Source organism: Strigops habroptila, unplaced genomic scaffold, assembly GCF_004027225.2.
Source record: "Strigops habroptila isolate Jane unplaced genomic scaffold, bStrHab1.2.pri NW_022045604.1_ctg1, whole genome shotgun sequence".
NCBI classification, from domain to species: domain Eukaryota; kingdom Metazoa; phylum Chordata; class Aves; order Psittaciformes; family Psittacidae; genus Strigops; species Strigops habroptila.
Genome location: NW_022651085.1, coordinates 4,230 through 70,586, shown reverse-complemented (window position 1 = coordinate 70,586; position 66,357 = coordinate 4,230). Strand labels below are relative to the sequence as shown.

The 66,357-nt window shown below is 57.6% G+C and overlaps 4 protein-coding genes and 1 non-coding gene across 5 annotated transcripts in view; 3 read left to right on the top strand and 2 right to left on the bottom strand.

Annotated features, from left to right (window-relative positions):
• Nucleotides 1-5,694: 5,694 nt before the first annotated feature.
• Nucleotides 5,695-35,164, top strand: LOC115603049 (mucin-19-like). The gene is made up of 3 exons (XM_030474580.1): nt 5,695-24,199; nt 24,281-35,097; nt 35,159-35,164. Exons 1-3 carry the CDS (start codon nt 5,695-5,697, stop codon nt 35,162-35,164), a joined length of 29,328 nt encoding a protein of 9,775 aa, XP_030330440.1.
• An 8,453-nt stretch (nt 35,165-43,617) lies between these two features.
• On the top strand, nt 43,618-51,164 carry LOC115603048 (mucin-3B-like). Its single transcript, XM_030474579.1, has 9 exons — nt 43,618-43,681; nt 44,380-46,722; nt 47,624-47,968; nt 48,934-49,041; nt 49,126-49,241; nt 49,342-49,400; nt 49,923-50,047; nt 50,121-50,183; nt 50,998-51,164. Exons 1-9 carry the CDS (start codon nt 43,618-43,620, stop codon nt 51,162-51,164), a joined length of 3,390 nt encoding a protein of 1,129 aa, XP_030330439.1.
• A 2,478-nt stretch (nt 51,165-53,642) lies between these two features.
• Nucleotides 53,643-53,716, bottom strand: TRNAT-AGU. Its single transcript has one exon. It is a non-coding gene; the product is annotated as a tRNA-Thr (tRNA).
• Nucleotides 53,717-58,146: 4,430 nt separating this feature from the next.
• VGF (VGF nerve growth factor inducible) lies at nt 58,147-61,357 on the top strand. Its single transcript, XM_030474582.1, has 2 exons — nt 58,147-58,407; nt 59,868-61,357. Exon 2 carries the CDS (start codon nt 59,873-59,875, stop codon nt 61,262-61,264), a length of 1,392 nt encoding a protein of 463 aa, XP_030330442.1. The 5' UTR covers nt 58,147-58,407; nt 59,868-59,872; the 3' UTR covers nt 61,265-61,357.
• A 118-nt stretch (nt 61,358-61,475) lies between these two features.
• Nucleotides 61,476-66,357, bottom strand: part of LOC115603047 (AP-1 complex subunit sigma-1A-like) — a gene marked incomplete at its 5' end in the record, with an annotated part of 6,299 nt that continues 1,417 nt past the window's right edge. The window contains 2 exons of the mRNA XM_030474578.1: nt 61,476-61,927; nt 65,252-65,389. Of these exons, the coding sequence (XP_030330438.1) occupies nt 61,880-61,927; nt 65,252-65,389 (186 nt within the window). The remainder of the gene's footprint in view (nt 61,928-65,251; nt 65,390-66,357) is intronic.

The window sequence follows — 66,357 nt, the reverse complement described above, 5'->3', positions numbered from 1 at the left end:
ATCGATGTTACCTCCACGACAGCCCCAACCAGCTCAGAAGGTGCCTCCACCTTCTCCACCACCAAAGAAACCTCTTCCAGTGCTGTCACCTCAAGTGACGTGACCTCGGTGACAGCCACAACCACCTCTCTTGATGCCTCCACATCATTCTCAACCGTTGGAGCCACCTCCTCTGCTGCCACCTCCAACGAGGTGACCTCCACCAGTGCTTCAATGACCTCTATTGGTGCCTCGACGACGTTCTTGACCACCGGAGCCACCTCCACTGGTGTCACCTCAACTGAAGTGACCTCAACAGCAGCTCCAACCACCTCTATTGATGCCTCCACATCACTCTCCAGTACTGGAACCTCCTCCTCTGCTCCCAGCTCTACTAAGATGACCTCCACCAACGCTCCAACCACCTCAGAAGGTGCCTCCATGACATTCACCATCTACGAAGCCGTCTCCAGTCCTGTCGCCATCTCTGAGGTGACCTCCATGAAAGCTACAACCATATCAGAAGATGCCTCCACCTTCTCCACCTCCAAAGAAACCTCTTCCAGTGCTGTCACCTCGACTGATGGGACCTCGGTGACAGCCACAACCACCTCTCTTGATGCCTCCACATCATTCTCCACTGTTGGAGCCACCTCATCTGTTCTCACCTCCAATGAGGTGACCTCCCCCAGTGCTTCAACCACCCCTATTGATGCTTCCACGACCTTCTTCACCTCTGGAGCCACCTCCACTGTTTCCACCCCAAGTGATGCGACCTCCATGAGTGCCACAACCACTCCAGTAGATGACTCCACAGGCTTCTCAACCGTTGGAGCCACCTCCTCTGCTGCCACCTCCAATGAGGGGACCTCAACCAGCCCTATAAGCACCTTTATTGAGGCGTTGACAACATTCTTCACCTCTGGAGCCACTGATTCCATGTCGACTGATGTCACCTCCATGACAGCTCCAACCACCTCAGAAGACACCTCCACGAGCTTCCCCACCTTTGGAGCCACCTCCTCTGCTGCTACCACCAATGAGGTGACCTCCTCCAATGCTCCAACCAGCTCAGCAGAGCCTCCAACCTCCTTCTCCACCTCTGGAACCTCCTCCACTGATTCCAGCTCAACTGACTCCACCTCCAGAAGTTCCACAACCACCCCAGTAGATGTCTCCACAGGCTTCTCCACCATTGGAGCCACCTCCACCGCTGTCACCTCAACTGATGTGACCTCCACAGCAGCTCCAACCACCTCTATTGATGCCTCCACATCATTCTCCACCATTGGAACCTCCTCCTCTGCTCCCACCTTCACTGAGGTGACCTCCATGTCTTCCACAGCCACCTCACATGGTTCCTCCACGCTCTCCTCTGTCACTGGGGCCACTTCCACTGATGTAACCTCAACTGAGGTGACCTCCATGACAGCTACAACCGTATCAGAAGGTGCCTCCACGACACTCTCCACCTTTGGAGCCACCTCCAGTCCTTTCTCCTCCAATGAGGTGACCTCAACCAACGCTCCAACCACCTCAGCAGGTTCCTTCACAACCTTCTCCACTGATGTTTCCACCTCCTCTGCTCCCACCACCACAGAGGAGACCTCCATGTCTTCCACAGCCACCTCAGATGGTTTCTCCACGCTCTCCTCCACCACTGGTTCCACCTCCATTGGTGTCACCTCCACACCAGGGACCTCCACGACTGCTGCAACCACCTCAGTAGATGCTTCTATGACCTTGTCCACCACTGAAACCTCCTCCACTGGTGTCACCTCAGCTGAGGTGACCTCCAGGACATCCACATCCACATCAGAAGGTGCCTCCATGACCTCCACCAGCACTGGAGCCACCTCCAGTGCTGTCACCACCAATGAAGTGACCTCAGTGACAGCCACAACCACCTCTCTTGGTGTCTCCACGAGCTTCTCCACTACTGGAGCCACCTCCTCTGCTGCCACATCCAATGAGGTGACCTCCATGACAGCTACAACCGTATCAGAAGGTGCCTCCACAACATTCTCCACTATTGGAGCCACCTCCAGTGCTGCAGCCTCCATAGAGGGGACCTCCACGAGTGCCACAAGCACCCCAGTAGATGCCTCCACAGGCTTCTCAACCATTGGAGCCACCTCCTCTGCTGCCACCTCCAACGAGGTGACCTCCACCAGTGCTTCAACCACTTCTATTGTTGCATCCGCGTCCTTCTCCACCACCGGAGCCACCTCCAGTGGTGTCACCTCAACTGAAGTGACCTCCACAGCAGCTGCAAGCACCTCTATTGATGCTTCAACTTCATTCTCCACCATTGGAGCCACTTTCTCTTCTCCCTCCTTCACTGAGGTGACCTCCATGTCTTCCACCGCCACCTCAGAAGGTCCCTCCACGTTCTCGTCCGTCACTGGGGCCGCCTCCCCTGGTGTCACCTCAACTGAGGTGACTTCCATGACAGCTACAACTATATCTGAAGGTGCCTCCATGACGCTCTCCACCTCTGGAGCCACCTCCAGTCCTGCCACCTCCAATGAGGTGACCTCAACCAACGCTCCAAGCACCTCAGCAGGTTCCTTCACAACCTTCTCCACTGATGTTTCCACCTCCTCTGCTCCCACCACTACAGAGGTGACCTCCATGAGTGCACCAACCACCTCAGAAGGTTACTCCATAACCTTCTCCACCACTGGAGCCACCTCCTCTGCTCCCAGCTCTACTGAGATGACCTCCAGCAACGCTCCAACCACCTCAGAAGACGTCTCCACAAGCTTCTTCACCACCGGAGCCACCTCCAGTGCTGCAACCTCCATAGAGGGGACCTCCATGAGTGGCACAACCATACCAGAAGCTTCCTCCAGGACCTTCTCCACCACTGTAGCCACCTCCAGTGGTGTCACATCAACTGAAGTGACCTCCACAGCAGCTGTAAGAACCTCTACTGATTCCTCCATTACATTCTCCACCACTGGAGCCACCTCCTCAGCTGTCACCTCCAATGAGGTGACCTCCATGACAGCCCCAACCAGCTCAGAAGACACCTCCACAACACTCTCCATCAGTGGAGCCACCTCAAATGCAGCTACCACCGATGAGGTGACCTCAACGAACGCTCCAACCACCTCAGCAGGTTCCTTCACAACCTTCTCCACTGATGTTTCCACCTCCTCTGCTCCCACCACCACAGAGGTGACCTCCATGAGTGCACCAACAGCCTCGATTGATGCCTCCACGACCTTCTCCACCACTGGAGCCACCTCCAGTGCTGCGACCTCCATAGAGGGGACCTCCACGACAGCCCCTACAACCTCTATTGATGCCTCCACTCTCTCCTCGACCACTGCAGCCACCTCCTCTGCTGCCACCTCTACTGAGGTGACCTCCATGAGTGTCCCAACCACCTCTATTGAAGCTTTGTCCAGCTTGTCCACCACTGATGTCACCTCCTCTGCTCCCACCACTGTTGAGATGACCTCTACTAGTGCTTCAACCACCTCCACTGGTGCCTCCAGCACATTCTCCACCATTGGAACCTCCTCCTCTGCTGTCACCTCTAATGAGATGACCTCCATGTCTTCCACAGCCACCTCAGATGGTTCCTCCACGCTCTTCTCCACCTCTGGAACATCCTCTACTCTTTCCACCTCCACTGATGTGATCTCCACGACGGCCCCAACCAGCTCAGAAGGTGTCTCCACGTTCTCCACCACCAAAGAAACCCCTTCCAGTTCTGTCACCTCAACTGACGTGACCTCGGTGACAGCCACAACCACCTCTCTTGATGCCTCCACAGGCTTCTCAACCACTGGAGCCACCTCCTCTGCTGTCACCTCCAATGAGGTGACCTCCACCAGTGCTTCAGTCAGCTCTAGTGATGCCTCCACGACATTGTCCACTGCTGAATCGTCCTCCAGTGCTGCAACCTCCATAGAGGGGACCTCCAGGAGTGCCACAACCACCTCAGAAGGTTCCTCCACGACCTTCTCCACCACTGCAGCCACCTCCAATGGTGTCCCCTCAACTGGAGTGACATCCACAGCAGCTCCAACCACCTCAGAAGTCGTCTCCACGATCTTCGCCACCACTGGAGCCACCTCAAATGCTGCTGCCACCAATGAGGTGACCTCCTCCAATGCTCCAACCTCAACAGCAGAGCCTCCAACCTCCTTCTCCACCTCTGGAGCCTCCTCCACTGTTTCCACCTCAACAGGGGTGACCTCCATGAGTGTCACAACCACCCCAGTAGATGTGTCCACAGGCTTCTCAACCATTGGAGTCACCTCCTCTGCTGCCACCTCCAATGAGATGACCTCCAGCAATGCTCCAACCAGCTCTATTGATGCCTCCATCACCTTCTCCACCACCAGAGCCACCTCCACTGGTGTCACCTCAGCTGACGAGACCTCCATGACATACTCATCCACATCAGAAGGTGCCTCCATGACCTCCACCAGCACTGGAGCCATCTCCAATGCTGTCACCAGCAATGAGGTGACCTCAGTGACAGCCACAACCACCTCTCTTGATGCCTCCATATCATTCTCCACCGCTGGAGCCACCTCCTCTGCTGCCACATCCAATGAAGTGAATTCCATGACAGCTACAACCATATCAGAAGGTGGCTCCACGACACTCTCCACCTCTGGAGCCACCTCCAGTCCTGTCACCTCCAATGAGGTGACCTCAACAGCAGAGCCTCCAACCTCCTTCTCCACTTCCGGAACCTCCTCAACTCTTTCCACCTCAACACACGTGACCTCCACAGGTGCTCCAACCACCTCAATAGATGTCTCCAGCACCTTCTCCACCACTGGAGCCACTTCCACTGGTGTCACCTCAAGTGAAGTGACCTCCACAGCAGCTCCAACCACTTCTAGTGATGCCTCCACATCATTCTCCACCGTTGGAGCCACCTCCTCTGCTGTCATCTCTAATGAGGTGACCACCAGTGCTTCAACCACCTTAGAAGGTTCCTCCACGACCTTCTCCACCACTGCAGCCACCTCCTCTGCTGTAACATCAACTGAAGTGACCTCCATGACAGCCCCAACCACCTCAGAAGACATCTCCATGAGCTTCCCCACCACTGGAGCCACCTCAAATGCTGCTGCCACCAATGAGATGACCTCAACCAAAGCTCCAACCTCAACAGCAGAGCCTCCAATCTCCTTCTCCACCTCTGGAACCTCCTCCACTGTTTCCACCTCAAGAGGAGTGACCTCCCTGAGTGCCACAACCATCCCAGTAGGTGCCTCCACAGGCTTCTCAACCATTGGAGCCACCTCCTCTGCTGTGACCTCCAATGAGGTGACCTCCACCAGTGCTTCAACAACCTCTAGTGATGCGTCCACAACATTCTCCACCACTGGAGCCACCTCCTCTGCTGCCACATCTGATGAGTTGACCTCCACCAGTGCTCCAGCCACCTCAGTGGATGCCTCCAGCACCTTCTCAACCACCGGATCCACCTCCACTGCTGTCACCTCAACTGAAGTGACCTCCACAGCAGCTCCAACGTCCTCTATTGATGCCTCCACATCATTCTCCACCTTTGGAACCTCCTCCTCTCCTCTCACCTCTAATGAGGTGACCTCCATGTCTTCCACAGCCACCTCAGATGGTTTCTCCACGCTCTCCTCCACCACTGGTTCCACCTCCATTGGTGTCACCTCCACACTGGGGACCTCCACGACTGCTGCAACCACCTCAGTAGATGCCTCTATGACCTTGTCCACCACTGAAACCTCCTCCACTGGTGTCACCTCAGCTGAGGTGACCTCCATGACATCCACATCCACGTCAGAAGGTGCCTCCATGACCTCCACCAGCACTGGAGCCACCTCCAGTGCTGTCACCACCAATGAGGTGACCTCGGTGACAGCCACAACCACTTCTCTTGATGGCTTCACGTCATTCTCCACTACTGGAGCCACCTCCTCTGCTGTAACACCAACTGATGTGACCTCCATGACAGCCCCAACCAGCTCAGAAGACGTCTCCACGAGCTTCCCCACCTCTGGAGCCACCTCAAATGCTGCTGCCACCAATGAGGTGACCTCCATGACAGCTACAACCAGCTCAGAAGGTGTCTCCACAACCTCTATTGATGCTTCCATAACCTTGTCGTCCAGTGGGACCACCTCCAGTGCTGCAACCTCCATAGAGGGGACCTCCATGAGTGCCACAACCACCACAGAAGGTTCCTCCATGACCTTCTCCAACAGTGCAGCCACCTCCTCTGCTGTAATGTCAACTGAAGTGACCTCCATGACAGCCCCAACCACCTCAGAAGACACGTCCTCAAGCTTCCCCACCTCTGGAGCCACCTCAAATGCTGCTGCCACCAACGAGGTGACGTCAAGCAACGCTGCGACATCAACAGCAGAGCCTCCAACCTCCTTCTCCACCTCTGGAACCTCCTCCAGTGTTTCCACCTCAACTTACAGGACCTCCCTGAGTGCAACAACAACCCCAGTAGATGTCTCCACAGGCTTCTCCACCACTGGAACCTCCTCCTCTGCTGTCACCTCCATCTATATGACCTCCACGAGTGCCCCAACCACCTCTACTGATGCCTCCACAATGTTCTCGACCTCAGAAACCACCTCCTCTGGTGTTACCTTAAATGAGGTGACCTCCTCCAACGCTCCAATCAGCTCAGCAGAGCCTCCAACCTCCTTCTCCACCTCTGGAACCTCCTCCACTGATTCCAGCTCAACTGACACCACCTCCAGAAGTTCCACAACCACCCCAGCAGATGTCTCCACAGGCTTCTCCACCATTGGAGCCACCTCCTCTGCTGTCACCTCCAGTGAAGTGACCTCCACAGCAGCCCCAACCACCTCTATTGATGCCTCCACATCATTCTCCACCACTGGAACCTCCTCCTCTGCTGTCACCCCTAGCGAGATGACCTCCATGTCTTCCACAGCCACGTCAGATGGTTCCTCCACTCTCTTGTCCACCACTGGAGCCACCTCCTCTGCTGTCACCTCTAATGAGGTGACCTCCACGACAGCCCCAACCAGCTCAGAAGGTGCCTCCACCTTCTCCACCACCAAAGAAACCTCTTCCAGTGCTGCCACCTCAAGTGGTGGGACCTCGGTGACAGCCACAACCACCTCTCTTGATGCCTCCACAGGCTTCTCAACCATTGGAGCCACCTCCTCTGCTGTCACCTCCAATGAGGGGACCTCAACCAGCGCTATAACCACCTTTATTGACACGTTGACGTCATTCTTCACCTCTGGAGTCTCCTCCACTGATTCCATCTCAGCTGATGTGACCTCCCTGACAGCCACAACCACCTCAGAAGACACCTCCTCGAGCTTCCCCACCACTGGAGCCACCTCAAATGCTGCCACCACCAATGAGGTGACCTCAACCAATGCTCCAACCACCTCAGCAGAGCCTGCAACCTCCTTCTCCACCAGTGGAGCCACCTCCACTGTTTCCACCACAACTGACAGGACCACCCTGAGTGCCACAACCACCCCAGTAGGTGCCTCCACGATCTTCTCCACCTCTGGAGCCACCTCCAGTCCTGTCGCCTCCAATGAGGTGACCTCAACCAACTCTCCAAGCACCTCAGCAGGTTCGTTCACAACCTTCTCCACTGATGTTTCCACCTCCTCTGCTCCCACCACCACAGAGGTGACCTCCATGAGTGCCACAACCACCTCTACTGATGCCTCCACGAGCTTCCCCACCACTGGAGCCACCTCAAATGCTGCTTCCACCAATGATGTGACCTCCATGGCAGCTACAACTGTATCAGAAGGTGCCTCCACTTCCTTCTCTTTCATTGGTTCCACCTCCTCTGCTCCCACCTTCACTGAGGGGACCCCAATGTCTTCCACAGCCACCTCAATGGACACCTCCACACTCTCCTCCACCTCTGGAGCCACCTCCACTGTTCTCACCTCAATAGGGGTGACATCCATGAGTGCCACAACCACCCCAGTAGATGCCTCCACAGGCTTCTCAACCATTGGAGCCACCTCCTCTGCTGTCACCTCCAATGAGGTGACCTCCATGACAGCTACAACTGTATCAGAAGGTGCCTCCACAACCTCGATTGATACTTCCATGATGTTGTCGTCCAGTGGGACCACCTCCAGTGCTGCAACCTCCATAGAGGGGACCTCCATGAGTGCCGCAACCACCTCAGAAAGTTCCTCCATGACCTTCTCCACCACTGGAGCCACCTCCTCTGCTGTAACATCAACTGAAGTGACCTCCATGACAGCCCCAACCACCTCAGAAGACACCTCCTCGAGCTTCTCCACCACTGGAGCCACCTCCTCTGCTGTCATCTCTAATGAGATGACCTCCACTACAGACACAACCACCTCAGAAGACGTCTCCACAAGCTTCCCCACCACTGGAGCCACCTCAAATGCTGCTTCCACCAATGAGGTGACCTCAACCAACGCTCCAACCACCTCAGCAGGTTCCTTCACAACCTTCTCCACTGATGTTTCCACCTCCTCTGCTCCCACCACCACAGAGGTGACCTCCATGAGTGCACCAGCAACCTCTAGTGATGCCTCCACGACCTTCTCCACCACTGGAGCCACCCCCAGTCCTGCAGCCTCCAGAGAGGGGACCTCCATGAGTGCCATAGCCACCTCAGAAGGTTCCTCCACGACCTTCTCCACCACTGCAGCCACCTCCTCTGCTCTCACGTCAAGTGAAGTGAGTTCCATGACAGCCCCAACCGCCTCAGAAGACACCTCCTCGAGCTTCCCCACCTCTGGAGCCACCTCAAATGCTGCTGCCACCAATGAGGTGACCTCCACCAATGGTCCATCCTCAACAGCAGAGCCTCCAACCTACTTATCCACCTCTGGAGCCACCTCCTCTGCTGCCACCTCCAATGAGGGGACCTCAACCAGCGCTATAAGCACCTTTATTGACACGTTGACGTCATTCTTCACCTCTGGAGCCACCTCCACTGATTCCACCTCAACTGATGTTACCAGCCTGACAGCCCCAACCACCTCTGCTGATGCCTCCATGAGCTTCCCCACCACTGGAGCCACCTCAAATGCTGCTGCCACCAATGAGGTGACCACCACTAATGCTCCAACGTCAACAGCAGAGCCTGCAACCTCCTTCTCCACCTCTGGAACCTCCTCCACTGTTTCCAGCTCAACTGACATGACCTCCATGAGTGCCACAACCACCCCAGCAGATGCCTCCACAGGCTTCTCAAACATTGGAGCCACCTCCTCTGCTGCCACCTCCAATGAGGTGACCTCCACGAGTGCTTCAACCACCTCTATTGATGCCTCCCCATCATTCTCCACCATTGGAACCTCCTCCTCTGCTCCCACCTTCACTGAGGTGACCTCCATGTCAACCACAGCCACCTCACATGGTTCCTTCACGCTCTCCTCCACCACTTGGGCCACTTCCAGTGGTGCCACATCAACTGAGGTGACCTCCATAACAGCTACGACCATATCAGAAGATGCCTCCACGACACTCTCCACCTCTGGAGCCACCTCCTCTGCTGTCATCTCCAATGAGCTTATCTCCAACAGTGCTTCAACCACCTCTACTGGTGCCTCCACGACTTTCTCCACCACTGAAGCCACCTCCTCTGCTGCCACCTCCACTGAGGGGACACCAATGTCTTCCACAGCCACCTCAAAGGAAACCTCCACTCTCTTCTCCACCAGTGGAGCCACCTCCTCTGCTGTCACCTCCAATGAGGTGACCTCCATGACAGCTACAACCGTATCAGAAGGTGCCTCCACAGTCTTCACCTCTGGAGCCACCTCCAGTCCTGTCACCCCAGCCCCAACCACCTCCTCTGGAGCCTCCTCAACTGAAGTGACCTCCATGAGTGTCCCAAGCTCCTCAACAGACTCTTCGACTTCCTTCTCCACCATTGGAGTCACCTCCTCTGGTGCCACCTCCAATGAGATGACCTCAACCAATGCTCCAACCACCTCAGCAGGTTCCTTCACAACCTTCTCCAATGATGTTTCCACCTCCTCTGCTCCCACCACCACAGAGGTGACCTCCATGAGTGCCCCAACAACCTCTAGTGATGCTTCCACAACCTTGTTGTCCAGTGGGACCACCTCCAGTGCTGCAACCTCCATCGAGGGGACCTCCATGAGTGCCACAGCCACCTCAGAAGCTTTCTCCATGACCTTCTTCATCACTGGAGCCTCCTCCACTGGTGTCACCTCAACTGAAGTGATCTCCACAGCAGCTGCAACAAGCCCTGTTGATACCTCCAGCACCTTCTCCACCACCGGAGGCACCTCCAGTGGTTTGACTTCTACTGATGTGATCTCCACGACAGCCCCAACCAGCTCAGAAGGTGCCTCCAGCTTCTCCACCACCAAAGAAACCTCTTCCAGTGCTGTCACCTCAAGTGACGTGACCTCAGTGACAGCCACAATCACCTCTCTTGGTGCCTCCACAATGTTCTTGACCAGTGGAGCCACCTCCTCTGCTGTCATCTCCAATGAGGTGACCTCCACCAGTGCTCCAACCACCTCTACTCATGCCTCCACGACATTCTTCACCTCTGGAGCCACCTCCACTGGAATCACCTCATCTGAGATAACCTCCACGTCTTCCACAGCCACCTCAGAGGGTTCCTCCACTCTCTCTTCCACCACTGGAGCCACCTCAACTGCTGCCACCTCCATAGGGGTGACCTCCACGAGTGCCCAAACCACCTCTTCTGCTGTTACCTCCAATGAGGTGACCTCAACCAATGCTCCAACCACCTCAGCAGGTTCCTTCACAACCTTCTCCACTGAAGTTTCCACCTCCTCTGCTCCCACCTCCAATGAGGTGACCTCCATGAGTGCACCAACAACCTCTATAGATGCCTCCACATCATTCTCCACCACTGGAGCCACCTCCTCTGCTCCCAGCTCTACTGAGATTACCTCTACCAGCGCTCCAAGCGCCTCAGAAGGTGCCTCCATGACGTTCACCACCTCAGAAGCCATCTCCAGTCCTGTCGCCTTCACTGAGATGACCTCCACAACTTCCACGACCACCTCAGATGGTTCCTCCATGCTCTCCTCCACCTCTGGAGCCACCTCCTCTGCTGTCACCTCTAATGAGATGACCTCCATGTCTTCCGCAGCCGCCTCAGGTGGTTCCTCCACGCTCTCCTCTGTCACTGGGGCCACCTCCAGTGGTTTCACCTCAACTGAGGTGACCTCCATAAGAGCTACAACCATATCAGAAGGTGCCTCCACGACACTCTCCACCTCTGGAGCCACCTCCAGTTCTGTCACCTCCAATGAGGTGACCTCAACCAACGCTCCAACCACCTCAACAGGTTCCTTCACAACCTTCTCCACTGATGTTTCCACCTCCTCTGCTCCCACCACCACAGAGGTGACCTCCATGCATGCACCAACAACCCCGATTGATGCCTCCACGACCTTCTCCACCACTGGATCCACCTCCACTGGTGTCACCTTCATAGCGGGTACCTCCACAACAGCCCCTACAACCTCTAGTGATGCCTCCACTCTCTCCTGGGCCACTGGAGACACCTCCTCTGCTGTCACCTCCAATGAGGTGACCTCCGCCAGTGCTTCAACCAACTCAGTAGATGCCTCCATTACTGTCATGGAAGTGACCACTTCCACTGCTGTCACCTCAACTGAAGTGACCTCCACAGCAGCTCCAACCACCTCTATGGATACCTCCACATCATTCTCCACCACTGGAACCTCCTCCTCTGCTGTCACCTCTAATGAGATGACCTTCATGTCTTCCACAGCCACTTCAGATGCTTCCTCCACGCTCTCCTTCACCACTGGAGCCGCTTCAACTGCTGCCACCTCCATAGGGGTGACCTCCATGAGTGCCCCAACCAGCTCTACTGATGCCTCCACAATGTTCTCGACTTCAGGAACCACCTCCTCTAGTGTAACCCCCAATGAGGTGACCTCCTCCAACTCTCCAACCAGCTCAGCAGAGCCTCCAACCTCCTTCTCCACCTCTGGAACCTCCTCCCCTGTTTCCAGCTCAACTGACAGGAGCTCCATGAGTGCCACAACCACCTCCACCGATGCCTCGATGACCTTCTCCACCACCAGAGCCACCTCCACTGGTATCACCTCAACTGAGGTGACCTCCATGTCTTCCACAACCACCTCAGATGGTTCCTCCACGCTCTCCTCCACCACTGAGGCCACTTCCACTGGTGTCACCTCTACTGAGGTGACCTCCATGATGGCTACAACCTTATCAGAAGGTGCCTCCACGACAGTCTCCACCTCTGGATCCATCTCCAGTCCTGTCTCCTCCATGGATGTGACCTCCACGGGTGCCCCAACCACCTCTACTGATGCCTCCATGAGCTTCCCCACCACTGCAGCCACCTCCAGTGGTGTCCCCGCTACTGAAGTGACCTCCACAACAGCCCCAACCACCTCAGAAGACACCTCCATGAGCTTCCCCACCACTGGGGCCACCTCAAATGCTGCCACCAATGAGGTGACCTCCTCCAATGCTCCAATCTCAACAGCAGAGCCTCCAACCTCCTTCTCCATCTCTGGAACGTCCTCCACTGTTTCCACCTCAACTGTCTGGACCTCCATGAGTGCCCCAACCACCTCAGTAGATGCCTCCACAGGCTTCTCAACCATTGGAGCCACCTCCTCTGCTGTCACCTCCAATGAGGTGACCTCCGCCAGTGCTTCAACCAGCTCTAGTGATGCCTCCACAACATTCTCCAGCGCTGAATCCACCTCCAGTGCTCCACCCTCCATAGAGGGGACCTTCATGAGTGCCACAACCACCTCAGAAGTTTTCTTCACAACCTTCTCCACCACTGCAGCCACCTCCAGTGGTGTCCCTTCAACTGAAGTGACATTCACAGCAGCTCCAACCAGCTCAGAAGATGCCTCCTTGAGCTTCCCCACCTCTGGAGCCACCTCAAATGCTGCTGCCACCAATGAGGTGACCTCAACCAATGCTCCAACCTCAACAGCAGAGCCTGCAACCTCCTTCTCCACCTCTGGAACCTCCTCCACTGTTTCCACCTCAAGTGACAGGACCTCCATGAGTGCCACAACCACCTCCACTGATGCCTCCACAGGCTTCTCAACCATTGGAGCCACCTCCTCTGCTGTCACCTCCAATGAGTTGACATCTACCAGTTCTTCAACAACCTCTAGTGATACTTCCACGATCTCATTCACCTCTGGAGCCACCTCCACTGGTGTCTCCTCAACTGAAGTGACGTCCACAGCAGCTCCAACCACCTCTAATGATGCCTCCACATCATTCTCCACCATTGGAACCTCCTCCTCTGCTCCCACCTTCTCTGAGGTGACCTCCATGTCTTCCACAGCTATCCCAGAAGGTTCCTCCACGCTCTCCTCCATCACTTGGGCCACTTCCACTGATGCCACCTTGACTGAAGTGACCTCCATGAGTGTCTCCAGCACCTCAACAGACTCTTTGACTTCCTTCTCCACCTTTGGAGCCACCTCCTCTGCTGCCACCTCCAATGAGGTGACCTCAACCAACGCTCCAACCACCTCAGCAGGTTCCTTCACAACCTTCTCCACTGATGTTTCCACCTCCTCTGCTCCCACCACCACAGAGGTGACCTCCATGAGTGCCCCAACAACCTCTAGTGTTGCTTCCACAACCTTGTTGTCCAGTGGGACCACCTCCAGTGCTGCAACCTCCATCGAGGGGACCTCCATGAGTGCCACAGCCACCTCAGAAGCTTTCTCCATGACCTTCTTCATCACTGGAGCCTCCTCCACTGGTGTCACCTCAACTGAAGTGATCTCCACAGCAGCTGCAACAAGCCCTGTTGATACCTCCAGCACCTTCTCCACCACCGGAGGCACCTCCAGTGGTTTGACTTCTACTGATGTGATCTCCACGACAGCCCCAACCAGCTCAGAAGGTGCCTCCAGCTTCTCCACCACCAAAGAAACCTCTTCCAGTGCTGCCACCTCAAGTGACGTGACCTCGGTGACAGCCACAAGCACCTATCTTGATGCCTCCACTTCCTTCTCCACCACTGCAGCCTCCTCCTCTGCTGCCACCTCAACTAAGGAGACCTCGATGTCTTCCACAGGCACCTCAGACGGTTCCTCCATGCTCTCCTTCACCACTGGAGCTGCCTCAACTGCTGCCACTTCCATAGGGGTGACCTCCATGAGTGCCCCAAGCACCTCTGCTGATGCCTCCACATTATTCTCCACCTCTGGAGCCACCTCCTCTGCTGTCACCTCTAATGAGATGACTTCCATGTCTTCCGCAGCCGCCTCAGGTGGTTCCTCCACGCTCTCCTCTGTCACTGGGGCCACCTCCAGTGGTTTCACCTCAACTGAGGTGACCTCCATAAGAGCTACAACCATATCAGAAGGTGCCTCCACGACACTCTCCACCTCTGGAGCCACCTCCAGTTCTGTCACCTCCAATGAGGTGACCTCAACCAACGCTCCAACCACCTCAACAGGTTCCTTCACAACCTTCTCCACTGATGTTTCCACCTCCTCTGCTCCCACCACCACAGAGGTGACCTCCATGCATGCACCAACAACCCCGATTGATGCCTCCACAACCTTCTCCACCACAGGAGCCACCTCCAGTGCTGGAGCCTCCATAGCGGGGACCTCCACCACAGCCCCTACAACCTCTGTTGATGCCTCCACTCTCTCCTTGACCACTGGAGCCACCTCCTCTGCTGTCACCTCTAATGAGGTGACCTCCGTGACACCTACAACCGTATCAGAAGGTTCCTCCACAACATTCTCCAGCATCGGAGCCATCTCCAGTGCTGCAATGTCCGTAGAGGGGGCGTCCATGAGTGCCACAACCACCTCAGATCGTTCCTCCACGACCTTCTCCACCACGGGAGCCACCTCCTCTGCTCCCAGCTCTACAGAGATGACCTCCAGCAACACTCCAACCACCTCAGAAGGTGCCTCCATGAGCTTCACCACCTCAGAAGCCATCTCCAGTCCTGTCACCTTCACTGAGGAGACCTCCGTGACTTCCACGACCTCCTCAGATGGTTCCTCCACGCTGTTTTCAAGCTCTGGAACCTCCTCCACTGTTTCCACCTCAAGAGGAGTGACCTCCATGAGTGCCACAACCACCCCAGTCGATGCCTCCACAGGCTTCTCCACCATTGGAGCCACCTCCTCTGCTGTCACCTCCAATGAGGTGACCTCCACCAGTGCGCCAACCACCTCCACTGATGCCTCCACATCATTCTCCACCATTGAAACCTCCTCCTCTGCTCCCACCTTCACTGAGGTGACCTCCATGTCTTCCACAGCCAGCTCGGATGGTTCCTCCACGCTCTCCTCCATCACTGGGGCCACTTCCACTGGAGCCACCTCAACTGAGGTGACGTCTGTGACAGCTACAACCATAACAGAGGGTGCCTCCACACTGTCCTCCACCACTGGAGCCACCTCAAATGCTGCTACCACCAATGAGGTGACCTCCAGCAATGCTCCAACCTCAACAGCAGAGCCTCCAACCTCCTTCTCCACCTCTGGAACCTCCTCCACTGTTACCACCTCAACAGGGGGGACCTCCACGAGTGCCACAACCACCTCTATTGATGCTTCCTCGAGCTTCTCCACCATTGGAGCCACCTCCAGTGCTGCAACCTCCTTAGACGGGGCCTCCACAACAGCCCCTACAAGCTCTAGTGATGCCTCCACTCTCTTCTCGACCACCGGAGCCACCTCCTCTGCAGCCACCTCCAATGGGGTGACCTCCATGACAGCTACAACAGTATCAGAAGGTGCCTCCACAATATTTCCCACCTCTGGAGCCAGCTCCTCTGCTGTCACCTCCGTCGATGTGACCTCCATGACAGTCACAACTAGCTCAGAAGACACCTCCATGAGCTTCCTCACTTCTGGAGCCACCTCAAATGCTGTCACCACCAATGAGGTGACCTCAACCAATGCTCCAACCACCTCAGCAGAGCCTCCAACCTCCTTCTCCTCCATTGGAGCCACCTCCACTGGTGTCATCTTCACTGAGGAGACCCCAATGTCTTCCACAGCCACCTCAATGGACACCTCCACACTCTCCTCCACCTCTGGAGCCACCTCCACTGTTCTCACCTCAATAGGGGTGACCTCCATGAGTGCCACAACCACCCCAGCAGATGCCTCCACAGGCTTCTCAAGCATTGGAGCCACCTCCTCTGCTGCCACCTCCAATGAGGTGACCTCCACGAGTGCTTCAACCACCTCTATTGATGCCTCCCCATCATTCTCCACCATTGGAACCACCTCCTCTGCTCCCTCCTTCACGGAGGTGACCTCCATGTCAACCACAGCCACCTCACATGGTTCCTCCACGCTCTCCTCCACCCCTTGGGCCACTTCCAGTGGTGCCACCTCAACTGAGGTGACCTCCATGACAGCTACGACCATATCAGAAGATGCCTCCACGACACTCTCCACCTCTGGAGCCACCTCCTCTGCTGTCATCTCCAATGAGCTTATCTCCAACAGTGCTTCAACCACCTCCACTGGTGCCTCCACGACTTCCTCCACCACTGAAGCCACCTCCTCTGCTGCCACCTTCACTGAGGGGACACCAATGTCTTCCACAGCCACCTCAAAGGAAACCTCCACTCTCTTCTCCACCAGTGGAGCCACCTCCTCTGCTGTCACCTCCAATGAGGTGACCTCCATGACAGCTACAACCGTATCAGAAGGTGCCTCCACAGTCTTCTCCACCTCTGGAGCCACCTCCAGTCCTGTCACCCCAGCCCCAACCACCTCCTCTGGAGCCTCCTCAACTGAAGTGACCTCCATGAGTGTCCCGAGCTCCTCAACAGACTCTTCGACTTCCTTCTCCACCATTGGAGTCACCTCCTCTGCTTCCACCTCCAATGAGATGACCTCAACCAATGCTCCAACCACCTCAGCAGGTTCCTTCACAACCTTCTCCAATGATGTTTCCACCTCCTCTGCTCCCACCACCACAGAGGTGACCTCCATGAGTGCCCCAACAACCTCTAGTGATGCTTCCACAACCTTGTTGTCCAGTGGGACCACCTCCAGTGCTGCAACCTCCATCGAGGGGACCTCCATGAGTGCCACAGCCACCTCAGAAGCTTTCTCCATGACCTTCTTCATCACTGGAGCCTCCTCCACTGGTGTCACCTCAACTGAAGTGATCTCCACAGCAGCTGCAACAAGCCCTGTTGATACCTCCAGCACCTTCTCCACCACCGGAGGCACCTCCAGTGGTTTGACTTCTACTGATGTGATCTCCACGACAGCCCCAACCAGCTCAGAAGGTGCCTCCAGCTTCTCCACCACCAAAGAAACCTCTTCCAGTGCTGTCACCTCAAGTGACGTGACCTCAGTGACAGCCACAATCACCTCTCTTGGTGCCTCCACAATGTTCTTGACCAGTGGAGCCACCTCCTCTGCTGTCATCTCCAATGAGGTGACCTCCACCAGTGCTCCAACCACCTCTACTCATGCCTCCACGACATTCTTCACCTCTGGAGCCACCTCCACTGGAATCACCTCATCTGAGATAACCTCCACGTCTTCCACAGCCACCTCAGAGGGTTCCTCCACTCTCTCCTCCACCTCTGGAGCCACCTCCTCTGCTGTCACCTCTAATGAGATGACCTCCATGTCTTCCGCAGCCGCCTCAGGTGGTTCCTCCACGCTCTCCTCTGTCACTGGGGCCACCTCCAGTGGTTTCACCTCAACTGAGGTGACCTCCATAAGAGCTACAACCATATCAGAAGGTGCCTCCACGACACTCTCCACCTCTGGAGCCACCTCCAGTTCTGTCACCTCCAATGAGGTGACCTCAACCAACGCTCCAACCACCTCAACAGGTTCCTTCACAACCTTCTCCACTGATGTTTCCACCTCCTCTGCTCCCACCACCACAGAGGTGACCTCCATGCATGCACCAACAACCCCGATTGATGCCTCCACGACCTTCTCCACCACTGGATCCACCTCCACTGGTGTCACCTTCATAGCAGGTACCTCCACAACAGCCCCTACAACCTCTAGTGATGCCTCCACTCTCTCCTGGGCCACTGGAGACACCTCCTCTGCTGTCACCTCCAATGAGGTGACCTCCGCCAGTGCTTCAACCAACTCAGTAGATGCCTCCATTACTGTCATGGAAGTGACCACTTCCACTGCTGTCACCTCAACTGAAGTGACCTCCACAGCAGCTCCAACCACCTCTATGGATACCTCCACATCATTCTCCACCACTGGAACCTCCTCCTCTGCTGTCACCTCTAATGAGATGACCTTCATGTCTTCCACAGCCACTTCAGATGCTTCCTCCACGCTCTCCTTCACCACTGGAGCCGCTTCAACTGCTGCCACCTCCATAGGGGTGACCTCCATGAGTGCCCCAACCAGCTCTACTGATGCCTCCACAATGTTCTCGACTTCAGGAACCACCTCCTCTAGTGTAACCCCCAATGAGGTGACCTCCTCCAACTCTCCAACCAGCTCAGCAGAGCCTCCAACCTCCTTCTCCACCTCTGGAACCTCCTCCCCTGTTTCCAGCTCAACTGACAGGAGCTCCATGAGTGCCACCACCACCTCCACTGATGCCTCCAGCACCTTCTCCACCACCGGAGCCACCTCCACTGGTGTCAGCTCAACTGAAGTGACCTCCACAGCATCTCCAACCACCTCTATTGATGCCTCAACATCATTCTCTACCATTGGAGACACCTCCTCTGGTATCACCTCAACTGAGGTGACCTCCATGTCTTCCACAACCACCTCAGATGGTTCCTCCACGCTCTCCTCCACCACTGAGGCCACTTCCACTGGTGTCACCTCTACTGAGGTGACCTCCATGATGGCTACAACCTTATCAGAAGGTGCCTCCACGACAGTCTCCACCTCTGGATCCATCTCCAGTCCTGTCTCCTCCATGGATGTGACCTCCACGGGTGCCCCAACCACCTCTACTGATGCCTCCATGAGCTTCCCCACCACTGCAGCCACCTCCAGTGGTGTCCCCGCTACTGAAGTGACCTCCACAACAGCCCCAACCACCTCAGAAGACACCTCCATGAGCTTCCCCACCACTGGGGCCACCTCAAATGCTGCCACCAATGAGGTGACCTCCTCCAATGCTCCAATCTCAACAGCAGAGCCTCCAACCTCCTTCTCCATCTCTGGAACGTCCTCCACTGTTTCCACCTCAACTGTCTGGACCTCCATGAGTGCCCCAACCACCTCAGTAGATGCCTCCACAGGCTTCTCAACCATTGGAGCCACCTCCTCTGCTGTCACCTCCAATGAGGTGACCTCCGCCAGTGCTTCAACCAGCTCTAGTGATGCCTCCACAACATTCTCCAGCGCTGAATCCACCTCCAGTGCTCCACCCTCCATAGAGGGGACCTTCATGAGTGCCACAACCACCTCAGAAGTTTTCTTCACAACCTTCTCCACCACTGCAGCCACCTCCAGTGGTGTCCCTTCAACTGAAGTGACATTCACAGCAGCTCCAACCAGCTCAGAAGATGCCTCCTCGAGCTTCCCCACCTCTGGAGCCACCTCAAATGCTGCTGCCACCAATGAGGTGACCTCAACCAATGCTCCAACCTCAACAGCAGAGCCTGCAACCTCCTTCTCCACCTCTGGAACCTCCTCCACTGTTTCCACCTCAAGTGACAGGACCTCCATGAGTGCCACAACCACCTCCACTGATGCCTCCACAGGCTTCTCAACCATTGGAGCCACCTCCTCTGCTGTCACCTCCAATGAGTTGACATCTACCAGTTCTTCAACAACCTCTAGTGATACTTCCACGATCTCATTCACCTCTGGAGCCACCTCCACTGGTGTCTCCTCAACTGAAGTGACGTCCACAGCAGCTCCAACCACCTCTAATGATGCCTCCACATCATTCTCCACCATTGGAACCTCCTCCTCTGCTCCCACCTTCTCTGAGGTGACCTCCATGTCTTCCACAGCTATCCCAGAAGGTTCCTCCACGCTCTCCTCCATCACTTGGGCCACTTCCACTGATGCCACCTTGACTGAAGTGACCTCCATGAGTGTCTCCAGCACCTCAACAGACTCTTTGACTTCCTTCTCCACCTTTGGAGCCACCTCCTCTGCTGCCACCTCCAATGAGGTGACCTCAACCAACGCTCCAACCACCTCAGCAGGTTCCTTCACAACCTTCTCCACTGATGTTTCAACCTCCTCTGCTCCCACCACCACAGAGGTGACCTCCATGAGTGCACCAACAACCTCGATTGATGCCTCCACGACCTTCTCCACCACTGGAGCCACCTCCAGTGCTGCAGCCTCCATAGCGGGGACCTCCACAACAGCCCCTACAACCTCTGTTGACGCCTCCACTCTCTTCTCCACCACTGGAGCCACCTCCTCTGCTGTCACCTCTAATGAGGTGACCTCCATGACACCTACAACCTTATCAGAAGGTTCCTCCACAACATCCTCCACCATTGGAGCTATCTCCAGTGCTTCAACGTCCGTAGAGGGGACGTCCATGAGTGCCACAACCACCTCAGATCGTTCCTCCACGACCTTCTCCACCACGGGAGCCACCTCCTCTGCTCCCAGCTCTACAGAGATGACCTCCACCAATGCTCCAACCACCTCAGAAGGTGCCTCCATGACATTCTTCACGTCTGGAGCCAGCTCCTCTGCTGTCTCCTCCACTTTGGGAACCTCCACGACAGCCCCAACCACCTCAGTCGATGCCTCTATGACCTTGTCCACCACTGGAACCTCCTCCACTGGTGTCACCTCGGGTGAGGTGACCTCCATGACACCTGCAAGCACGTCAGAAGGTACCTCCATGACCTCCACCAGCACTGGAGCCACCTCCAGTGCTGTCACCACCAATGAGGTGACCTCAGTGACAGCCCCAACCACCTCTCTTGATGCCTCCACATCATTCTCCACCATTGGAGCCACTTCCTCTGCTGTCATCTCCAATGAGGTGACCTCCATGACAGCTACAACCGTATCAGAAGGTGCCTCCACAACCTCTATTGATACTTCCATGACTTTTTCGTCCAGTGGGACCACCTCCAGTGCACCAACAGCCTCTATTGATACCTCCATGACCTTCTCCACCACTGACGCCCCCCCCAGTGCTGCAGCCTCCATAGAGGGGACCTCCACGACAGCCCCTGCAACCTCTGTTGATGCCTCCACTCTCTCCTCGACCACTGAAGCCACCTCAACTGCTGCCACCTCCGTCGATGTGACCTCCATGACAGCTACAACCAGCTCAGAAGGTTTCTCCACCTTCTCCACCACCAAAAAAACCTCTTCCAGTGCTGTCACTTCAGTTGATGTGACCTCGGTGACAGCCTCAGTGACAGCCACTGGAGCCACCTCCAGGGCTGCAACCTCCATAGAGGAGACCTCCATGAGTGCCACAGCCACCTCAGAAGGTTCCTCCATGACCTTCTCCACCACTGCAGCCACCTCCTCTGCTGTCACATCAACTGAAGTGACCTCCATGACAGCCCCAACCACCTCAGAAGACACCTCCTCGAGCTTCCCCACCACTGGAGCCACCTCAAATGCTGCTGCCACCAATGAGGTGACCTCAATCGAGGCTCCAACCTCAACAGCAGAGCCTCCAACCTCCTTCTCCACCTCTGGAACCTCCTCCACTGTTTCCACCTCAACTGAGGTGACCACCATGAGTGCCACAACCACCCTACTAGATGCCTCCACGAGCTTTTCCTCCGCTGTAGCCACCTCCTCTTCTCCCACCTTCACTGAGGTGACCTCCATGTCTTCCACAGCTATTCCAGAAGGTTCCTCCACACTCTCCTCCATCACTGGGGCCGCTTCCAGTGGTGCCACCTCAACTGAGGTGACCTCCATGACAGCTACAACCGTATCAGAAGGTGCCTCCATGACACTCTCCACCTCTGGAGCCACCTCCAGTCCTGTCACCTCCAATGAGGTGACCTCAACCAACGTTCCAACCACCTCAGAAGGTTCCTTCGCCACCTTCTCCACCACTGCAGCCACCTCCAGTGGTGTCACCTCAACTGATGTGACCTCCACAGCAGCTCCAACATCCTCTATTGATGCCTCCACATCATTCTCCATCAGCGAAGCAACATCTTCCAGTGCTGCCACCTCAACTGATGTGACCTCGGTGACAGCCACAACCACCCCAGTAGGTGCCTCCACAGGCTTCTCAACCATTGGAGCCACCTCCTCTGCTGTCACCTCCAATGAGGGGACCTCAACCAGCCCTATAACCACCTTTATTGAGGCGTTGACGTCATTCTTCACCTCTGGAGCCACCTCCACTGATTCCATCTCAACTGATGTGACCTCCATGACAGCCACAACTACGTCAGAAGATACCTCCACGAGCTTCCCCACCACTGGAGCCATCTCAAATGCTGCTACCACCAATGAGGTGACCTCAACCAACACTCCAACCTCAACAGCAGAGCCTCCAACCTCCTTCTCCACTTCTGGAGCCACCTCCGCTGGTGTCATCTCCAATGAGTTGACCTCCATGAGTGCTCCTACCACCTCAGTAGATGCCTCCAGCACCTTCTCCACCACCAGAGCCACCTCCAATGGTGTAACCTCAGCTGGTGTGACCTCCACAGCAGCTCCAACCACCTCTATTGATGCCTCCACATCATTCTCCACCATTGGAACCTCCTCCTCTGCTGTCACCTCTAGTGAAATGACCTCCATGTCTTCCAAAGCCACCTCAGTTGCTTCCATCACGCTCTCCACCACCACTGGAGCCACCTCAACTGCTGCCACCTCCACTGATGTGACCTCCACGACAGCCCCAACCAGCTCAGAAGGTGCCTCCAGCACCTTCTCCACCACTGGAGCCACCTCTTCTACTGCCACCTCCACACTGTGGACCTCGATGAGTGCCCCAGCCACCTCAATGGATGCCTCTATGACCTTGTCCACCACTGGAACCTCCGCAACTGGTGTCACCTCAGCTGAGGTGACCTCCATGATGTCCACTATCACGTCAGAAGGTGCCTCCATGACCTCCACCAGCACTGGAGCCACCTCCAGTGCTGTCACCAGCAATGAGGTGACCTCCATGACAGCTACAACCGTATCAGAAGGTGCCTCTACAACTTTCTCCACCTCTGCATCCACCTCCAGTCCTGTTACCTCCAATGAGGTGACCTCAACCAACGCTCCAACCACCTCAGCAGGTTCCTTCACAACCTTCTCCACTGATGGTTCCACCTCCTCTGCTCCCACCACCACAGAGGTGACCTCCATGAGTGCCCCAATAACCTCTATTGATACCTCTATGACCTCCACTACTGCATCCCCCTCCAGTGCTGCAGCCTCCATGGAGGGGACTTCCATGAGTGCCACAACCACCACAGATGGTTCCTCCACGGCCTTCTCCACCACTGGAGCCACCTCCATTGGTTTCACCTCAACTGAAGTGACCTCCACAGCAGCTCCAACCACCTCTATTGATGCCTCCACATCATTCTCCACCACTGGAGCCACCTCCTCTGTTGCCAGCAGTACTGACATGACCTCCACCAAAGCTCCAACCACCTCAGAAGGTGCCTCCATGACATTCACCACCTCAGAAGCCATCTCCAGTCCTGTCACCTTCACTGAGGTGACCTCCGTGTCTTCCACAGCCACCTTAGAAGGTTCCTCCACTCTCTCGTCCACCACTGCAGCCACCTCCTCTGCTGTCACCTCCATCGATGTGACCTCCATGAGTGCCACAACCACCTCAGAAGAAGCCTCCACGACCTTCCCCACCTCTGGAGCCACCTCAAATGCTGCTGCCACCATTGAGGTGACCTCAGCCAATGCTCCAACCTCAACAGCAGAGCCTCCAACCTCCTTCTCCACCACTGGAGCCACCTCCAGTGTTCCCACCTCAACAGGGGTGACCTCCATGAGTGCCACAACTACCTCTATGGTTGCTTCCTCAAGCTTCTCCACCACTGGAGTCACCTCCTCTGCTGTCACCTCAACTGAGGAGACCTCAATGTCTTCCACAGCCACTTCACATGGTTCCTCCACGCTCTCCTTCACCACTGGAGCCACCTCAATTGCTGCCACCTCCATAGGAGTGACCTCCAGAAGTGCACCAACCACTTCTGTTGATACCTCCACAATGTTCTTGAACTCAGGAACCACCTCGTCTGCTGTCACGTCCAATGAGGTGACCTCCATGACAGCTACAACTGTATCGGAAGGTGCCTCCACTTCCTTCTCCTCCACTGGAGCCACCTCCTCTGCTCCCAGCTCTGCTGAGATGAGCTCCGTGTCCTCCACAGCCATCTCAGATGCTTCCACCACACTCTCCTCCATCACTGGAGCCACCTCCACTAGTCCCACCTCAACAGGGCAGACCTCCATGAGTGCCACAACCACCCCAGTAGATGCCTCCACAGGCTTCTCATCCACTGGAGCCATCTCTTCTGCTGTCACCTCCATCGATGTGACCTCGATGAGTGCCACAACCACCTCAGAAGACACCTCCACGAGCTTCCCCACCTCTGGAGCCACCTCAAATGCTGCTGCCACCAATGAGGTGACCTCAACCAACTCTCCAACCTCAACAGCAGAGCCTCCAACCTCCTTCTCCTCCACTGGAGCCACCTCCTCTGCTGTCACCTTCACTGAGGGGACCTCAATGTCTTCCACAGCCACCTCAATGGACACCTCCACACTCTCCTCCACCTCTGGAGCCATCTCCAGTCCTGTCACCTCCAATGAGGTGACCTCCTCCAACACTCCAACCGCTTCAGCACAGCCTCCAACCTCCTTCTCCACCTCTGGAGCCACCTCCACTGGTGTTGCCTCCAGTGAGTTCACCTCCATTACTGCTCCAAGCACCTCTGTAGATGCCTCCACAATGTTCTGGAGCCCTGGAGCCACTTCCACTGCTCCCACCTCTACTGAAGTGCCCTCCACAACAGTCCCTGTCACCTCGGCAGAAACCTCCATCCTCCTCTCGAGCACTGGAGCCACCTCCACTGGTGTCACCTCAATTGAAGTGACCTCCACAGCAGCTCCAACCACCTCTATTGATGCCTCCACATCATTCTCAACCTCAGGAACCACCTCCTCTGCTGTCAGCTCTAATGAGATGACCTCCATGTCTTCCACAGCCACCTCAGATGGTTCCTCCACGCTTTCCTTCACCTCTGGAGCCACATCCTCTGCTGTCACCTCCACCGATGTGACCTCGATGACAGCCACCACCGCCTCTATTGGTGCTTCCTCGAGCTTCTCCATCTCTGGAGCCACTTCCACTGGCATCACCTCAACTGAAGTGACCTCCACAGCAGCTCCAACAACCTCTATTGATGCCTCCACATCATTCTCCACCACTGGAACCTCCTCCTCTGCTGTCACCTCTAATGAGATGACCTCCATGTCTTTCACAGCCACCTCTGTTGGTGCCTCCACGCTCTCGTCCACCTCTGGAGCCACCTCCTCTGCTGTCACCTCCAGTGAGGTGACCTCCACCACTGCCCCAACCACCCCTGCAGAGGCCTCTACCTCCATCTCCACCTCTGGAGCCATCTCCTCTGCTCCCTCCTTCACTGAGGGGATCTTCACCCCAGCCCCAACCACCTCAGAAGGTGCCTCCATGACATTCACCACCTCTGAAGCCATCTCCAGTCCCGCCACCTCCACTGATGTGACCTCCACGACAGCCCCAACCAGCTCAGAAGGTGCCTCCACCTTCTCCACCACCAAAGAAACCTCTTCCAGTGCTGGCACCTCAACTGACATGACCTCGGTGTCAGCCTCAGTGACAGCCACTGGAGCCACCTCCAGGGCTGCAACCTCCATAGAGGGGACCTCAATGTCTTCCACGGCCACCTCAGAAGGTTCCTCCGTGACCTTCTCCACCACTGCAGCCACCTCCTCTGCTGTCACGTCAAGTGAAGTGACCTCCATGACAGCCACAACCACCTCAGAAGACGCCTCCGTGACCTTCCCCACCACTGGGGCCACCTCAAATGCTGCTGCCACCAATGAGGTGACCTCAGCCAATGCTCCAACCTCAACAGCAGAGCCTCCAACCTCCTTCTCCACCATTGGAGCCACGTCCTCTGCTGCCACCTTCACTGAGGGGACCCCAATGTCTTCCACAGCCACCTCAATGGACACCTCCACACTCTCCTCCAGCTCTGGAGCCACCTCCAGTGTTCCCACCTCAACAGGGGTGACCTCCATGAGTGCCACAACCACCTCTATGGTTGCTTCCTCAAGCTTCTCCACCACTGGTGTCACGTCCTCTGCTGTCACCTCTAATGAGATGACCTCCATGTCTTCCACAGCCATCTCAGGTGGTTCCTCCACGCTCTTCTCCACCTCTGGAACATCCTCTTCTGTTTCCACCTCCATCGATGTGACCTCCCTGAGTGCTGCAACCACCTCAGTAGACGCCTCTATAACCTTCTCCACCACTGGAACCTCCTCCATTGGTGTCACCTCAACTGAAGTGACCTCCATGACATCCACAGCCACGTCAGAAGGTGTCTCCATGACCTCCACCAACACAGGAGCCACCTCCTCTGCTGCCACCTCCAATGAGGTGACCTCAACCAATGCTCCAACCACCTCAGCAGGTTCCTTCACAACCTTCTCCACTGATGTTTCCACCTCCTCTGCTCCCACCACCACAGAGGTGACCTCCATGAGTGCCACAACCACCTCTATTGATGCCTCCACATCATTTTCCACCATTGGAACCTCCTCCTCTGCTGTGAGCTCTAATGAGATGACCTCCATGTCCTCCACAGCCACCTCAGATGGCTCCTCCACACTCTTCTCCATCAGTGGGAGCACCTCCACTGGTGTCACCTCAAATGAGGTGACCTCCATGACAGCTACAACTGCATCAGAAGGTGCCTCCACGACACTCTCCACCTCTGGAACCTCTTCCACTGTTTCCACCTCAATTGACAGGACCTCCATGAGTGCCACAACCACCCCAGTAGATGTCTCCACGTCATTCTCCACCATTGGAACCACCTCCTCAGCTGTGACTTCTAACGAGATGACCTCCATGTCTTCCACAGCCACCTCAATGGACACCTCCACACTCTCCTCCACCTCTGGAGCCACCTCCAGTATTCCCACCTCAACAGGGGTGACCTCCCTGAGTGCCACAACCACCTCCCTTGATGCCTCCACAGGCGTCTCCACCATTGGAGCCACCTCCTCTGCTGTCACCTCCAATGAGGGGACCTCAACCAGCCCTATAAGCACCTTTATTGAGGCGTTGACGACATTCTTCACCTCAGGAGCCACCTCCACTGATTCCATCTCAACTGATGTGACCTCCCTGACAGCCACAACTACCTCAGAAGACACCTCCTCGAGCTTCCCCACCACTGGAGCCACCTCAAATGCTGCTGCCACCAAAGAGGTGACCTCAGCCAACGCTCCAACCACCTCAGCAGGTTCCTTCACAACCTTCTCCACTGATGTTTCCACCTCCTCTGCTCCCACCACCACAGAGGAGACCTCCATGAGTGCACCAACAACCTCTATTGATGCCTCCACGACCTTGTCGTCCAGTGGGACCACCTCCAGTGCTGCAACCTCCATAGAGGGGACCTCTATGAGTGCCACAGCCACCTCAGATAGTTCCTCCATGACCTTCTCTGTCACTGGAGCCACCTCCACTGCTGTCACCTCAACTGAAGTGACCTCCACAGCAGCTCCAACAACCTCTATTGATGCCTTCACATCATTCTCCTCTACTGGAGGCACCTCCTCTGCTCCCAGCTCTACTGAGACGACCTCCACCAATGCTCCAACCACCTCAGAAAGTACCTCCATGACATTCACCAGCTCGGAATCCATCTCCAGTCCTGTCATCTTCACTGAGGTGACCTCCATGACAGCAATAACCATATCACAAGGTGCCTCCACGAGGTTCCCCACCACTGGAGCCACCTCAAGTGCTGCTGCCACCAATGAGGTGACCTCAACCAACGCTCCAACCTCAACAGCAGAGCCTCCAACCTCCTTCTCCACCTCTGCTCCCACCTTCTCTGAGGGGACCTCAATCTCTTCCACAGCCACCTCAATGGACATGTCCACAATCTCCTCCACGTCTGGAGCCATCTCCAGTCCTGTCATCTCCAATGAGGTGACCTCCTCCAACACTCCAACCACTTCAGCACAGCCTCCAACCTCCTTCTCCACCTCTGGAGCCACCTCCTCTGCTCCCACCTTCACTGAGGTGACCTCCATGTCTTCCATAGCCACCTCAGATGGTTCCACCATGCTCTCCTCCATCACTGGAGCCACCTCAGCTGCTGCCACCTCCACGTTGGGGACCTCCATGAGTGCCCCAACCACCTCAGTAGATGCCTCTGTGACCTTGTCCACCACTGGAACCTCCTCTACTGGTGTCACCTCAGGTGAGGTGACCTCCATGACATCCACATCCACGTCAGAAGGTGCCTCCATGACTTCCACCAGCACTGGAGCCACCTCCAGTGCTGTCACCACCAATGAGGTGACCTCGGTGACAGCCACAACCACCTCTCTTGATGCCTCCGCATCTGCTGGAGCCACCTCAAATGCTGTCACCTCCAATGAGGTGACCTCAACCAATGCTCCATCCACCTCTGCAAGTTCCTTCACAACCTTCTCCACTGGAGCCACCTCCACTGGTGTTACCTTCACTGAGGGGACCCCAAGGTCTTCCACAGCCACCTCAATGGACACCTCCACACTCTCCTTCATCACTGCAGCCACCTCCACTGGTCCCACCTCAGTTGAGGTGAGCTCCATGAGTGCCACAACCACCTCTATTGATGCTTCCTCAAGCTTCTCCACCCCTGGAGCCACCTCCTCTGCTGCCACCTCCAATGAGGTGACCTCCATGACAGCTACAACTGTATCAGAAGGTGCCTCCACAACATTCTCCACCTCTGGAGCCACCCCCTCTATTCCCACCTTCACTGAGGTAGTATCCATGTCTTCCACAGCCACCTCAGATGGTTCCACCACACTCTCCTCCATCACTGGGGCCACTTCCAGTGGTGTCACCTCAACTGAGGTGACCTCCATGACAGCTACAACCGTATCAGAAGGTGCCTCCACAACACTTTCGAGCTCTGGAGCCACCTCCAGTCCTGTCATCTCCAATGAGGTGACCTCAACCAACGCTCCAACCACCTCAGCAGGTTCCTTCACAACCTTCTCCACTGATGTTTTCACCTCTTCTGCTCCCACCACCACAGAGGTGACCTCCATGAGTGCACCAGCAACCTCTATTGATACCATCATAAGCTTGTCCAGCAGTGGGACCACGTCGAGTGCTGCAACCTCCATAGAGAGGACCTCCATGAGTGCCACAACCACCTCAGAAGACACCTCCACGAGCTTCCCCAGCACTGGAACCACCTCAAATGCTGCTACCACCAATGAGGTGACCTCCTCCAATGCTCCAACCACCTCAGTAGAGCCTAAAACCTTCTTCTCCACCTCTGGAACCTCCTCCAGTGTTTCTACCTCAACTGACAGGATCTCCATGAGTGCCACAACCACCTCCATTGGTGCCACCACGAGCTTGTCTACCACTGGAGCCACCTCCTCTGCTGCCACCTCCAATGAGATGACCTCCACCAGTGCCCCAACCACCCCAGCAGAGGCCTCTACCTCTATCTCCACCTCTGGAACCTCCTCCTCTGCTCCCACCTTCACTGAGGTGACCTCTACGTCTTCCACAGCTATGCCAGAAGGTTCCTCCACACCCTTCTCCATCACTTGGGCCACTTCCAGTGGTGCCACCTCAACTGAGGTGACCTCCATGAGTGTCCCAACCAACTCTATTGAAGCTTCGTCTAGCTTGTCCACCAGTGGTGTCAGCTCCTCTGCTCCCACCACCATTGAGTTGACCTCTATGACTGCTTCAACTACCTCCACTGATGCCTCCAGCACATTCTCCATCACTGGAGCCGCCTCCACTGGTGTCATCTCAACTGAAGTGACCTCCACAGGGGCTCCAACATCCTCCGTTGATGCCTCCACATCATTGTCCTCCATTGGAACCTCCTCCTCTGCTGTCACCTCTAATGAGATGACCTTCATGTCTTCCACAGCCACCTCAGATGGTTCCTCCACACTCTCCTTCACCACTGGATCCTCTTCAACTGCTGTCACCTCCATAGGGGTGACCTCCATGAGTGCCCCAACCACCTCAACAGAGTCTTTGACTTCCTTCTCCACCTCTGGAGCCACCTCCCCTGCTTCCACCTCCACTGATGTGATCTCCACGACAGCCCCAACCAGCTCAGAAGGTGTCTCCACCTTGTCCACCACCAAAGAAACCCCTTCGAGTGCTGTCACCTCAACTGACGTGACCTCAGTGACAGTCACAACCACCTCTCTTGATGCCTCCACATCATTCTCAACCATTGGAGCCACCTCCTCTGCTGTCACCTCCATCGATGTGACCTCCATGAGTGCCCCAACCACCTCAGTAGATGCCTCTATGACCTTGTCCACCACTGGAACCAGCTCCACTGGAGTCACAGCAGCTGAGGTGATCTCCATGACATCCACAACCATGTCAGAAGGTGCCTCCATGGCTTCCACCAGCATTGGAGCCACCTCCAGTGCTGTCACCACCAATGAGGTCACCTCATTGACAGCCACAACCACCTCTCTTGATGCCTCCACAATGTTCTTGACCACTGGAGACACCTCGTCTGTTCTCACCTCCAATGAGGTGACCTCCACCAGTGCTTCAACCACCTCTACTGATGCCTCCACAACTTTCTTGATCTCAGGAACCACCTCAACTGCTGCCACCTCCAATGAGGTGACCTCCATGACAGCTACAACTGTATCAGAAGGGGCCTCCACTTCCTTCTCCACCACTGGAGCTGCTTCAACTGTTGCCACCTCCATCGATGTGACCTCAGTGACAGCCCCAACCAGCTCAGAAGGTGCCTCCACCTTCTCCACCACCAAAGAAACCTCTTCCAGTGCTGTCACCTCGATTGATGTGACCTCGGTGACATCCTCGGTGACAGGTACTGGAGCCACCTCCAGCGCTGCAACGTCCATCGAGGGAACCTCCACGACAGCCCCTACAACCTCTGTTGATGCCTCCACTCTCTCCTCGACCACTGGAGCCACCTCCTCTGCTCCCACCTCCATCGATGTGACCTCCATGAGTGTCCCAACCACCTCTATGGATGCTTCCTCGAGCATCTCCAGCACTGGTGTCACCTCCTCTGCTGCCACCTCCACAGTGGTGACCTCCAACAGTGCTTCAACCACCTCTATTGATGCCTCCACATCATTCTCCACCATTGGAACCACCTCCTCTGCTCCCACCTTCACTGAGGAGTCCTCCATGTCTTCCACAGCCACCTCACATGGTTCCTCCATGCTCTCCTCGATCACTGGAGCCACCTCTTCTGCTGTCACCTTCATCGATGTGACCTCCACGACAGCCCCATCCACCTCAGAACACATTTCCACGAGCTTCCCCACCACTGGAGCCACCTCAAATGCTGCTGCCATCAATGAGGTGACCTCCAGCAATGCTCCAACCTCAACAGCAGAGCCTCCAACCTCCTTCTCCACCTCTGGAACCTCCTCCAGTGTTTCCACCTCAACTGAGGTGACCTCCATGAGTGCCACAACCACCTCAGTAGACGCCTCCACAGGCTTTTCTATCATTGGAGTCACCTCCTCTGCTGTGACCTCCAATGAGGTGACCTCCACCAGTGCTTCAACCACCTCTATTGATGCCTCCACGAGCTCCTTCACCTCTGGAGCCACCTCCACTGCTGCCACCTTCACTGCGGGGACCCCAATGTCTTCCACAGCCACCTCAATGGACACCTCCACACTCTCCTATACCAGTGGAGCCACCTCCTCTGCTGTCACCTCCATCGATGTGACCTCCGTAACAGCCCCAACCACCTCAGTAGATGCCTCCACAATGTTCTCAACCTCAGGAACCACCTCCTCTGCTGCCACCTCCAATGCGGTGACGTCCTTGACAGCTACTACCACATCAGAAGGTGCCTCCACAACACTCTCCACCTCTGGAGCCATCTCCAGTCCTGTCACCTCCAATGAGATGATACCAACCAACGCTCCAAGCTCAACAGCAGAGCCTCCAACCTCCTTCTCCACCTCTGGAGCCACCTCCTCTGCTGCCACCTTCACTGAGGGGACCCCAATGTCCTCCACAGCCACCTCAATGGACACCTCCACACTCTCCTCCATCACTGCGGTCACCTCCACTGTTCCCACCTCCACAGGGGTGACCTCCATGAGTGCCACAACCACCTCAGATGTTTCCTCTATGACATACTTTACCTCTGGAGCCACCTCCAGTCCTGTCACCTCCAACGAGGTGACCTCCACCAATGCTGCAACCACCTCAGCAGGTTCCTTCACAACCTTATCCACTGATGTTTCCACCTCCTCTGCTGCCACCTCCAATGAGGTGACTTCCACCAACGCTCCAACCTCAACAGCGGAGCCTCCAACTTCCTTCTCCACTTCTGGAACCTCCTCCACTACTTCCATCTCAACTGACAGGACCTTCATGAGTGTCACAACCACCCCAGTAGATGCCTCCACAATATTCTTGACCTCAGGAACCACTTCCTCTGCAGCCACCTCCAATGAAGTGAGCTCCGTGACAGCTACAACCGTATCAGAAGGTGCCTCCACGACACTCTCCACGTCTGGAGCCACCTCCAGTCCTGTCACCTCCAATGAGGTGACCTCAACCACCGCTCCAACCACCTCAGCAGGTTCCTTCACAACTTTCTCCACTGATGTTTCCACCTCCTCTGCTCCCACCACCCCAGAGGTGACCTCCATGCATGCACCAACAACCTCTAGTGATGCCTCCATGACCTTCTCCACCACAGGAGCCACCTCCAGTGCTGCAGCCTCCATAGAAGGGACCTCCACAACAGCCCCTACAACCTCTAGTGATGCCTCCACTCTCTCCTTGACCATTGGAGTCAGCTCAACTGCTGTCACTTCCACTGAGGTGACCTCCACGACAGCCCCAACCAGCTCAGAAGGTGCCTTCACCTTCTCTACCACCAAAGAAACCTCTTCCAGTGCTGCCACCTCAACTGACGTGACCTCGGTGACAGCCACAACCACCTCTCTTGATGCCTCCACAGGCTTCTCAACCACTGGAGCCACCTCCTCTGCTGTCATCTCCAATGAGGTGACCCCCAACAGTGCTTCAACCACCTCTAGTGATGCCTCCACGACCTTCTCCACCAGCGAAGCCACATCCGCTGGTGTCACCTTCAGTGAGGGGACTCCAGTGTCTCCAACAGCCACCTCAATGGACACCTCCACACTCTCCTCCACCTCTGGAGCCACCTCCACTGTTCCCACCTCAACAGGGTTGAGCTCCATGAGTGCCACAACCACCTCAGTCGATGCTTCCTCCAGGTTCTCCACTTCTGGAGCCACCTCCTCTGCTCCCTCCTTCACTGAGGGGATCTTCACCCCAGCCCCAACCACCTCCTCTGGAGCCTCCTCAACTGAAGTGACCTCCATGAGTGTCCCGAGCTCCTCAAGAGAGTCTTCAACTTCCTTCTCCACCTTTGGAGCCACCTCCTCTTCTGCCACCTCCACAGGGGTGACCTCAGTGACAGCTGCAACCTCCTCTGTTGGTACCTCCATGCTCTCCTGCACCTCTGGGGCCACCTCCAGTCCTGTCACCTCCAATGAGGTGACCTCAACCAACGTTCCAACCACCTCAGAAGGTTCCTTCACAACCTTCTCCACTGATGTTTCCACCTCCTCTGCTCCCACCACCATAGAGGTGACCTCCATGAGTGCACCAACAACCTCTGTTGATGCCTCCATGACCTTGTCGTCCAGTGGGACCACCTCCAGTGCTGCAACCTCCATAGAGAGGACCTCCGTGAGTGCCACAACTACTTCAGATGGTTTCTCCACGAGCTTCTCCATCACTGGAGCCACCTCCAGTGGTGTCACGTCAACTGAAGTGACCTCCATGACATCCACAACCACATCAGAAGGTGCCTCCGCCACCTCCACCAGCACTGGAGCCACCTCCAGTGCTGTCACCACCAATGAGGTGACCTCAGTGACAGCCACAAGCACGTCTCTTGCTGCCTCCACAATGCTCTTGACCACTGGTTCCACCTCCTCTGCTCCCACCTTCACTGAGGAGAACTCCATGTCTTCCACAGTCACCTCTGGTCTTTCCTCCACACTCTCCTTCACCACTGGAGCTGCTTCATCTGCTGCCACCTCCATAGGGGTGACCTCCATGAGTGTCCCAACCACCTCGGTTGATGTCTCCACCATGTTCTTGACCTCAGGAACCACGTCCTCTGGTGTCACCTCCAATGAGGTGACCTTCATGACCACTACAACCATATCAGAAGGTGCCTCCGCTTCCTTCTCCACCTCTGGAGCCACCTCCTCTGCTCCCACCTTCACTGAGGGGACCCCAGTGTCTTCCACAGCCACCTCAGATGGTTCTTCCATGCTCTCATCAACCACTGGAGCCACTTCCTCTGCTGCCACCTCCATTGAGGTGACCTCAACCAATGCTCCAACCACCTCTGTTGATGCCTCCACAATATTCTTCAACTCTGGAGCCACCTCTTCTGCTGTCTCCTCAACTGATTTGACCTCAGTTACAGCCCCAACAACATCAGTAGATGCCTCCAGCACCTTTTCCTCCACCGGAGCCACCTCCACTGGTGTCACGTCAACTGAACTGACCTCCACAGCAGCTCCAACAACCTCTATTGATGCCTCCATGACATTCTCCACCACTGGTGTCACCTCCTCTTCTGCCACCTCTGATGAGATGACCTCCACCAGTGCCCCAACCACCCCTGCAGATGCCTCTACCTCCATCTCCACCTCTGGAGCCACCTCCTCTGCTCCCTCCTTCACTGAGGGGATCTTCACCCCAGCCCCAACCACCTCCTCTGGAGCCTCCTCAACTGAAGTGACCTCCATGAGTGTCCCGAGCTCCTCAACAGAGTCTTCGACTTCCTTCTCCACCTTTGGAGCCATCTCCTCTGCTGTCACCTCCAAAGAGATGACCTCAACCAACTCTCCAACCACCTCAGCAGGTTCCTTCACAACCTTCTCCACTGATGTTTCAACCTCCTCTGCTCCCACCACCATAGAGGTGACCTCCATGAGTGCACCAGCAACCTCTATTGATGCCTCCACAACCTCCACCACTGGAGCCACCTCCACTGGGGAGACCTCCACAACAGCCCCTACAACATCTCTTGATGCCTCCACTCTCTCCTTGACCATTGGAGTCAGCTCAACTTCTGTCACCTCCACTGAGGTGACCTCCACGACAGCCCCAACCAGCTCAGAAGGTGCCTCCACCTTCTCCACCTCCAAAGAAACCTCTTCCAGTGCTGTCACCTCAACTGAAGTGACCTCTGTGACAGCCACAAGCACCTCTCTTGATGCCTCCACTATGCTCTTGACCTCTGGAGCCACGTCCTCTGCTGTCATCTCCAATGAGGTGACCTTGGACAGTGCTTCAACCACCTCTAGTGATGCCTCCACGACCTTCTCCACCAGAGAAGCCACATCCACTGGTGTCAGCTTCAGTGAGGGGACCCCAGTGTCTTCCACAGCCACCTCAATGGACACCTCCACAATCTCCTCCACCTCTGGAGCCACCTCCTCTTCTGAAACCTCCATCGATGTGACCTCCATGACAGCCCCAACCACCTCAGTAGATGCCTCCACAATGTTCTCGACCTCAGGAACCACCTCCTCTGCTGTCACCTCTACAGAGGTGACCTCTATGACAGCTACAACTGTATCAGAAGGTGCCTCCACTTCCTTCTCCACCTCTGGAGCCACCTCGTCTGCTCCCACGTTCACTGAGGTGACCTCTACCAACGCTCCAACCACCTCAGAAGGTGCCTCCATGACATTCACCACCACAAAAGCCACCTCCAGTCCTATCACCTTCACTGAGGTGACCTCCACGACTTCCATGACCACCTTGGATGGTTCATCTGCGCTCTTCTCCACCTCTGGAATGTCCTCCCCTGTTTCCACCTCCACTGATGTGACCTCCATGACTGCTCCAACATTCTCAGTAGGTGCCTCCAGCACCTTCTCCACCACTGGAGCCACCTCCTCTGCTGTCACCTCCATCGATGGGACCTCCATGACAGCCCCAACCAGCTCAGAAGGTGCCTCCACGAGCTTCCCCACCACTGGAGCCACCTCAAATGCTGCTTCCACCAATGAGGTGACCTCAACCAGCGCTCCAACCTCAACAGCAGAGCCTCCAACCTCCTTCTCCTCCACTGGAGCCACCTCCACTGGTGTCAGCTCCACATTGGGGACCTCTATGAGTGCCCCAACCACCTCAGTAGATGCCTCCAGCACCTTCTCCACCTCTAGAGGCACCTCCACTGGTGTCACCTCAACTGATGTGACCTCCACCAGTGCCCCAACCATCTCTACTGATGCCTCCACGTCATTCTTGACCTCAGAAACTACCTCCTCTGCTGTCACCTCTAATGCGATAGCATCCATGTCTTCCACAGCCAGCTCAGATGGTTCCTCCACACTCTCCTCCATCACTTGGGCCACCTCCGCTGGTGTCACTTCAACTGAGGTGACCTCCATGACAGCTACAACCACCTCAGAAGGTGCCTCCACGACCCTCTCCACCTCTGGAGCCACCTTCAATCCTGTCACCTCCACTGAGGTGACCTCAACCAACGCTCCAACCACCTCAGAAGGTTCCTTCACAACCTTCTCCACTGATGTTTCCATCTCCTCTGCTCCCACCACCACAGAGGTGACCTCCATGAGTGCACCAACAACCTCTAGTGATGCCTCCACGACCTTCTCCACCACTGGAGCCACCTCCACTGGTGTCACCTCCATAGAGGGGACCTCCACAACAGCCCCTACAACCTCTATTGTTGCCTCCACTCTCTCCTCGACCATTGGAGCCATCTCCTCTGCTCCCACCATCACTGAGGGGACCCCCACGACAGCCCCAACCACCTCCACTGCTCCCACCTCTACTGAGGTGACCTCCATGAGTGTCTCAACCACTTCTATTGATGCTTCCTTGAGCTTCTCCACCACTGGAGCCACCTCCTCTGCTGCCACCTCCAATGAGATGACCTCCACCAGTGCCCCAACCACCCCAGCAGAGGCTTCTACCTCCATCTCCTCTTCTGGAGCCACCTCCTCTGCTCCCTCCTTCACTGAGGGGATCTTCACTCCAGCCCCAACCACCTCCTCTGGTGTCACCTCAACTGAGGTGACCTCCGTGAGTGACACAAGAACCTCTGCTGATGCCTCCACATCATTCTGGGCTACTGATGTCACCTCCTTAGAGGGGACCTCCATGACAGCCCCAACCACCTCACATGGTTCCTCCTCAAGCTCTTCCACCACTGGTTCCACTTCCTCTGCTGCCACCTCCATAGAGGTCAAATCCACTCTCATCCCCACCACACTCCCCATCACTACAGGTGAGTCCCCCCATGTCCACCCCTTAACCCATCCCACCCAATGGGTCTTCTCCTCCCTCCCCACCTCCCCCATGTCCGTGGTGGTCTCCACATGTCCTCCTGACCCCCTCTTTGATCCCACCAGGCTTCTGTGAGAACGGGGGCACCTACGTTGGCACCGCGTGTGTCTGCACCTCATTGTTCTATGGAACTTCATGCGAGTTTGCAACCGACTCCGTCGACACCGACCTTCGTAGGTGCTACCTTTGCCCGTCCATGGGGCTCTTTGGAGCTGTTGGGGCCCCCACGGTGACCCCCATCCCTTGTGTCCTCCAGCTTTCCCAGGGACCACCCTGGCCTCCGTGGGGGTGGTGGTGACCGTCACCAACTTCAACTACACCGAGGACCTCTCGGACAGCACGTCTGAGGCCTACAGAGAGTTTGAGGAGCTCTTCGAGAAGGAGGTGAGGACAAGGGGACCAAGACCCTCAAGGGCCATGTTGTCCCCTCCATGGTCCTTGACGTGACTCTTTGGTTCTGCAGATGAAGAACATCTATGGGAGCATCTCTGGCTACGAGGGGGTGAAGATCTATAACCTCAGGTGAGGACTTACAGAGCTACATGTTGGGGTGTTGGGGTTGATCTTCTTGTTGTGCCTCTCTGACCCCACCATGTCCCCAAGTTCTGGCAGCATCGTGGTGGCCCACGAGGTCTTCTTCACCTTGGTGACATCCGACAACGTGAGCCAGGAGCTGGAGGACATCACCGAGGAGCTGGTGCAGACCTTGCAGGAGGTAGAGGCTGGACAAGGGTTCTGCCAGTACGACACAGGTGGGTGACCCTCCATGGACCTCCATGGAGCTTTAGTGACCACCATGGAGCCCTGGTGACCACCATGGAGCCCTGCTGACCAAGGGAGGTCTCTGATGTCTCCTATCCCCACCACAGACATCCTGTGCCTCACGGTGTCATCCAACCCCATCACAAAGACCATGACGGAGACATCAGACCTGAATGGTGAGACCCTGCTGTAACCCCACCATCACCCATGGACTCACCAAATCCATGGACACATCATCTTCACCCTCATGTCACCATCTCCATCCCATCCCACCCATCTCCATCTCCACCTCCACCTCCATCTCCACCTCCACCTCCATTTCCTTTTCCATCTCCTTCTCCGTCTCCATCTCCATCTCCATTCCCATCTCCATTCCCATCTCCATCCCATCCCCATCTCCATCCCCATCTCCATCCCCATCTCCATCCCCATCTCCATCCCCATCCCCTTCTCCATCTCCATCTTCATCCTCATCCCCATTCCCATCCCCATCCCCTTCTCCATCTCCATCTTCATCCTCATCCCCATTCCCATCTCCATCCCCATCTCCAACTCCATCTCCTTCTCCATCTCCATCTCCATCCCATCTCCAACTCCATCCCCTTCTCCATCTCCATCTCCATCCCATCTCCATCTCCATTTTCATCCCCATCCCCATCCCCATCCACATCCCCTTCTCCATCTCCATCTTCAACCCCATCCCCATTCCCATTCCCATCTCCATCCCATCCCCATCCCCATCTCCATCTCCATCTCCATCCCCTTTTCCATCTCCATCTCCTTCTCCATCTCCATCTCTATCTCCATCCCCATCTCATCCACATACCCATCCCACCCAATCCCATCTCCATCTCTATCTCCATTGCTATCTCCATCCCCATCCCATCTCCACCCCATCTCCATCTCCATCTCCATCCCCATCTCATCCACATCCCCATCCCACCTATCCCCACCTCCATCTCCATCCCCATCCCTATCCCCATCCCATCCCCATCTCTATCCCCATCTCACCCACATCCCCATCCCACCCAATCCCATCTCCATCTCCATCTCCATCCCCATCTCACTCCCCCTCCCCCTCCCCCTACCCATCTCCATCCCCCTACCCATCCCCATCTCCATCCCCATCTCCATCCCCATCTCCATCCCCATCTCCATCCCCCTACCCATCCCCATCTCCATCCCCATCTCCATCCCCATCCTCATCCCCATCTCCATCCCCATCCCCATCTCCATCCCCATCTCACCCCCATGTCCATCCCACCCCACCCGCGGCGCTGTCCCTCAGACCTGTGCTGGTTCCGGGCCCCGGCCGTTGAGTACCGTCAGTTCTACTTCGCGGACACCACGGGCGGGTTCATCTCCTGCATCACCGCCTGCACCTCCAACAAGCCCAACTCCACCGACTGCCACTACGGGGACTGCCGCATCACCCGCCTCGGGCCCTCCTGCTTGTGAGTCACACCCTCCCCATGGACCCGCCATCCCCTCCCATCCCCATCCCAACATCCCCATGGACCCGCCATCCCCTCCCATCCCCATCCCAACATCCCCATGGACCCGCCATCCCCTCCCATCCCCATCCCAACATCCCCATGGACCCACCATCCCCCTCCATCCCCATCTCAACATACCCATGGACCCGCCATCCCCTCCCATCCCCATCCCAACATCCCCATGGACCCACCATCCCCCTCCATCCGCATCTCAACATACCCATGGACCCACCATCCCCCTCCCATCCCCATCCCAACATCCCCATGGACCCGCCATCCCCTCCCATCCCCATCCCAACATCCCCATGGACCCACCATCCCCCTCCATCCCCATCCCAACATCCCCATGGACCCACCATCCCCCTCCATCCCCATCCCAACATCCCCATGGACCCACCATCCCCCTCCATCCCCATCTCAACATACCCATGGACCCGCCATCCCCTCCCATCCCCATCCCAACATCCCCATGGACCCACCATCCCCCTCCATCCCCATCTCAACATACCCATGGACCTGCCATCCCCCTCCCGTCCCCATCCCAACATCCCCATGGACCCACCATCCCCCTCCCGTCCCCATCTCAACATACCCATGGACCTGCCATCCCCCTCCCGTCCCCATCCCAACATCCCTATGGGTCCAACATCCCCTTCCCAACATCCCTATGGGTCCAACATCCCATCATCCCCATGGACCCACAATCTCCATGGACCCACCATCCCCTTCATGGACCCACCATCCCCATAGACTCCCCATCCCCATCCCCTCCATGGACCCACCATCCCCTTCATGGACCTACCATCCCCATAGACTCCCCATCCCCATCCCACCATCCCCTTCATGAACCCACCATCCCCTTCACGAACCCACCATCCCCTTCATGGACCCACCATCCCCATGGACCCACCATCCCCCTTATGGACCCACCATCCCCTCCATGGACCCACCATCCCCTTCACGAACCCACCATCCCCTTCATGGACCCACCATCCCCATAGACTCCCCATCCCCATCCCACTGTCCCCATGGACCCACCATCCCCTTCACGAACCACCATCCCCTTCATGGACCCACCATCCCCATAGACTCCCCATCCCCATGGACTCAGCATACCCCTTATGGACCCACCATCCCCTTCATGAACCCACCATCCCCCTCATGGACCTGCCATCCCCATCCCAACATCCGCATGGACCCACCATCCCCATCCCAACATCCCCATCCCAACATCACTATGGATCCAGCATCCCCTTCCCAACATCCCTATAGATCCACTGTCCCATCCCATCATCCTCATGGACCCACCATCCCCTTCATGAACCCACCATCCCCATGGACCCACCATCCCCCTCATGGACCCACCATCCCCATCCCACCCCCCTGTCCCTGTGGTTGGTTGGTGCTTGATGGCCGTGTCCCCATGAAGGAGAAGGTGTCTCTGACCTGTCCCCTGCCCACAGCTGCCAGGACAAAGCCTTCTGGTACTTGGACTCCCAGTGCTCGGGCCGCATCAGCAAGTTGGCCACAGGCCTGGGGCTGGTGGCCACCATCTTGCTCCTCATCTGCATTGTCCTCATCGTCATCATAGTCAGGGACCGCCGGAGGAAGAAGATGTTGAGGTGGGATGGACCTTCCCCCGTCTGATCTCCTTGGTGTGGAGATCCCAATCCCCATCCCACCATCCCCATCCCAACATCCCCATCCCAACCTTCCCATCCCCATCGACCCACCATCCCCATCCCACCATCCCCATCCCACCATCCCCATCCCAACCTTCCCATCCCCATCAACCCACCATCCCCATCCCAACATCGCCATCCCCATGGACCCACTATCTCCATCCCAACATCCCCATCCCCATGGACCCACCATCCCCATCCCAACATCCCCATCCCCATGGACCCACCATACCCATCCCAACATCCCCATCCCCATAAACCCACCATCCCCATCCCACCATCTCCATCCCAACATCCCCATCCCCATGGACACACCATCCCCATCCCAACATCCCCATCCCAACATCCCCATCCCATCCCAACATCGCAATTCCACCATCCCCATCCCAACATCCCCACCCTAACATCTCCATCCCCATGGACCCGCCATCCCCATCCCACCATCTCTATCCGCTTCCCCATGCCACCATCCCCATCCCACCACTCCCATGGACCCACCATCCCCATCCCACCATTCTTATCCACATCCCCATCCCACCACTCCCATGGACCCACCATCCCCATCCCACCATCCTTATCCACATCCCCATCCCACCATCCCCATGCACCCACCATCCCTATCCCTATCCCACCTCCTCTGAGCCACCTTCCTGTTGCCCCCCTCAGTGACCATCAATCTTCTACTGATGTCTGCTGGTACACGGAGGACATCTTATCCTGGAGCTCGCCCGATGCGTTCCTCTACACCAACGCGGGATCTGAGGCCATCACAGGGGACTCCCATGGACCCACTCTCACGGACCCACCATCCACACGCACCCACCATCCCTCTCCCCATCCCATCTCCTCTGAGCCACCTTCTCATTGTCCCCCCAGTAACCATCAGTCTTCTGCTGATGGCTACTGGTACAAGGAGGACATCTTATCCTGGAGCTCGCCTGATGCGTTCCTCTACACCAACGTGGGATCTGAGGCCGTCACAAGGGACCCCAACACCATGTCCCTGGCACTTCCCACCCCACCCCGGCACAACCATGGAGGTGGTGAGGCTCAACCCAGCTTCACGCCTGCGTTGGAGGTGGTGGACTTGTCTGCTCCGGTGCGTCCTCCTTCATCTCCAGCAGCATCCTACCACCATGGGATCACCGAGAGCCAGAGGGGGACCCCAAACCCTTCTCACCTCCTTCCTTCTCCCCCTTCCAGATGAAGATGTCCAGGCCACAGCTTATCACCAAGCTTTGACGTTGCAGCCAGGATGAAGACCTCAACCAATGAGTATTCTAAGGGGAGACCCAAATCCAGGCCACCAGTGCGCAGGACATGCTGGAAGATGGATGAGATGGGGTTGGACAACCCAATGTTGGGTTGGGCGACTCAGCATGGGGTTGGACAACTCAACATGGGGTTGGAGAACCCAGTATTGGGTTAGAGAACCCTCAATGTTCACTATTTATTATGATGATGAAGCTCAGGGAGGTCCTCATGAGGATGATGCCCCATCAACAGGGGTGAAGGACTCCTCAGGGGTGCTGGCCACCACCAAGGACCTTCCCCTGCTCCAGCTTCATGTGTTGGAATAAAGGTTCTATTTCTATCACTCCAGATATCTCAAGGACCTTCATTCATGGTGGGACACACGGTGGTGGTGGGAGGACCAAAGGATGGAGCCTGGGGGATGGACCCCACAAGGGGGGGGTGGCCCTGGGTGCTGTATTGTGGTGAGGAAGCACCATGGAGCAGGTTAGGGCCACCTGAACGGGCTGAGGTTGGAGATGACGTGTCCACCTCAGGGTGACTCAGCCCAAAAGGTGACAACACCCCGAGGTGGGGCTGGGAGGAGACCCACCAGCGTCTCACCTTAATCTTATCAGGGTGAGGCCACCGCCGGGTCCCTCCCTGGTCTCTGGGGCAAGGGTTGGATGCGGTGGGTCACCATGGGGATGCCATGGGGACACCATGGGGACACCATGGGCACATCGGGGCCGTTCTCTATGGGCTTGACTGGGGATTACTCATGGACTGTTGACCTTGTGGTTGGTGACCACATTGTTCCGGGACACAAAGTCACCGGGTCGGTCCCTGCAGCTCAGTTGCTCCTTCAGCTCCTGGTCATGATGAGGATGGACCTTGGTGGCTTTGCCCTCCTCCTCCTCCTCAGCCCCCTGGACGCGCTGTCAGGTAATGATGGGGTGGGATGGGGACGTGTCCAGCCCATGAGGCATCTTCTCACCTCATCCGGAACGTCCCTTAAGGGGGTTGGATCCTTTGGATCCACTGGGAGCTCCTTGGACATCAACTGTCCCAGCCTGGTGTGCCCAGGGCTGTGAGGGGCAAAGGGTCCCCATGGGTCCCCTTCCCTTCTCCATGGGTGAGGAAGGTCCATTGTCTCCAACAAGGGTTTGGGGTGGTTGTGGGGCACCCCAACTCCTTCCCCATCCCCATTCCACCCCAGCCCATCCCATCCCACCATCCCCATCCCACCATCCCCATCCCACCATCCCCATCCCACCACCCCCATCCCACCATCCCCATCCCATCCCCATCCCATCCCCATCCCACCATCCCCATCCCACCATCCCCATCCCACCATCCCCATCCCATCCCCATCCCACCATCCCCTTCGCATCCCCATCCCATCCCCTTCCCACCATCCCCTTCCCACCATCCCCTTCCCACCATCCCCATCCCACCATCCCCTTCCCACCATCCCCATCCCACCATCCCCATCCCATCCCCATCTCATCCCCATCCCACCATCCCCTTCCCAACATCCCCATCCCCATCCCACCACCCCCATCCGATCCCCATCCCATCCCCATCCCACCATCCCCATCCCACCCCTGGCATGTCCCCCCCATAACCCGAGCTGTCCCCAGCTCCCTGTGACAACGGTGGCACCGCCGTGGGACCCGTTTGCATGTGTCCTCCTGGCTACAACGGGACCCGCTGCGAGACCTGGGACCCCTCCAGCGCCTGTCACAATGGTGGCACCGCCGTGGGCACCAAGTGCTATTGTCCCCCAGGCTTTGGGGGTGCCCTGTGTGAGCACCCCAATGCCACCAGTGCCTGCAGGAACGGGGCCACCGCCTTCGGCACCTCCTGCCTATGTCCTCCAGGGTACTGGGGAGAGGTTTGCCAGCACCACCAGGAGGTCACCTCGTGCCTCAATGGGGGGACACTGGTGGAAGGGGCCTGTCATTGCCCCCCGAGTGCATGGGGACCTCGGTGTGAGTGCACCGGCCCCACTGCCACCACCACGGTCATCACCGTGGTCACCGTGATAGGCAGTGAGAAGGCCTCGGCGACGATGGTGTCCATGGAACACATCACGCGTCCCATGGAGAGCAATGTCCTGATTGGTGTGGAGAGGAGCAGCACGGTCACTGCCATGGAGAGGAGCACCGTGGTCACGGATAATAACACCACGGTTGTGGAGAGGAGCACCATGATCACAGAGAGCAAAACCACAGACAACATGGAGACCAACACCATGGTCACGGAGAGGAACACCACTGTCAACCCTATGGAGAGGAGCACCATGGCCATGGAGAGGAGCACTATGGCCACACTAGAGACAACCATAGAGGGGAACACCACAGCCAACCCCATGGAGAGGAGCACCACAGCCAACCCCATGGAGAGGAGCACCACAGCCAACTCCATGGAGAGGAGCACCATGGCCAACCCTATAGAGAGCAACACCACAACCATGGAGAGGAGCACCATGGTCATGGACACCACCACCACGGCCATGGAAAGTGACACCACAGCCATGGAGAGGAGCACTATGGCCACACTAGAGACAACCATAGAAGGGAACACCACAGCCAGCCCCATGGAGAGGAGCACCACGGCCATGGAGAGGAGCACTATGGCCACACTAGAGACAACCATACAGGGGAACACCACAGCCAACCCCATGGAGAGGAGCACCATGGCCAACCCTATGGAGAGCAACACCACGAGCAACCCTATGGAGAGCAACACCACAACCATGGAGAGGAGCACCATGGCCACACTAGTGACCCCAATAGAGGGCAACAGCACAACCAACCCCATGGAGAGGAGGACCATGGTCATGGAAATCAACACCATGGCCAACCCCATGGAAAAGACCACCATGGTCATGGACAACACCACCATGGCCATGGAAAACAGCACCACAGCCATGGAAAGAAGCACCATGGTCATGGAGAGCAACACCATGGTCATGGAGAGCAACACCATGGCCAACCCTATGGACACAAACACCATGGCCAACCCCATAGAAGGTAACACCACGGCAAACCCTATGGAGAGCAACACCATGATCATGGAGAGGAACACCACGGCCATGGAGAGGAGCACCATGGCCACACTAGAGACAACCATAGAGGGGAACACCACAGCCAGCCCTATGGAGAGGAACACCATGGTCATGGAAAGCAACACCATGGCCAACCCTATGGAGAGGAACACCACAGCCGTGGAGAGGAGCACCATGGTCACGGACACCACCACCACAGCCATGGACAGTGACACCACAGCCATGGAGAGGAGCACCATGGCCACACTAGAGACAACCATACAGGGGAACACCACAGCCAACCCCATGGAGAGGAACACCACAGCCATGGAGAGGAGCACTATGGCCACACTAGAGGCAACCATAGAGGGGAACACCACAGTCAACCCCATGGAGAGGAGCACCACAGCCAACCCCATGGAGAGGAACACCACAGCCATGGAGAGGAGCACCATGGCCACACTAGTGACCACAATAGAGGGCAACAGCACAGCCAACCCTATGGAGAGGAGCACCATGGTCATGGAGAGGAACACCACAGCCATGGAGAGGAGCACCATGGCCACACTAGTGACCCCAATAGAGGGCAACAGCACAACCAACCCTATGGAGAGGAGCACCATGGTCATGGAGAGGAACACCACGGTCATGGACAATGACACCATGGTCATGGAGAGCAACACCACATCCATGGAGAGCATCCCCGCGACTCCCAGCAGTGCCATTGCCACCCCAGCTCCAGCTCAGCCCAACGCCACACACAACATCCCCATAGATGCCACCACAGTGTGTGCCGGGACCTGCACCAGCCCCACCACAGTGTCCACCACCAGCACCCCGTGGTCCTCTCCAACCAGCATCACCACCACCATCACCAACAGCACCATGGCCACACTCTGCCTCTACCTCCCGCATGGGTCCAGCCCTCCAGCCAGTGAGTGGCCTGGTGGTGGGGTCCTTGGGGTGGTGGGATCTCCACGGGGTGATGAGTTCCCCACTGGGTGCTGGGTTCTCCATGGGGTGGTGGGTTCTCCATTGGGGTGATGGGTTCTCCATGGGATGCTGGGTTCTCCATTGTGTGATGGGTTCTCCACTGGGGTGGTGGGTTCTCATTGGATGGTGGGTTCTCCACTGGATGGTGGGTTCTCCACTCGGGAGGTGGGTTCTCCATTGGAGTGGTGGGTTCTGCATGGGGCGGTGGGTTCTGCATGGGTTGATGGGTTCTCCATGGCTTGATGGGTTCTCTATGGGTTGATGGGTACTCTATTGGGGTGCTGGATTCTCCATTGTGTGATGGGTTCTCCACTGGGGTGATGGGTTCTCCATGGGGGTGATGGATTCTCCATGGGTTGGCGGATTCTCCATTGGGGTGATGGGTTCTCCATGGGGGTGATGGATTCTCCATGGGTTGGCGGATTCTCCATTGGGGTGATGAGTTCTCCATGGGGGTGATGGGTTCTCCATTAGATTGATGGCTTCTCCATGGAGTGATGGGTTCTCCATAGGGTGATGGGTTCTCCATGGGGGTGATGGGTTCTCAGTGGGGTGGTGGCTTCTCCATTGGATGATGGGTTCTCCATGGTGGTGATGGGTTCTCCATTGGGTTGGCGGGTTCTCCATTGGGATGATAGGTTCTCCATGGGGACATGGGTTCCAATTAGGCTGATGGGTTCTTCATTGAGGTGATGAGTCCTCCATCGGAGTGATGGGTTCTACCATGGATTGGCAGATTCTCCATTGAGATGACGGGTTCTCCATGGGGGTGGTGGGTTCTCCATGGAGTGGCGGGTCAGAGCTGTCTCCACCACACCCATGTCCCCACCATCTCCCCACAGTCTCGTGCCTGCACGGCGGCGTGCTCAATGCCACTGCGTGTCTGTGCCCCCCTGGTTACTCGGGTGCCCGGTGCGAGGAGCCCGACGCCAGCACCCGCTGCTCCAGTGGCAGCACCGCCGTGGGGCCGATCTGCATCTGCCCCCCCGGGCGCACGGGGCCGCGCTGCGACACCCTGGACCCAGGCAGCGCCTGCAGGAACGGCGGCACCGCCGTGGGCACCGAGTGCTTCTGCCCCCAGGGCTTCCATGGAGCCCGCTGTGAGAGCGGCCTCCACAGCGCGGCCACCACCTCTGCAGGGGACACCGCGGCACCGACCACCCCCAGCTCCATCCGCACCACCACAGGTTGGCGGGGCTTCCATGGGGTAGATGTTCATGGCAAGATCTCAAGGATGGGGTGGGGTGGGGTGGATGGGATGGAGATGGAGATGGAGATGGAGATGGAGATGGAGATGGAGATGGAGATGGAGATGTGACAGAGATGGAGATGGGATGGGGTGGGTGGGATGGATGGAGATGGGATGGGATAGAGATGGACATGGAGATGGAGATGTGATGGAGATGGAGATGGGATGGAGATGGAGATGGGATGGATGTGATGGGGTGGGTGGGATGGATGGAGATGGGATGTGGTGGAGATGGAGATGGAGGTGGAGAAGAGATGGAGTGGAGGTGGAGATGGGGTGGAGATAGGATGGAGATGGAGATGGAGATGGAGATGGAGATGGAGATGGAGATGGAGATGGAGATGGAGATGGAAATGGGATGGGATGGGATGGATGGGATGGGATGGGGTGGAGATGGACATGGAGATGGAGATGGAGATGGGATGATGTGATGGAGTGGGTTGGATGGATGAAGATGGAGAAGGGATGGGATGGAGCTGGAGCTGGAGCTGAAGATAGGATGGAGATGGAGATGGGATGGATGTGGTGGGGTAGGTGGGATGGATGGAGATGGAGAAGGGATGGGGTGGGATGGGATGGGATGGAGATGGAGATGGAGATGGACATGGACATGGACATGGGATGGGATGAAGATGAGATTGAGATGGAGATGGAGATGGAAATGGAGATGGGATGAGAGAAGAACCACCAACCAAGAGGGTTTGGACCCTGAAGCTCAGCGTCGACCCCACCACTAATGGGACACACCAAAGAGCTGCTGGTGGGACCAGGAGCTGCTTTTCTCCACTGGTGGTTGGTGGTGACCCAACTGCGTGGACTCGGGTGGTGGATCCCATGGGATGAGGAGGTGAAGGAGGCAATAGGGGGTCACCAGGAAATGTTCTTGTGTCCTTGTCCCCACAGAGCCCTGCCAGAACGGGGGTCACTGGGTGGGGACAGGTTGTCTCTGCCCCACCAATGTGGTTGGAGACCGGTGCCAGTTTGGAGCATCCACCATCAACATCACAGCAGGTAACGGAGGTGATGGAGAACCCACCCCCTTGTCCCCAAGAGGGACAGCCCATGGGATGTCCCATCCCGCCCCATCTCCTGCAGAGCTGGGCCCCTCTGTGGCCATGCTGGCACGTGTCACCAACCGGGACTTCCCAGAGGCCATGGGGGACACCTCATCCCGCATCTACCGCAGCTTCGTGGATGAGTTCGGCCGCACGGTGAGGGCCTGGAGGGGTCCTCACCCCAAAGCACTTGGGGACAACCCCAAGGGGCAACCCAATGTGGACCTGTTCATGACAAGTGTCTCCATGTCTCCAGATGGATCAGGTCTACCACAACATCTCCTGGTACCGTGGTACCCGGGTCCTGGCCCTGGCGTGAGTGTGGGGTGGGATGGAGATGGAGATGGGATAGAGATGGAGGTAGAGATGGAGATGGAATGGGATAGGGATGGGGATGGGGATGGAGATGGAGATGGGGTGGGATGGGGATGGACATAGGTATGGAGATGGAGATGGAGATGGGGATGATGATGATGATGGAGATGGGGATGGGGATGGGGATAGGGATGGAGATGAAGATGGAGATGGAGATGGGGTGGGATGGGGATGGGGATAGGGATGGAGATGAAGATGGAGATGGAGATGGGGTGGGATGGGCATGAAGATAGATATGGGGATGGGGTGGGGTGGGATGGGGATCGAGATTGGGATGGGGATGGAGATGGAACGTGATGGGATGGAATGGAGATGGAGATGGAAATGGACATGGGGATGGGATGGAAATGGACATGGACATGGACATGGGGACGAGATGGAGATGGAGATAGGATGTGATGGGGATGGGATGGGATGGGGTGGGATGGAGTGTTTGAGGGGCTCCACGCCACTGCCCCACAGAAAAGGCAGCGTGTTGGTGACCTACAAAGTCCTTCTGGACCCACCACATGGAGACACCAACATTGACCGTCGCGCCCAAGAGCTGCTGGAAGCTGCTCAGCCCCACAACTGCAGCCATGGGGCAGGTAGGATCCAGGGGACCATGGGTGGTCCCTCTGCATCTCTGGTGGCTTCCCATGACCACTATTCCCTCTCCAGATGGGCTTTGCTTCAGCACAACCAGAGCTGCCTACGCCGAGGAGCCGGAGCTGAATGCCACCGGTGAGTGTGGGGACACCATGGGGACACCATTGGGGCATAATGGGGACAACATGAGGGCACCATGGGGATACTGTGGGGACACCATGGGGACACGATGGGGACACCATGAGGACATAATGGGGACACCATGAGGACACAATAGGGACACTATGGGACCACTGTGAGGAAACAATGAAGACACCATAGGGATATCATGGACACATAGGGACACCATGGGGACACCACGGGGACACCATGAGGACACAATGGGGACACCATGGGGACACCATAAGGACACAATGGGGATGCAATGGGGATGCAATGGGGACATAATGGGGACACCATGGGGACACAATGGGGATGCAATGGGGACACAATGGGGATGCAATGAGGACACCATGGGGACACCATGAGGACACGATGGGGATGCAATGGGGACACAATGGGGACACCATGAGGGCACAATGGGGACACTATGGGGACACCATGAGGACACAATGGGGACACCATGGGGACACAATGGGGACACCATGAGGACACCATGGGGATGCAATGGGGACACAATGGGGACACAATGGGGACACCATGGGGACACAATGGGGATGCAATGGGGACACAATGCGGATGCAATGGGGACACCATGGGGACACCATGAGGACACAATGAGGACACAATGGGGATGCAATGGGGACACCATGGGGACACCATGAGGACACAATGGGGATGCAATGGGGACACCATGGGGACACCATGAGGACACGATGGTGACACCATGGGGACACCATGGGGGCACGGTTTGGGTCAGGACTGGTCTGACCGGACCTTCTCCATGCAGAGCTCTGCAGGAGACTCGCACCCGCCACCTTCAGCAGGTTCTACCACCCCTTCCGTGTGCAGGACAGTGTCCTCTGTGTCACCAACTGCACCCCCAACGTCCCCGGGGCCATGGACTGTGGCCTCGGGCTCTGCCGGGTGACAACAGAGGGTCCCCGCTGCTTGTGAGTGACCCAACACCCCCCCAGACCCACCTCAACCCAACACCCAACCATTGACCTCTAAACCCAACCACTGACCCCAACACCCAACCATTGAGCACCAGCACCCAACCACTGACCCCAGCACCCAACCACTGACCCCAACACCCAGCCACTGACCCTCAACACTCAACCATTGACCTCAACACCACTGACCTCCAAACACAACCACTGACCCCAACACCCAACCGCTGACCCTCAACCCCCAACCATTGCCCCCAACACCCAACCATTGACCTCCAACACCCTACTCCTACCCCACAAACCCAACTCTTGGTCTCCAAACCCAACCGTTGACCCCTAACATCCAACACTTGACACCAACACCCAACCATTGACCCCTAACATTAAATGCTTGACACCAACACCCAACCATTGACCACCAGCACCCAACTCTTGACCGCCAGCACCCAACTCTTGACCCCCAAAGCCCATGACCATCACCCCAAACCACATCCCAACCCATGTCCATGTGTGTCCTGGGTTCTCCCTGTTCCAGTGGGGTTTCCTGGAGGATCCCACCCTTGGTGTGGGACAGGGACCTCACCCATGATGTGTCACCTCCTGCAGCTGCCCGGCCGTGTCCTGGTTCCTGACCTCTGGTGGCCGCTGCCAGACCCACATCAGTCAATTGGGGCTGGGGCTGGGTGTGGGGCTGGGGCTCCTCATCCTGCTCCTGCTCTGCATTGGTCTCTCCATCTGCTTGGCCAAAGAGAAGAAGACACCAACTGGAGACAGGTGAAAGGACCAAGGGGGGCTTCAATGGGGAGTCCAAGGAGGACACTTGGGGTTGGAACCAAGTTGGGTTGTCCATTGACCACCAACACCCAACCATTGCCCCCAACACCCAACCCCTGACCCCAACACCCAACCCTTGACCTCCAAACCCACCCATTTTCTCCATGGGGGTGGGAGGGTTGAAGACCTCAGTGTTGGAGCCCATGAGCTCCACGTGGGACCTCAAACGCTTCCTACAGTGTCTCCATTGAGGACAACAGCCGGCGCAACCCTCTTGCCACTGGCATCTACCATGTCAACAGCAGAAGGTCCCCACCACCAAAAGGTGACCCCCATTGGGAGTGGGGGGGACACAACCCCATCCCAGTGGTGAGGACACCCCACCAGAGCTTCATCTCACCTCCCTCTTCCAGACCCCTATGGACGCAGCTCCTATAGACCCAGCGTGGACGTGGCAGCACCCACCACACCAGTAGGTTCTTGGTGCTTCACCATGGACATGGTGATGGGATGGACAACCCATCTTCACTGCTCCAACCCCTCTTGCAGGTGCTGGTAGAAGATCCACCATCCCTGTGACCATAAGAGCTCTGTGGTGGGATTCGAGGCTTTGTTGGTGTCTCCACTGTGGTGGGACAATGACCAAAGACCACCAACCATTGACCTCCAGCACCCAACCATTGACCACCAGCACCCACCCATTGACAACCAGCATTCGCCCATTGACCCCAACATCCAACCACTGACCTCCAAATGCAACCTTGACCCCCAACACCCAACCATTGACCACCAACCAAGACCCCAACCCACCAGCATGGCTCGTTTTGGGGGGACACCGACGTGGGATGAGGTTCCTCTGTGATGGATGATGATTCCTCCATGGTTCTTGGGGGGGGTTCCTCGCTGGAGAGGACATCCCAGTGGTCGGATGGGGCCCTACGGAGCTCATGAGGCTTCACCTGAGGTGGATGGTCCATGTCTTGAGGGAAAGATATTTATTAACATGTTGATTCCATCTCTTGAGGGCCTCGATTGGGTTTTTGGGCTCTCAGTTGGGTTTTGGGCTCACATTTAGGTGTTTGGAGCCCCATGTGGTGGCTCTGTGGCACCATTCCCAGCTCCAGGGGGTGGAATTGCTCTGGGAAGCTCCAACCAGGAACCAGAGACATGGGACATGTGGCCAAAGGCCACTCAAGCAAGTGGAGACCTCCAAGAAACCATGAGCCATGTTCTTGGCCATGGAGAATGTGTCCAACCCCATCCCAACCCCATCCCAGCCTGATCCCAGCGCCATCCCAACCCCATCCCAGATCCATCCCAGCCCCATCCCAACCCCCTCCCAGCCCCATTCCAGATCCATCCCAACCCCATCCCAGCCCCCTCCCAGATCCATCCCAACCCCATCCCCCAGTTCTAGCTCCAACCTCTCAGTTCCTCCCCTCCAGCCTTAGACCCCCCAGTTCCAGCCCCAGGCCCCAGTTCCCTCCAATTCCAGCCCCCAATTCCCTCCCAGTTCCAGCACCTTCGCACCAGTCCCTGCTTCAGTCCCCCCATTCCATCCCAGTTTCATCTATGGAACGCCCCCACTTCCAGCTCCAGCCCCCAAGTTCCATCCCAGCTCCCTCCCGACGCCCCCCAGCTCCCTTTGCCCCCTCCAAAAAGCACATTCAAACCCCCCCCATCACACGGGGCGGGGGGGGGGGCCAAAAGGCACCGCTGGGATTCGAACCCAGGATCTCCTGTTTACTAGACAGGCGCTTTAACCAACTAAGCCACGGCGCCGCCTGCCGCAGCTGCGCGCCCCGCGCCGCATCCTGGCCCCGCCGGCTGCGCGCATGCGCGGGCAACGGGGGTGGGGAATGGGGGGAATGGGCGGGATAATGGGGGGTAAAGGGAGGGAATGGGGGGAATGGGCGGGATAAAAGGAGGGAATGGGGGAATGGGCGAGATAATGGGGGGTAAAGGGAGGGAATGGGGGAATAGGCGGGATAATGGGGGGATAAAAGGAGGGAATGGGGGAATGAGTGGGATAATGGGGGATACAGGGAGAGAATGGGGGAAATGGGCTGATAAAGGGAGGGGGGAATGGGAATAAGGGCAATGGGGGGGGAATGGGGATAATGGAGGGTAATGGAAGGGAATGGGAGCATAAAGGGCGGCTTGGAGGGAATGGGGGGCAATGAGAGACAGCATAAAGGGGGGAATGGAGGGGAATGGGTGGCTAATGGGACATAATAGGGGGCAATGGGATGAAATGGGGAGTAACAGGGTGTAATCAAGGTAATGGGGTGGGGATGGGGGGGTAATGGGGAAGGGGTCGCCATGTGGGGTGCAGTGGGGGTATAATGGGGGGCTGGGCAGTGCGGGATGATGATGATGGGGTGCAATGGGGGGTGCACGTGCGATGCAGGGGGATTACTCGTACACGGGACGGGCGCGTTTCGTGCGGCCGCACGTGCTCGTCCCCGGGCGGGACTCGAACCCGGATCTTTCCTCTCCCCGGGCGGAGGCGCTGCCGCAGAGCCACGGGGCCAGCGGCGGAGCGGGGGGCGTGTTGTGGGGGGGGTGTTGCAGGGAGCCGGCGGGGGGGGCGGAGGGGGGGATTCTGGGTTCCTAACAACGGCTGCCATGGCAACGGGGGGATGCTCGGTCCGTAGCAACCGCTGGCATAGCAGCAGGGGGATGCTGGGTACCTAGCAAAGACTGCCATGGTAACGGGGGAGGGGAATGCTGTGTCCCTAGCAACGGCTGCCATGGCAACGGGGGAGGATGCTAAGACCCTAGCAACGGTCGCTATTGCAACAGGGGGGTCCCTAGCAACCGGTGGCATAGCAACAGGGGGATGCTCGGGCCGTGGCAACGGCTGCCGTGGCAACGGCTGCCATGGCAACGGGGAGGGGGGATGCTGCCCCCCCTCCCCTTCCCGGCAAGGGGGGGGTCAGGGTCACCCCCAAGGGCGGGGGGGGGAGGGGAGGGGGGGTGTCCGCTCCTGCCGCTGCAGTAGGAGACCCCCCACGTGATGCCGAGGTGATGTCACCGCTGCCCCTCCCCCCCCCCCCCCACCTCTCGGGGGGGGCGCGGCTGCCGCAGGGTGAATCATCCACGGGAGGCGGGGGGGGGGGAGGCCCCAGCCCCCTATAGACCCCCAAAGGCCCCTATAGACCCTCTCGCAGACCCTATAGACCCCCAAAAGCCCCTATAGACCCTCCCCCGCACCCTGTAGACCCCTCAAAGGCCCCTACAGACCCTCCCTCAGACCCTATAGACCCCCCAAAGGCCCCTATAGACCCTTCCCCAGACCCTATAGACCCCCAAAGGCCCCTATAGACCTTCCCCACACGCTATAGACCCCTCAAAGGCCCCTATAGAGGCCCCCAAGCCCCTATAGACACCCCAAAGTCCACGATAGAGCCTTAACCAGCCCCTATAGACCCCCACCAAGCCCCCTGTACACCCCCGAACCACCTATAGAACCCCCCAAAGTCCCCTCTAGACCCTCCCCCAGCCCCTATAGACCCCCCTAAACCTCCGATCGAGCCCCTACGAGCCCCTACAGACCCCCCTCAGCCCATATACAACCTTTCTCAGGCTCTCTACAGCCCCCCTCAAGCTCCTATGTAGCCCATGTCAAGCTCTATAGAGCTCCTCCAGCCCCTATAGAGCCCCTCCAGCCCTATACAGCGCCCCCCACCTTCAGTTAACCCCCCCAAGTTCTATACGTGACCCATACACCCCTTATTGCTGCTGGGCAGCCCCCTCCTCCCTATATAGCCCCCATACACTTTCCCGCCCTCTATACACCCCCTGTTCCCTCTATAATCCCCATATACCTTCCCACTCCTCATACACACCTCTCCTCCCTATAGACTCCCCATACACCTTCCCAGCCCCTATACACCTCCTTTCTCCCTATATACTCCTTATACACCTTCCCAGCCCCTATACACCCCCTTTCTCCGTATAGACCCCCCTTCTCCCTCTGTACCCCCCATACACCTTCCCAGCCCCTATACACCTTCCCAGCCCCTATACACCCCCCTTTCTCTCTCTGTACCCCCATACACCTTCCCAGCCCCTATACACCCCCCTTTCTCTCTATAGACCCCCCACATACCCTTTCATCCCCTATACATCCTCCTCCTCCCTATACACACCCCATACCCCTTCCCAGCCCTTATACACCCCCTTTCTCCTTATAGACCCCCCTTCTCCCTCTGTACCCCCCATACACCTTTCCAGCCCCTATACACCTTCCCAGCCCCTATACACCCCCCTTTCTCTCTCTGTACCCCCATACACCTTCCCAGCCCCTATACACCCCCCTTTCTCTCTATAGACCCCCCACATACCCTTTCATCCCCTATACATCATCCTCCTCCCTATACACACCCCATACCCCTTCCCAGCCCTTATACACCCCTTTTCTCCCTATATACCCCCCTGTTCCCTATAGACCCCCCATACACCTTCCCAGCCCCTATACACCCCTTTTCTCCCTATACACCCCCCTGTTCCCTATAGACCCCCCATACACCTTCCCACTCCCTATACATCCCCCTCCTCCCTATATATCCCCCATTCACCTTCCCACCCCCTACACACCCCCTATTCCCTCTATAACCCCCATACACCTTCCCACTCCCCATACACCCCCCACTCCCTATATACCCCCATTCACCTTCCTACCCCCTATACACCCCCTGTTCCCTCTGTAATCCCCATACACCTTCCCACTCCCCATACACCCCCCACTCCCTATATACCCCCCATTCACCTTCCCACCCCCTACACACCCCCCTTTCCCCTATACCCCCCTCTCTACTCCCCCCGTTGCTGAGGCAGCTGCAGCAATTAGTGACTCATCCCGCCCCCCCCATGCCCCCCCTCTATAGGTGGGGGAGGCGTCGGAGCTCTATAAGGCCCCCCCCCATCACCTACACACTCGCACACCCACAACCCCCCCCAGTACAGCTGCATTGGTGAGTCACCTCCTCCCGCAGTGCTGGCCGGGGGGGCACCTATAGGGAGGCCTATAGGGGTGTAGAGGTGGCTGGAGAGAGCTATAGGTGCATGGGCACACGTGTGGGTGCGTGTATATGTGTGTAGATGCACATATAGACAGGCTACAGGCAGACACAGGTGTATATGCACACACCCCTATAGAAACACGTATACAGACAAATACATGCATGTATACGTGAATGTACACACGTATATGCAGGCACATGTACGTATAGGCACGTATATGCACACACACATGTATAGATACACATATAGACACATATGTGCACCCTCCATAGATACACGTACATAGGGGTGGAGGAAGCGCTGTTGTGGGGGTGACTGTGACCTTGGGGGTGTCTATAGGGGTGTGTGCAGTGGTATGGGGCATGTATGTATGTGTAGGGGGTGTGCGTGTAGGGGGTCAATAGGGGTACTGAGTTGTATGGGGGGACGTAGGGGGTGTGTATAGGGGAGGATGTATGGGGGGGTGTGTGTAGGGGGTGTATAGGGGTACTGGGTGGCATGGGGGGCGTAGGGGGTGTGTATAGAGGTATAGGGGGTGTATAGGGGGGGTGTGTGTGTATAGGGGGGCGTATAGGAGTATGGGGGGGTGTGGGAGTGTGTGTGTGTATAGTGGTACTGGGTGGCATGAGGGTGTGCGCATAGGGGCATGGGGGTGTATAGGGCTGTATATGGGTATGGGGGGTGTATAGGAGTCTATGTGTGTGTAGGGGGGTGATAGGGGCATGGGGGGTGCATAGGGGCTGCATGCGAAGGGGGGTGTATAGGGCTGTGTGTGTGTATAGGGGGGTGTATAGGGGTTTATGTGTGTGTAGGGGGGTGTATAGGGGCATAGGGGGTGTATAGGGGCAATGGGGGTGTATAGGGCTGTATGTGTGTATAGGGGGGTGTGTGGGGCTCGGGAGGGGGTGTATAGGGCTCTACGTGTGTATGGGGGGTGTATATAGGTGTGGGGGGTGTATAGGGCTGTATGTGTGTATAGGGCTGTATGGGGCTCAAGGGGGGGGGCTGTAACGTGGGGCCCCCCCCCATTCATTCATCCCCCCGCGTTCATTCATCCCGCGGCCGCTCCCCGCGCGGGGCGCTCTGCGCAGGCGCGAACCCCCCCCCCCCCCCCCCGGCTCCTTTTTCCCGGGCCCGGCCGGATTTTATGAATGGGCCATTGACGTCAATGGCGACCCCCCACGTGGGGCCCCGCGTGTATAAAGGGGGCGGCGCCGCCGCTGTCCAGGGTGCTGAAGGGCGAGACGCCGGCGAGGGCCGGGACCCCCCTTTATCCGCGACACCCACCCCCGTCGGGACCCCCCATTCACTGCGACCCCCCCATCCGCACCGCACATCGACCCCCCCCCCCACTGCGATCCAGCCGCCCCCCCTCAGCCTGGAAGAAGTGGGGGGGTGAAGGGAGACACCCCGGATCTGCAGAGACACCCCCCCCCCCGGAGCCGGTAAATAGCCCTTGGCCCCCCCCAAACCCCGCTATTGGTCCAGATTGGGGGGTGGAGGGGTGTGTAGGGGTGCCCCCCCCTCCCAAATGGGGTTTTGGGGGTGGGGGGGTGTGTGAAAAGGGGGTGGGGGGAGGATTTGGGGGGGCGGCGTTAAGGGGGGTGCAGTGAGATGTGGGGTGCTTTGGGGGGAGGAGTGTTGAAGGTTGCGGGGGGGAGTGTAGCGTGTCCCGGGGTGTGCACACGCGTGTGCTTGTGTTTTCCATGGGAGGTACATGTTGGCATGTGCATGGCATGTGCACAAGCATGTTTGCGTGTGTTCAATGGGATGGGGGGTGCGTGTGTCACCCCGCAACAACCCCCCCTCCCCGTGTGTGTGTGTGTGTGTGCACGGGGGGGGTGGCGCTGCGTGTTCACACGTGTGTGAGTCATGAAGCTGCGCGTCACACGCGTGTGTGAGTCATGAAGCTGCGTGTTCACACGTGCGTGTGTCGTGACGCTGCGTGTTCACACGTGTGTGAGTCATGAAGTTGCGTGTCACACGTGTGTGTGTCGTGACATTGCGTGTCACACGTGTGTGCGGGTCGTGACGCTGCCCGTTCACACGCGTGTGCGGGCGCGGCAGCCACGTGAGCTGTCTGTGTGTCATCACACGTTACATGTGTGCATGTGTTCATGGCCCACACGTGTACATGTGTGTGCACATGCCTCATACATGCAACCCCCGCCGCTCCCCCCCCCATCATTAACCACCGGGGGCTTAGGGGATGCTCTGGAGGGGGACACGGGGATGGGGGGGGAGAGGATGTGAATGAGCCCCCAAAATGGGGGGGGGGCAGCTGCCCCCAAAACTGAGCCCTGTGTTGTGTATGTCCCCCCCCCAGTCAACCATCAGCTGGGGGTGTCCCGCGGGGGGAGATGGGGAGGGGGAGATGGGGGTGCTATGGGGATATGTGGAGAGGGGACATGGGGGTCCCGGGGGGGGGGGACATGGGGGTTCCGGGGGGGGACATGAGACATGCAGGGGGGGGACATGGAGGTGTCCCCATGGGGGTTCCAGGGAGACATGGGAGTCCCAAGGAGGGTACATGGGCTGCTACGGGGATATATGGAGGGAGGACATGGGGGTCCCGGGGGGAGGACATGCAAGAGGGGGACAGAGGGGTGTCCCCATGGGAGTCCTGGGGGGGGGACGTGCAGAGGGGAGATATGGGGGTTCCGGGGGGGGGGGATGGGGATGCCAGCAGGGACATGGGGGTCCGGGGGGAGGGACATGCAGAGGGGGGAAATGGGGGTGTCCCATGGAGGGACACGGGGGGTGCCACAGGGGACGAGGTCTCTGTGTGTCACACGGCGCTGATGTGTTGGGGACTCCGGAGGGGGGGGGTGAACCCCCACATCGGGGCTCATCCACCCCAACCCCACGTCCCTCCTGTGTGTGTGTGTCCTCCCCCCCCCCGCAGGCGCCATGGCGGCCCCGGCGCGGCCCCTCCGCAGCGCCGCGCTGCTCCTCTCCATCACCCTCCTGGTCCAGAGTCACCCCAAACCCTCCCCCCGGCCCCCCCCGACCCCGCCATCGCCCGCTCCCCCCCACGTCTTGACCAAACGCTCGGCTCCTTTGGGGACCCACAACGAGGTGTTGAAAGACCTGGAAGAATTGGGCCGGCTCCGGGCTGAAGCCAAACGGGATCGGCAGCGGGATCGGGAACGGGAACGGGACCGGGGCTGGCCCAGCTCCCGGCAGCTCCGGCAGCAGCAGAGCCTGGAGCACCGCCTGCTGGAGCGGCGCTACGAGGAGCTGGCCGAGAGCCGGCGACAGGCGGAGGCAGCGCGGAAAGCGGCCGCCGAGGAGGAGCGTTTGGCTGATTTGGCCTCGGATCTGCTCCTCCGGTACCTGCTCCGCGGACCCGGAGCCGCCGTAGCCGAGGACAAGAGGTCGGAAGAGGCTGAGCCCGAGGAGGGAGATGGGATCCCGTCGGATGTCGGCGATGGGTTGGATGGGGGGTTCGAAGGAGATGAAGGCGATGAGGACAACGGGGGAGTGAAGGGAAAGGGGGGCTTTGAAGGCAATGATGGCTTTGAAGGCAACGGGGGCTTGGAAGACAACGAGATCCTCCCGAGGGGCAACGAGATGTTCTCAAGGGGCAACGAGATGCTCTCAAGAGGCAACGAGATGATCCCAAGAGGCAACGAGCTCCCGATGGGCTCCAATGAGCTTCCGATGGGCTCCAACGAGATTCCGATGGGCTCCAACGAGCTCCAGCCGCAGGATCCGGCCGAGGTGGATGACCTGGACCCCGGCACCATCGACCAACTGATCGAGCTCTCGAGCAAGCTGCACCTCCCCGCAGACGACGTGGTGGACATCATCCACGACGTGGAGCAGAAGCGCAAGCAAGAGGCGACCATCGGGGCCCCCCCTCGCCTCATCCGGCCCCCCCGGCCCCGAAGCCGCCCTATTCCTATCTCCAACCATATTCCAGGCCGGACTTTCCTGCCCCCTCCTCGCCGTCCCCCCCCGCCCCTGCGGGACCGGGAGCTGCAGCGGTACCTGGAGAGGGTTTTGGGGGGGCCCCCCCGAGGGTTCCCATTGGGGGGGGGGCACAAACAGCGCCCCCCCCCCCCCTCAATGTCACCCCCCCCCACACCCCCTTCAGCCTGCTCGGGTGTTGTGTGTCCGTCCTCCCCGTCCCCATTGCTGAGCCCCCCCCCAATGTCCTATGACCCCCCCCCCCAGCCCCAGAGACCCCCAGTTCCCGCTCCAGCCCCCCCCGGCTCCAGCTCCAGCCCCGCAGTTCCAGCCCCCAAACCCCCCCAATTCCAGCCCCAACCCCCCCAATCCCCCCCATTCCAGCCCTAGAGCCCCCCAAGTCCCCCCCAGTCCCCCCAGCGGGGGGGGTGTAAATACCCCATCACTGACTTTTGCTATCGAATAAAAGCGACTATTTTAGTACGAGTTACCCTCGATCCTGGGGGGGGCCCCCCAAACCCCCCCCCCGCACCCCCATATGGGCCCCATGACCCCCCCCTACTATAACCCAGTACCCCCCCAAAGCACCCAGCACCAGTGGGAGGGCTCCACAGGCTTTATTCCATAGGGGGGGCAGCAGGAGGATGGTCCCATTATGGGGGGGCTCCCCAAATGAGTGACCCCCCCCAAAGGAGAGAGGGGGGTCCCTGTCCCCCCCCCAGCACCCCAAAAAGGGGGCTCAGGGTCTGGGGAGGGGGGCACCCACTTGTGACATCCCCCCCCCCCAAACAGGGTCCATGGGGGGGGGGAGCACAGGGACCCTGCGGAGTTGCCCCCCCCCAATAAGGGGGTGCCCCCCCCATATGTATATATATATATTTACAGCTTGGGGGGGGCATTTTGGGGTGCCCCCCCCCCCCGTGGTTGTGTCCAGGGTTGGTCCCATGTGGATGAATAGGGGGAGGACCCCATTAATATGGGGGTGTCCCCCCCCCCAAGGGTGGGCTATGCCAGCCCCATCTCCTCCAGCACACTGCGGGGGGACTCATCCTCCTGTGGGGGGGGGGGGGAGATGGGTCAGGGTTTGGGGGGCCCAAGGGGGGGATAAAGGGGGAACCCCCCCCCCAAATGACATATGGGGTGTGGGGTGATATATATATCCACTATATATGGGGTGGGGGGGGCACAAAGGGGAGACCCCTCCCAAAACATACATGGGGGTCCCCTCTATATGGGGTGACAGCACCCACCTATTGGGGGGGTATAAAGAGGGGACCCCCCCAAAACATATATGGGGGTGCCCTAAATATGGAGGGATGCTGCTCACCCATGGGGGGGGGTCATAAAGAGGGGACCCCCCCCAAATGACACATGGGGGTCCCCTATATACAGCATCCACCTATGGGGGGGCAAAAGGCACAAGAGGGTCCCCTAAACATAGGGGATGTTGGGGGGGCACCATGGTCCTATGGGGGGGTCTATGGGGGATTTTGGGGTATACCAGGACTTCATAGGGGGGTCTATAGGGGAGTCTGTGGGGGTATCAAGACCCTATAGGGGGGCTATAGGGGTGTTAGGGGTCTATAGGGGACTTTGGGGGGTCAAGAGGACCTCATGGGGGGGGTCTGTAGGGGATCTGGGGGGGACACCGTGATCCTATGGGGGGTCTATAGGGGATGGTGGGGGGGTATTAGGACCCTATAGCGAGGTATAGGGGACTATGGGGAGTTTTGGGGGGGGAGTAGGACCTCATAGCAGGGGCTATAACTGATTTTGGGGGGGCACCATGATCCTATGGGGGGTCTATAGGGGTGTTAAGGGTCTATAGGGGACTTTGGGGGGGCACCAGCACCTCATGGGGGGGTCTATAAGGGACTCTCGGGGGCTACCAGGATGCTATAGGGGCCTATAGGGAGGTTAGGGGTTTACAGGGGATTCTGTGGGGTAACAGCCCCATGGTGGGGGGTTCTATAGGGGCTGAGAGGGGACTCTGGGGGGGGTAGGAGGACCCTATATGGGGGCTATAGGGGACCTTAGTGGTGTTTGGGGGGTCCCAGGACTTCATAGGGGGGTATATAGAGGATTTGGGGGGGCATCATGCTCCTATGGGGGGGTCTATGGGGAGGTTAGGGGTCCACAGGGGATTCTGTGGGGTAACAGGACCTCATGGGGGAGCTCTATAGGGGATGACAGGGGACTTGGGGGCGCACCATGACCCTATAGGGGGGCTATAGGGGTGTTAGGGGTCTATATGGGATCTTGGGGGGGGGCACCATGATCCTATGGGGGGGGTCTATAGGGGTGTTAGGGGGTACCAGGACGCTATGGGGGGTCTATAGGGGACTTTGGGGAGCACCAGCACCTGGGGGGGGCTATAGGGGGCTTTGGGAGCTGTTAAGGTCCCACTGGTCAGCATGACCCTATGGGGGGGTGTCTGTAGGGGTCCATAGGTGAGTTTTGGGGTGTTTGGGGGGTTCCATAGGGGTGCTTGGGATGTTCCATAGGGGTGTTTGAGAGGTTCCATAGATGAGTTTGGGGGCTCCATAGGAGTGTTTGGGGGGGTTCCATAGGGGGGTTCCATGGGGGGTCCATATATGAGTTTGGGGGCTTCATAGGGGTGTTTGGGGGGTTCCATAGGTGAGTTTTGGGGTGTTCCATAGAGGTGTTTGGGGGGGGTCCATAGATGTTTTGGGGGATCCATAGGGGTGTTTGGGGGTTCCATAGGTGAGTTTTGGGGGTTCCATAGGTGAGTTTTGGGCTGTTCCATAGGGGTGTTTGGGGGTCCCATAGGGGTGTTTGGGGGGTTCCATAGGGGTGTTTGGGGGTTTCCATAGGGGGGTTTTGGATGTTCCATAGGGGTGTTTGGGGGGTTCCATAGGTGAGTTTGGGGGGTCCATAGGGGTATTTTGGGGGGGTCCATGGGTGAGTTTGGGGGTTCCATAGGTGAGTTTTGGAGTGTTCCACAGGGGTGTTTTGGGGGTCCCACAGGTGAGTTTTGGGGTGTTCCATAGAGGTGTTTGGGGGGGGGAGTCCATAGATGTTTTGGGGGATCCATAGGGGTGTTTGGGGGTTCCATAGGTGAGTTTTGGGCTGTTCCATAGGGGTGTTATGGGTGCTCCATAGGTGAGCTTGGTGGTGTTCCATAGGGGTGTTTGGGGGCTCCATAGGGGTGTTATGGGGGTTCCATAGGTGAGTTTGGGGGCTCCATAGGGGTGTTCTGGGGGCTCCATAGGTGAGTTTGGGGGCTCCATAGGGGTGTTCTGGGGGCTCCATAGGTGAGTTTGGGGGCTCCATAGGGGTGTTTTGGGGACTCCATAGGTGAGTTTGGGGGCTCCATAGGGGTGTTATGGGGGTTCCATAGGTGAGTTTGGGGGCTCCATAGGGGTGTTCTGGGGGCTCCATAGGTGAGTTTGGGGGTTCCATAGGTGAGTTTGGGCTGTTCCATAGGGGTGTTATGGGTGCTCCATAGGTGAGCTTGGGGGCTCCATAGGGGTGTTACGAGGGTTCCATAGATGAGTTTGGGGGCTCCATAGGGGTGTTTGGAGGGCTCCATAGGTGAGTTTGGGGGCTCCACAGGGGTGCTATGGAGGTTCCATAGGTGAGTCTGGGGCCTCCATAGGTGAGCCTGGGGGCTCCATAGGGGTGTTTTGGGGGCTCCATAGGGGTGCTATGGGGTTTCCATGGGGGTGTTTTGGGGGCTCCATAGGTGAGTTTGGGGGCTCCATAGGGGTGCTATGGGGTTTCCATAGGGGTGTTTTGGGGGCTCCATAGGTGAGTTTGGGGGCTCCATAGGGGTGCTATGGGGTTTCCATAGGGGTGTTTTGGGGGCTCCATAGGTGAGTTTGGGGGCTCCATAGGGGTGCTATGGGGTTTCCATAGGGGTGTTTTGGGGGCTCCATAGGTGAGTTTGGGGGCTCCATAGGGGTGCTATGGGGTTTCCATAGGGGTGTTTTGGGGGCTCCATAGGTGAGTTTGGGGGCTCCATAGGGGTGCTATGGGGTTTCCATAGGGGTGTTTTGGGGGCTCCATAGGTGAGTTTGGGGGCTCCATAGGGGTGCTATGGGGTTTCCATGGGGGTGTTTTGGGGGCTCCATAGGTGAGTTTGGGGGCTCCATAGGGGTGCTATGGGGTTTCCATAGGGGTGTTTTGGGGGCTCCATAGGTGAGTTTGGGGGCTCCATAGGGGTGCTATGGGGTTTCCATAGGGGTGTTTTGGGGGCTCCATAGGTGAGTTTGGGGGCTCCATAGGGGTGCTATGGGGTTTCCATGGGGGTGTTTTGGGGGCTCCATAGGTGAGTTTGGGGGCTCCATAGGGGTGCTATGGGGTTTCCATAGGGGTGTTTTGGGGGCTCCATAGGTGAGTCTGGGGGTGCCTCACCTCCTGCAGCAGATCCGCCTGCTCGATGGCCTTGAGGACGCTCTTCTTGGAGGTGTCCTGGATCTCGCCCCCCATCACGAACTCGTCCAGGATGAAATAGGCCTTCTCGAAGTTGAAGATGATGTCCAGCTCACACACCTGCCCAGGAGAACCCGGCCTGGCCTCAGGGGGGGGCCCAGCACCGCCCCACGCACCCACCAGTGCTCCCCTGCCCATGGGATGGAGCTTGGGGTGCTCCCGGGGCTTTCGGGGTGACCTTTAGGTGGCCAAGCACCCATAGTGAGACCCTGGGGTGACTTCAGTATGACCTTAACATGGCCAAGCACCCATAGTGTGGCTCTAGGGTGGCCCAAAGCGGCTTTGGGGTGACCTTTAGGTGGCCAAGCACCCATAGTGTGACACTGGGGTGGCTTTGGGGTGACCTTAATATGGCCAAGCACCCCTAGTGTGGCTCTAGGGTGGCCCAAGGTGGCTTTGGGGTGACCTCAGGATGGCCAAGCACCCATAGCATGGTGCTGTGGTGGTCATGGGGGCCCTGGGGTGACTTTGGGGTGACCTTAGGATGGCCCTGGGGGGGCCCAAGGTGGCTTTGGGGTGACCTTTAGGTGGCCAAGCACCCATAGTATGACCCTGGGGTGGCTTTGGGGTGACCTTAATATGGCCAAGCACCCATAGTGTGACCCTGGGGGCGCCCAAAGTGGCTTTGGGGTGACCTTTAGGTGGCCAAGCACCCATAGTGTGACACTGGGGTGGCTTTGGGGTGACCTTAATATGGCCAAGCACCCATAGTGTGGCCCTGGGGTGGCCCAAGGTGGCTTTGGGGTGACCTTTAGGTGGCCAAGCACCCATAGTGTGACCCTGAGGTGCCTTTAGTACGACCTTAACATGGCCAAGCACCCACAGTGTGACCCTGGGGTGGCTTTGGGGTGACCTTAACATGGCCAAGCACCCCTAGTGTGGCTCTAGGGTGGCCCAAAGCAGCTTTGGGGTGACCTTTAGGTGGCCAAGCACCCACAGCATGGCCTGAGGTGGCCCCTGGGTGGTTCTAGTGGCCCTGGGATGGCTTTGGGGTGACCTCAGCATGGCCCTGGGGGAGCCAAAGTGGC

What these genes read in the sequence shown, in the direction of transcription:
- LOC115603049 (XM_030474580.1), top strand. Translation starts at nt 5,695, where the DNA reads ATGACCTTGTCCACCACTGAAACCTCCTCCACTGGTGTCACCTCAGCT. An exon ending in AGCTACAACTGTATCGGAAG is followed by an intron (nt 24,200 to 24,280) that starts GTGCCTCCACTT and finishes TGTCCTCCACAG; the next exon opens with CCATCTCAGATGCTTCCACC.
- LOC115603048 (XM_030474579.1), top strand. Translation starts at nt 43,618, where the DNA reads ATGAGGATGGACCTTGGTGGCTTTGCCCTCCTCCTCCTCCTCAGCCCC. An exon ending in ACCCGGGTCCTGGCCCTGGC is followed by an intron (nt 49,401 to 49,922) that starts GTGAGTGTGGGG and finishes ACTGCCCCACAG; the next exon opens with AAAAGGCAGCGTGTTGGTGA. An exon ending in CAACTGCAGCCATGGGGCAG is followed by an intron (nt 50,048 to 50,120) that starts GTAGGATCCAGG and finishes TTCCCTCTCCAG; the next exon opens with ATGGGCTTTGCTTCAGCACA.
- VGF (XM_030474582.1), top strand. Translation starts at nt 59,873, where the DNA reads ATGGCGGCCCCGGCGCGGCCCCTCCGCAGCGCCGCGCTGCTCCTCTCC.